The 72,089-nt window shown below is 41.5% G+C and overlaps 1 long non-coding RNA gene across 2 annotated transcripts; it reads right to left on the bottom strand.

Moving 5' to 3' along the window:
- Nucleotides 1–25,381: 25,381 nt before the first annotated feature.
- Nucleotides 25,382–40,627, bottom strand: LOC131813091 (uncharacterized). 2 transcript variants are annotated; one of them, XR_009346593.1, is made up of 3 exons: nt 40,468–40,627; nt 32,694–32,834; nt 25,382–25,750 (listed from the first exon to the last, which is right to left on the bottom strand). It is a non-coding gene; the product is annotated as an uncharacterized LOC131813091 (long non-coding RNA). The 2 variants fall into 2 exon arrangements; XR_009346594.1 differs by lacking the exon at nt 25,382–25,750 and adding an exon at nt 26,696–26,818.
- Between the last annotated feature and the right edge of the window lie 31,462 nt (nt 40,628–72,089).

Below are 72,089 nucleotides of genomic sequence, written 5' to 3'. Positions count from 1 at the left end.
AGCTGAATATCATATATCATATGAAGAATGGTTAAGGGAGATGAGAAAATCTGGAAGGGCATGCAAACCATCTTCATGTATTTCAAAAGCTGTCAGTTTTAAAAGGGACAAGACTTATTCTTGTTTGACTTCAAAGGTAAAAGTTTGGCCAGTAAGGGGAAAACGCAGGGAAGTTGGTTTTATTCTGATAAGGAGAATTGCAATGGCTGAGGCTGTCTGCCCATCAAATGTGCTGAACTGTACGGTAGCAAGTCCCCCATCCCTGAAGGAATGTGAGATTGATGGCTGCAAAAGATAAGTTAACTGGAGACTGCGTTAAATGAGCTTCAGAGCCCTTTTATTAAAACTATAAAGTTATCTGCTCAATGTAAATAAAGTTAGCCATTTACATATGTGTTGGAGTTTCTTAATAAGATGTTTGATGCAGTAGGGTATGCATACTAAAAGCCAGGAGCCAAGTCCATTCTGTTGCTGTGAGTGCGTTTTCCAGGTCATTGTCTTTCTAGTTCACCATAGTCCAGACCAATCCCTTCTGTATGACCCTAGTGAATTACATTCACTTACTTTACTTGACCCTGTGCAGAAAGAGCACGAGACCAAAAATTAGGAGACTCTGTTCTACTTCTGGGTCTTCCAGTGATTGGCTCTGTCACTACTGGTCATCAGTTGCCACAGTCTCAGTATCAGTGTTTTTCTTATATATGTAAAATAAAGGTGTTGGGCTCAATAGCTAAGGGCCTTTCATGCACCTGCACTCTGAGATCTATCATCCTAAGCAGAAAAACTCAAACTATTGATCTTCTCTGGAAAAGCAGTGTCTTTCTCTCAACTCCCTGGAGAGGGGTATTTGTGCATGCTGTTGTAAGCTGCACATTTTTCTAAGAAATGTAATTTATAATCATTAATAAAAACTGATGAATCTGCCATCAGTCTTCTTGGATTTTCCTGGATTCCCCAGTTATTCTAAATAATTAAAATGAGATAAAAATATTTGAATATTGGATTGCCTGGGTGGCTCAGTCGGTTGAGTATCTGACTCTTGGTTTTGGCTCAGGTCATGATCTCATGATCTCATGCATTGGGCTCCGCACTCAGCAGGGAATCTGCTGGAAGATTCTCTCCCTCTGTGCCCCTTCCCCCAAAACACGTGTACTCTCTCTTCTCCAAAATAAATAAATCTTAAAAAATAATAATAAAATATTTGAGGGGCGCCTGGATGGCTCAGTTGGTTAAGTGTCTGCCTTCAGTTCAGGTCATGTTCCTAGGGTCCTGGGATTGAGCCCTCTGATGAGCTTCCTGCTTACTGGGGATTCTTCTATTCTCTCTCTTGCTATCTCTCTCTGTCAAATAAATAAACAAAATCTTTAAAAAATATATTTGAATATTGCCAATGTGTTCCCTGTTAAGATAAACACTTATTAGGGATTATACTAAAAATAGCTATTCCCATACATTTTTTTAGCAGAATGGGTTGGATGGGCCAAAAGTTGATTGGCCGGTTGTTGTTGCCATCACTCTCCTTCAGACGGTCAGTTAAAACAATGAGGGGAATGGCAAGAAAAGGAAAATGGCAAGACATGGCAAAAAGAAATCTCAAAGACTGACACACTGCAAAATAAATAATAAAATACAAACGCCATCACTTCCTGGAAATGTGTAGAATGGCCATGCTGAAGTTTACGTGTGATGCTCGGTCACTCCAGAGAACGACTCAGCTGTATGACTAGAGTCCATTTACTAATTGACATGGGGTGCTCCTTCTGCTCCCATTACAGAAAGTCCCTCTTATCTGTTGAGATCAGGATCTGTAATTGTAGGTTAATGGAAAGTCAGTGGAAGCCGAAGTGTACTGGAGAATTAAAGAGCAGTCTTACCAGCTGAAGGTCTAACTTGCAGAGGGCGCGAGTCGTATCTTTGAAGAAGATGGGAAACATTGGTTAATCCAGAGAACGGATTAGTTCAGAAGTCAAGGCTAATCATACTGAAACAATGGGAATATACAAAAAAGCAAAAAGAAGGATGATTCCTTAAATCCACTCAGAGGCATCTTGATATAAGTGTTTCTAGAACTTTCTTTTCACATATATTCAAAATGTAATTTAAATGTATATGCAAATGTATTTTGTAATATATGTATAAATAATATAATGTGTATATAAACAGATCCTAGAAGTCAATTGATTTATGACCCATATTTCACTATGTCATGAGTATCCACTAATAGCAAAAAATTTAAAACCATATCATAATTTTACTAGTAATTTTATTTTGCCATTTTAAACTCCTACTTATCCCCAAATATCACCTATGACACTCTTTTGTTTTTCAGGTTTTCTACAATGAACATGCATTCATTATTTACTTAGAAGTGTGAAAAACAGTAAAACAAACCAAAAATGCAAATATGCTGCTTAAAAAAGCAACATAATTAGATGTTAACAGTGTGGATTTTGCAAATAAACATACTTGGTTTTCAAATTTCAGATCTGTCCCTACAAATTGTGTGACTTTGGGCAAGTTGTTTAACCTGTCTGAGCCTCAATTACCACATCTAAAAATGGGGGAAATGAAGCAGATCATATTGAGTTGTTAACTGGGATTAAAGAAATCAATGCCTGTGCAGTGCCTTGCATAGATCAGGCACACAATAAAGAACTGGCAAATGAAAACCATCACCATCATCACCACCACCACCACTACCACCACCATCATCATCATCATCACTGCCAGTGCTTTATCTAATTTTGAAAAGGATTTGTGTCAAAGGAACAAAAAAAAAGACCAAAAAAAATCACCTTGTATTCAGAAGATCCTGATGCTCAAGAATGTTCCTTCATTTTGGATGTCGTATGTAGGGAAGTCTCATTTCATTGAGAGAGTATTCTCCTTCCCAGTCATAAACAGCGATGGCACTTGAGTCCCAAGTTGATTAAGAACAATTTAGGATCATTTATAACAATAACACAAATTTAAGTAGCTGGTTGCACAATTTTACTAATGGACCTGTAGGGGAAATATCCCTGTTTTATTCTTTCTTATCTTATTTTTATTGTTGCCCTGTATTTTCATAACTTTATTGAAATATTATTCACATACTATACAGTTCTCTCAATTTAAGTACAAAATCCAATGGTTTTTAGGATATTCATTAAGTTACACAACCATCATCACAATTGATTTTAGAACATTATCATTATCCGCCTCCCCTAAGAAACCCCATATCCATTAGCAGTCAGTCTCCATTCAGCTCTGTCCCAGCCTTTTGAGGAACTGCCAGACTGTTTTCCCATGCGGCTGTTGTATGAACAGTAGTGTATGAGGATTCTAATAATCCACATTCTTGTGAAATTTGTTTATTATCTGCCTTTTTTATTATAGTCATACTAGGGTGTGTGAAGAGGTATCATGGTCGGGTTCTGATATGCATTTATTTAAGAGCTAATGATGCTAAGCATCTTTTCTTATGCTTCTTGGCCATTTATATATCTTCTCTGGAGAAATGTCGGTGCAGATTCTTTACCCATTTTTAATTGGGTTGTCTTTTTAGTATTGAGTTCTAAGAGTTCTTTATAAGCTGTGGATACAAATCTCTTAGCAAATATATCATTAGCATACATTTTCCCCATTCTATAAACCCATAATTCTATGGGTTTCTTTTGACATTCTCCATGGTGTCCTTTGGAACATGAAAGAATTTGGGTTTTTTGTTTGTTTGTTTTTTAAGATTTTATTTATTTATTTGACAGAGATCACAAGTAGGCAGAGAGACAGGCAGAGAGAGAGAGAGGATGAAGCAGGCTCCCTGCGGAGCAGAGAGCCCCATGTGGGGCTCGATCCAAGGACTCTGGGATCATGACCTGGGCCGAAGGCAGAGGCTTTAACCCACTGAACCACCCAGGCTCCCCTTTTATTTTTAACTTTGATGAAGTTCAATGTACTTACTTGTTCTTCGATCACTTATATTTTTGATGTCATATCTAAGAAACCATTGCCTAACCCAGGGTCACAGAGATTTGCTCCTGTATTTTCCTCCATAAGTTCTAGTTTTAGCTTACACATTTAGGCCCATGATACATTTGGGTGAGTTTTATTTATGTTATAAGGAAGGGCCCATCTTGATTGTTTTCAATGTGAATATTCAGTTTTCTCAGCACTATTTGTTGAGAAAAAATCCTTTTTTCCCCCAGTGAATGAATTGTCTTGGCATCTTTGTTGAAAATGTATTGCCCATAAATGTGAGGGTTCTGAGTTTGTTTTTGTTTTTTTGTTTTTTTAAGATCTATTTATTCATTTTAAAATTGAGAGGCGGGCCAAAGGCAGAGAGAGTCTCTTAAGCAGACTCTGGACTGAACATGGTGCCCGACCCCGGGCTTCATGCAAGCTCCATCTCACGCACGACCCTGAGATCATGACCCTGAAATCATGATGACCTAAGCTGAAACCAAGAGTCAAAGGCTTAACTGACTGCACCAACCAGGTGCCCTGGTTCTGGACTTTCATGTCTATTCTATAGACCAGGTCTATATTTTTATCCTTCTCCAGTGCTATCCTGATTACTGGTTTTTTTGTTGTTGTTTTTAAACCAAGAATTGTGAATTCTCCAAAACCCCATGCCCCCTTAAAAATTGTTTTAGCTATGCTGAGTCCCTTGCATTTTTATATGAATATTAAGATCTGTTTGTCAATTTTGCAAAAAAAAAAAAATCCAAATAGATTTTTATAAGGATTGCCTTAAATGCATAAATAAATCTTAGCAATATAAAGTTTTCTGATCCACGAACATGACATGTCTTTTCATCTCTTTGTTTTTTATTTAAATGTTAAATTGATTCATGTTTTATTTTCAATGCTTTCATAACTGGCATTATTTTCTTAATTTCATTTTCAGATTGTTCTTTGCCAGTGTGTAGAAATATAACTAATTTTTTAAAAAATATTTTATTTATTTGACAGACAGAGATCACAAGTAGGCAGAGAGGCAGGCAGAGAAAGAGGAGGCTTAACCCACTAAGCCACCCAGGCGTCCCAAAATATAACTAATTTTTGCTTATTGATCTCATGTCCTGAAAACTTAGTGGAGTCCATTATTAGCTCTCATAGTTTTTGTGCATTCCTTAGGACTTTCTGCATACGAAATCATGCCATCTAAACATAGAGATAGTTTCCTTCTTTTTCTCCAATAAGAATGACTTTTATATTGTTTCCTTGCCTAAATGTCCCAGATAGAACTTCCAATACAACACTGAAAAGAAATGCTGCGAACAGACATTTTTGTCCTGTTTCTGATCTTAAAGAGAAAGCTTTCAGTCTTTCAGCATTAAGTGTGCTGTTAGTTATTGTTTTTTGGTAGGTGTCCTTTATCATAGTGACGAATAATTTCTAGTTTGTTGAGTGCTTTTATCATAAAAGAATGTTGAATTTTTGTCAAATGCTTTTTCTGTGTCTATCAAATTATCATGTGGTTTCTGTCCTTTATTCTATTAATATGATATATTAAATTGGTTGATTTTCACGTATTGAATCAATTCTGGGACAAATACCACTTGGTAACGGTGCAAATTTATTTTATATTTTGTTGGACTCAGTTTGCTAGTGATTTTTAAAGGATTTTTATATCCATATTCATAAGAGATAATGTTTATTTCTTTTTCTTGTGACATGTTTGTCTAATTTTGGTGTCAGAATAATATTGGCCTTATAGAATGTGCTGGGAAGTTTTTTCTTTCCTTATATTTTTTGCGAAGATTTTGTAGAGAATGATGTCAATTCTTTAAAATTTTGATAAAATTCAAGAGTAAATCAGGTCCCAGGGTTTTCTTTGTGGAATTTTAAAATTACTATTATTAATTAAACTCTTCACTTGTTATTCAGATTTACCATTTCTTCTCAAGTCAATTTTGGTAGTTTATGTATTTCTAAACATTTGTTCCTTTATTCTGGATTATCTAATTTGTGACATACAGCTATCCATTGTATTCTCTTATAATCTAGTTTATTTCTATAAGGTCAGTAGTAATGTCCTTTCTTTTATTTCTGATTTTAGTAATTTGAATTTTCTTTCTTTTTTCTTGATCTGTTTTACCAAAGATTTGTCAATTTTATTGATCTTTTCAAAGAATAAAATGTTGGCTTTGTGTGTTTGCGCTATTTTCTTTTTTTTTAAATGACATTTTTTCCTTCTGTAATCTTTATTACTTCCTGCTTTGTGTTTACACAGGGTTTAGTTTTCTCTTCTTTTTCCAGTGTCCTAATGGGTAAAGTTATTTCTTCTCCCTACAGTTTGGAGGAGTGGTGGCTCAGAGATAAAGATAGTCATAATAACAATCGCCCCTACTTATTGCGAGTCTACTGGATTAGACATCTGCATGCATTATTTCCAGACTGCATAACATTTCCACAAGTCAGGCATCCTTATTGCCACTTTACAAATAAGAAAACTGGGGTTTGCAGGAGCAAATTAAGTTGCCCAAGACAAGATACAGAGCCAGTGTTATATCCAGTTCTGTATGGCTCAAAATTTATTCTGTCTCTGCCTCACACAGAGAAAGGACAAGGAAAGAGCATGAAATTGGGAGCCATTACACCCAAGTTCATTTACTCTAAGTGCACCAACATGAGTCCTGTTTGAAACTCAGTTTCCCTAATTCTTTGCAGAGTCAGTGCCTTATTATCTTTGGGTTTTAGCTTCTGCATACCTTCTTCTGAGTTCTTTCACCACTCTTCTTAAAAGAAGCTCATCTCATTGCCCTATGTCTCAGAATTCTGCTTGTTTCTTCTTTTCTCATTTAGTATATTTGTCAGTGTTTATGTATGAGTCTTGTTTTCCTATCTTGCTTTTGTTCTTTTTTCCCATGAAAATGCAAATTCTATGAGGTCATAAGATATGCCTGTCTTGTTTATGGTTTTTTTTGGTTTTTGTCTTTTTTTCAGCTTCCATTATACATAGATCCTGGTTCATAAAACTTGTTCAATAAATATTTGTTAATTAAATGAATTGATATGAGGAGAGGTACCTAAAGTTGACTCAGATACAAAGTTACAGAATTCTCTTGCAGTTGTTTTCCAGTAGTAAAAATTCATTAAAAGAAATTGTCAAAAAAAAAAAAAAAAAAAAAGACGGGGGCGGGTCCAGCCATGGAACTCAGCTTCCAGGCCTCATAGGAAATAGAACATAATCAGGTATTTGCTCCCTCAATCTCTCTCCCTTGCTCGGAGCTACCAGGTCTTCTGTTTCTGCTTCGCCTACCTGTGCGGGCTTCTAGTCTCCTGTCTAAGGACCTGCTTCTTCAGGTTAACTATAGTCAATCATTGCTATTCCAAAATGGTGGTTTTTGTCCTGAAGATAATTGGCACTTACACCTCCAGTGCCCATAGTTAACAGAGTCCCTTTTTCAGCTAGCGATTTCAAATTCCAGAGAGAAGAAGTCTTACTGGCCCACGGGTCAGTGGTGCTTCTCTAGGTCAATTAAATATGACCAACAGGTTGGGGATATACAGTGTGCACAGGCAGACCTTTTCTCTGCTTTTAGCGTATGAATGGTTGGGCTTAAGATGACTGGTAATCTATTGCAAATGTTAAACTTTAAACACAAAATGTTATATTTTCTGTCAATACCAACTTCACCTGGATAATAAATGAGACCGAAAACAGGTCTTCTTGCTTCCAATATGCAGTTATTTTGCACAGAGATGGCATTCAGGATACTCTGTCCTGGGCCTGCAGAGTGGAATCCTTTTTGTTAAGTCCCTTTTGTTTCAAGGGCTGGGAATCAGGCTACCATTCATTTATGGGGTGTTCACCCTAAAGGAGGTCTCTTGCCTCCTGCTGCTGAGGAAATTGCAGTATTGGATTTTTAAAGGGGCGCCTGGGTGGCTCAGTGGATTAAGTCTCTGCCTTCGGCTCAGGTCATGGTCTCAGGATCCTGGGATCGAGCCCCGCATAGGGCTCTCTGCTCAGCAGGAGCCTGTTTCCCCTTCTCTCTCTCTGCCTGCTTCTCTGCCTACTTGTGATTTCCGTCTGTCAAATAAATAAATAAAATCTTTAAAAAAAAATAAAAAAAAAAAATAAAAATAAATAAATAATCCATTGGCCAGAATATCTAAGAGCCTTTCTTGCAGACCTTGACAGGTTTATTTTTTTTTTTTAATTAAAAATCCTGGCCTGGGGCAAAATGAAAATGTCTTCAGATTTGCAATCAGTGCTTGTGTTTCATATTTGAAATGCATGCTAGAAACTGGAGTTGGTGTGACCTGATCTTGAGACGGCGGTCAGTGGATTGCTGACTTCTGTGAATTTAGGTGTTCTTGATGGAAACTGCCCTTGATCATTACAAGTGGCCAAAAACCACACACAATCGCCCCACTGGATAAAGGTTATTTTCCTTCTTCTTCTTTCCCGGGGTCTGACAGTGAATAATCAGTCAAAATACCCTATGAGATTGGGAAAACAAATGGCACTTGGAAGATCCATAACAGTATAAGGTCTTCTTGTCACGAACTGATCTGAATCAGAAGAGATTATGAATGTGTACATATACACAATCTTATCGGAATGAGTAAGAACACCAAGAAATGTCAACACCAAGGCAGCACCGTCAGAAAATGCGTGACTTAGGGGTCCAGCTGATATTTTAAAATACAATAAATTATTAGGAAAAGGCTTTTAGTCCCATTAAAATAGCAGGCACATACAATGATGCCATGTTGGGATTTTTCACAAAAATATTTGGATTTCATACACACACCTCATAAGCTGTGGAGAAGGCAATGCCTAGGGGCTTGAACTAAAAATGATTCTCTTGCACTGTAAGAGGGTAAATAAAACCCAATTCACGTATTTACTATGTTTACTTGCTTATTAATACCCCTCTGGTTCCACAAGGATTAACACAGGATTTTAAACAGTTTTTAAAATTTCACCAATAGAAATTTGGGTTTTTGTTGTTGTTGTTGTTGTTGTTGTTGTTTTTTCATCTAGGCTTAAGTCAGGATGCTAAAGCAAGGTGGAGACCTTAGGGGACCCTGTCCACACACACACATGCTCATCCCTAACTACACTATTGTACACACTGGAACAATGAGACTCAGAGTAAAGCAACTGACCCGAATCCTCCCAATTAGTAAAAAACAGCTTAATGTATGAACTCCCATCCTCTGACCCCATCTCTAGTCCTTTTTTCATTATCTATGTTACTTCTGATTCAAATTCACCCCCAGTCAATACAAATCAAGGGTCTGCTCAGGGCCAGGCCCTGGGCTGGAACTGGGCTCAAACAGATAAATGAAAACATGGCTCTGGCTGTCCAGGAGGTCATGGTCTAGTGAAGAAACAAACAGAGAAATACTCATGACCGCACTGGAGCAGTAGCTATGGGAGAAATTGAAAGAGTTATCAAAGAATTACTTCCCAGAAAGCTTCTGATCCCACAGTTTGTTTTTATGGGTATATGGGTTTTTTTTTTTTCTTTTTAATCCCTAGGTAATTTCTATCAAACTTTCCAGAAACAGATAATTCTCATACTTTAAAAACCGCTCCAAGAGCAGAGAAGAAGTTGAACAACTGTTTCATTCCTGTTCTGATGCCAACAAAACTTGCCAAAAACCAGGATTCACAGTCTTAGGGAAAAGCAGACTTTGGAGTCGTGTTTCTAACATATGACCAAGCTGTAGCCTCGGCAGTGCTGCGTGAACCAGGGGTGGACCCCTGAACCCACATTGGCTCACCTATGGACTGGCCAGCAACCAGTGTCTCTTGCTTGAGCTGCTGGACCTAGAGGCAGGGAGAAGAGAGTAGGTTCACATTGGATGTTATCACTGAGAGGACAGGTGTACGTTTAATAGTGTACGCCAGCAGAGAGAGTTTTCTAAAAGAGGAGAGACACCAGGAGACATGCCAGGCTCAACAAGTGAAGAAGAAACAAACTATCGGATGGCTCTTGGGACACAGAGAGAGAGGTTTTGGATGCTAGTAAACCCCCTAGCTGCAGTTCCCATGCGACCGGGCTCTTCTTTCCGCCCCAGTTTCCATGGCATCTGGTTGTGTCCTTCCCATAAACAGCTCCTTCACCACTCCCACCAGACGCATTCCCCTTCTCCCTGTGCTACATCGCATCGCAGCGGTTTCTATCCTCTGCAATAAAGATAGTTTTGCTAGAATAATAATGGCTTAAAAGGAAGAGACAAAATGATCATTATTTGCAGATGTGTTTCCATACCTAGAACGCTCCAGAGACTCAACAGAAAAACTATTAAAATGAATGCGAAATATCAGGTAAGAGACGGCTTGTCATAGTCCTCTTCTTTACTGGCCCTGACCCGCTGGGCAACAGGATTTTAAAATGTCATATTCACAGTGACCACAGAAGACATAAAATGCCTAGGAATAGTTTTAACAAGAACTGTGTAAGGTGTGTATGAAGAAACCCACAAAACTTTACAATAAGATGTAAAATATACTTGATGGAATCGGAAGATAAACAGCAGTCTGGGACAGAAGGCTCAGTACTGTAAATAGATCTGTTTTTTCTAAGGTAACTTATAGGTTTATCATATTTTCCAATCAAAACCTTGACAGCGTTTTTGGAAACTAAATAAGATGATTCTAAAATTTTATCTGCAATAATAATACGTGAAAGTAGCTCAGTCAGTTCTGAAAAATAAGACTTATTAGAAATATTAGCCAGTGAAAATCTTAAAAACATTATGTTTCTGGTATAATAATGGACATGATGATGAACAAAATAGGTACTGGAAATAAGCCTGAATTTCCACACAGAAATTTAATAGAACATCAAAGTAGTGTCCCAAATTTGTGGGGGAAATATTATTTTTAATATTCATGATCCCCTTTCATAAGGGGTTAAAAGTCGTGCAGTCCTGGAAAGCGTTCACCCACACAGTTGAATTCAGTGAATTAGAAATTTACAAAAGAATTACATTAAAGGCTTTTACATTTTAAAACACAAAATGTTAAGTAATCCTGGTAAATGATGAGATTGGGGAATGGGGAAAGAGGAAAGAGGATACTTAAACTTAAAAAGAAAGAAAGATTACCTATAAAAAGAAAAATCACATGTTACTATATAAAAATATAAAACAATCTGTGCTTAAATAAAAAAGACAAAATTGAAATACTGGGGGGAGCTGAAAACTGAACTGTTTAACTGAAATTAAACAAATGTAACAGAATAAGTATCATCTTTAAGACACAAAGGAAATTGATATAAAACATTCAGATTCCAACTGATAACTGGCCATAAAATGTTATAAAGAGGCAATTCACCTAAGGAAGGATGAACATGACAAACCTATGTTTTATGAAGGTAACCTCATTAACAATTAAATAAATGCAAAGTAAAACAATGAGCTCTTATCCTTACCTCTCAAATTAGCAAAACTGGAAGAAAAATTCTCCAAACAGGGACCTTTGAGATAAGCTCTCTTCTCTACATCTGGGGATATAAATTTGTGTATCTTTCGAGAAAGCAATTTAACTATTGTATCTAGAGCCAAATATGTTCATATTTTAAAAATCTGTATTACCATTTATAAGATCCAAAGAAACTAATTTGCAAAGCAGACAAAAAAATATACATTGCAAAAATTTGTGTGGGCACATTTTAATAACAGCATAATTCGAAGCAAAAATATACTCAAAAAGAACCAAAAATATTAAAATTGTGGTACATCCATATAATGGAAATTAATGTCACTGTAAATGTAGCTTGGGAAGGATTTTTAATTTAAAATTGTCTTTAATCCACTGAGCCACCCAGGTGCCCCTAAAATTGTCTTTATCAAGACCATAGTTTCAAATAAGTTATAATCCCAACCAAGTTAACACACACCAAAAACATTTTGAACGCTGATCGATCGTCAGTGAGTTCATCTGGGAGACAGAATTATGAAGGATCTTCAAAATTCTAAAAACTCATTTCTCTATTTTTAAAAATATTTGCATAAAAAGAATATATATTGCTTTCATAATCAGGAGCAGGAAACGGAGAGAAAAACAGGAAAAAATCATCTTACTCTAATGAAATAAGTGCTTTGATAAAGGTCACTGCTTTGAGAGAACCAGTCTGTGTAAAGGAGTCAAGAAAGAAACATTTCATCGGGCGCTTACAGAAGTGGACACTGGAGGAAGAGTATGGAAGGGGCTTTCTGGGCAGGGCCAACTCCACTGAGAGGAAAACAGCTTTAGAGTGAGAGAGGCAAAGATGAAAGTTATCCTTTGATTCGGGAAGAAAAACACGAAAAAAATAAACAGACCATGGTACTTTATGCTAAAGGAGAAAGCAGCGCTTCAGCAGTAAGCTGTGAGATCTGGAGATAGATTTGGGGCATGGAAGAAACAGCAAAACAGAACTCAAAGAGAACAACACGGAGTCCTCTTCCGGCCTTCCAAGCCATTCACCTGTTTAACCCGATCGAGGTATCGATACTCCATTCACCTTGTCTGACTGTTTCTCAAACTCTGCTGTATTTCCCACTCTCCATCAGCCATTTCCAAATAGGGGTAGAAAGAGAACCATGGCCTCCTCAGCTCTGTAAACTCTGGGGCTGTTGTTTTCCTCAGCAGGATATCCAGGCAGTAAAGTTAGGGTGAGCACCAAATGTTCGGCTCTTGCCTTTTCTGGAAACTTCACATCGGAGAAGGGAAGGCAATTCTACATGGAAGGTAACTGAGTACCTTGTTGGCCAAGTAGATGCTGGCGTAATTCGCTAGTAGTCAGGTACTGAGCCTCTTGCCTCTACAAGACATTGTACTCAATTGATGCATGGTATGGGAATGGACAGATACCAAAGAATCCACCTCATTAAATTTATAATCTAAACTATTGGGTCTTATACTCCACCACCATTGCAATCACCAGGGAAGCTTAAGAAACCCTGATGTTCAGATCCCAGCCCCAGAGATTCTGATTTCATTGATCCAGGTGGCAGTCTGGGCATCAGGAATTTTAAAAGCTCCCTCAGTGATTCTAATGGGCAGTCACGTTTGGAGATCACCATTTAAGGGGAATAGAAGACAAAATGTCTAACCATTCAACAGTCCTGATCATAGCGTCTTCTTTGGTCCAATCCTTACTGGATTCTCTACTGCAAGTGGAAACAAGCTTATACTCTTAGTTGGCATTCAAGGCCTCATGCAATCTAGTATCTATTGAAACTCACTCTCCTGAAGCTCTCCCAAGAAGAGGTCTATTGCCTGAGCATCCTTTTAGTTTGCTGACCCCACTCCAGAAACAGGAAAGAGGCAGACCTCTGCCAAGTGTAACTGATCACTGTCGGCTACCTGGAGAAGTGTGTTTAGAAAGATCCTGAGACCATTACAGCACTCAGCAAGGAAAGGGACCACCATCTACTAGTAATGTCTGCCATGGGCAAGGATGGAAAACAACAGTTCCAACCCCAGACATTGGCCATGCTGATGTTATTCCTTTGTGTCTCTTGTGGCTCTTGGTCTGAATGTCCTCCAGACTACCCTCCCTTGAAAAACACAGCTTAGGGGTCTCTCAGAAGCTCTCCTGTCATCCTCCATATTCTTCCTCCTTTGCTTCATAGAGTTTATCAAGCCTCATTCTGGATGCCCATTAGCACTCTGTTGTCATGTTAGTAGAGAAATCAATATCAGCTTTTGTGTACATGTTTCAAATACTCTAAGACCATGATTTTCAAACTTAAACTTGCATTCAAATCACTTGGGGGTCTTATTAAAACATATCCAGAATTTCTGATTCAGTGGGTCTCAAGTATGGCTCAAAATTTTGCATATCTAACAAGTTCCATGATGCTGCTGGCTGCTGGCTTGAGGACCACCTACAAGAACGACTGCTCTTTCATATTATAATTACACTATAATTGCCTGGGGGGCCTGTCTTAACTTCATCTTTGTCTGTGCATTCCTCTTCAAAATATCTTCTACATAGTAGCTGCTTATTTTTCTTAGAATCAAACCACAGCCATAGAAGACAGATGATAAGTGAGAAAGGACTGGTGCAGACACACACTGTAAGAAGTCACACTCATTTGAAATGATAACAAAAATCTTAGATGATGGATTATGTTTCAGACAGGAGGGGAGAAACAGCGATGATTCCTTTCTCAGCATCTGGAGCTGAGTTCACAGAGATGAGAAGCATTTTAGAAAGATGCCAGACTAGTAACCTAGAGACACATTTACTTATTGTCCCCATCAGTCTCCAGCAAGCTGGAGGAGGAAGGGAGTCGCAAGTGTATTCAAGGGTGGAAGGAAGCAGTAGTTAACTAAGGGAAGGGGAAGCAATGGTGGGAAGACTCCAGGAGAATTTCCATCTTGCATCTCTGGAAATATGCCTCCATTGGCTTTATTGAAAAGTGCCCCAAGGCTGGTGGGGGAGGCGGGGGAGCTTATAGAAGATGAACGGGATGGCTCACTGAGAAAATTTCCCCAGCTCTTACAGGCTGGGTTTTAAAAGCCATTTCAGCAATTGTTCAGAGCTGTCAAATGTCTCTGTCAGATCAATAGGTTACTGTGGAATTTGCCCAGACTGTTGGCCAATCAAAATGTAAATTCCAGATAAATTTAATACATAAACTAACTTGTCTTCTTCAAGCCATTTTGAAAGTCATGAAAAGTAATTTGACTCTTCTTCATGACTGTCATATAGGAGACACATTTCTGCTGGTGTTAAGCATTTATTTGGCTTCAAAACTCATTGTGGGTCCAGCGGTGGCAAGAGAAGAGCAGGGTGTGTGTGTGTTTATGTTCTCCTCGTCCTTGTGCTTCAGAGGGTGCCGAAGCTTTGCTTATCTGGGTGCTTTTCATGGGAAATGTGCGATTAATATGAATATGTGTGGTGTCTGTGTGCATAGGAGGGTATTAGACATGCTTGTGGAATGTGTGATTAAAAAGTCATGAACTCCCTATTTACGTCTCTCGAGGCGATCTCGTTTATTAGAACATGCACCGTGTGTCTGGATGCGTGGTTATGCCTATGCATGTTGCAACTCATCTTTTCCAACAAGAATCACAAATCTTTATGTTGAAAGAAAAGATTTATAGTCAAGGCAGGATGGCTCCAGGCCCCACAGGGAGGTATGCTTTAGAGCCATGCCCTAATTTTTCATATTGAAAAAAGTCATAATGGAAAAATCATGTAAGCAAGGGTTATAAAGCTTTAACCTCAGAAATGTCTAAAGTGGAGATTTTGCACCGAATCGTTTTTCCTGTGGTCCTTGCACCGCAGATGCTTTGCTCCCATGTTGACCTTAGTGTATAGAACACTCTGGCATCTGTGCTGCCATTCGATTCTTATGACCCATTACAACAGCAAGGATGGCTCTCATTTCACAGGTGAAGAAACCGAGGCCCAGGCAAGAGAACTGGCATGTAGACCTAAGCCATAAAGTGAGCATAGAGCCAAGACTTGAACCCGGATGTGCAGAATGTTCTCCATTTTGCCCTCAGATACTACCCTTCTCCACTGTACTTTTTTTTTTTTTTTTGCAAGGTATTAGCTTAGCTTTTGTATTAGTTTTCGATGGCTGCTGTAACAAATTGCCACAAACTTGGTAACGAAGACAGGAAACATGTATTCTCTTGCAGTTCCGCCGGTCAGATGGGTCTCACTAGGTTAAAATCGAGGTGTCAGCGGGCTTTGTTCTCTTGACGGGTCTAGGAGATAATCCATTTCCTTGGATTTTTCAGCTGCTAGAGGTCATCTAGCATTTTTTGCCTGCCTTCCAAACCTTAAAGTCAGGTGGCGTTCTTTTCCTGCCAACGGCTCTCTAGTTTTCTTCTTTTATTTCCCTCTTCCATGTTTTTTTTTTTTTTTAAATTAAGGTATTTTTTAAAAGATTTTCTTTACTTATCTGAGAGAGAAAGGAGAGAGAGAACACATGAGTGGTGGGGAGGGGCCCAAGAAGGGGGAGGAGCAGACTCCCCACTGAGCAGGGAGCCCGAGGATGCTGGGCTTGATCCCAGGACCCTGAGGTCATGACCTGAGATGGAGGCAGACGCTTAACCAGCTGAGCCACCCAGACCACCCCCTTCTCTTTTCCATTTTTATAGATGCTTCTGATCACATCGGGTCCTTTCAGATAATAAGAAATAATCTCTCTATCTAAAGGTCAGGTGATTAGTAACCTTAATTCCATGCACAGGCTTAAGTTTCTTTCACTACTGAGCCTCATATATTCCCAGATCGGGGGATCGGGATGTAGATATCTTTGAAGAATGAGTATGCTGCCTACCACAGCATTCTTGCTCTATGGTCTCTAAGGGTCTAGCCAGTGGAGGACATTAGCCAGAGACCAGAAAGGGAAGGGAGAGAGGTCCGGGTATTTATTCCCTCTGTTCTTTCCTTCTTCGGTGGCATCTCTGCAGAGGATATACCCCTCTGTTAAAGCCCTGTAATGCAGCGGTTTCCTACAGCTGAGACTTTATCCGGGTCCGACAACCACTCCCTACCCTGGTTCTATCAGGCCCAGGATGGTAACAGTTTCCTTCATTGTTATTCCTACCCTGTTTCATCACCAAGGTTGGTGGTACTCTAAACCCTTCCTGTATCTTTGTCAATAATTTGTTCATTAAACCACCACCCCTTAAGTGTGACATCTGTTGCTTGCCAGGATCCTGGCTGATGGATGAAGGAATAACTTCTAAGACCATCAGTCTCCCCTAAATCCACTGGGATAGCAACCATAGCTATGAAATAGTAAAAGGCTTGGTTCTATTTCAATGATAATGTCCTTTCTTTTCTTCCGTGTCTAGGGGATAAAATCAAGAACACACAGACAGCACAGCTTACTGATATTCCCACTTTAACGCATGGAAGAGCCCCATTTTGGAAAGCAGGAAGAACATTCCTTATCGTTCAAAGTGACCCAACAAATAATGGGGAAAATGTAGACCTCCTTCCTTAGGATGTGTGAATTGGAATACAAAAAAACCAACCATGCCTTCTGCTCATTCTAGTCCCATTTCTTATTCAACTCTGCAACTTGATGGCTTTGTGGTACAGAATAAATGTCAAATTCCTTAGGTCCCAAATGCCATAGGTCCTACCTCATGGACTTTTGTGGACTTCTCCAAATTCATCTCTTGCCGTACCCCCCGCAACTCCCCGCATTCCACCTCAAACACCCTGGCCTCCTCTCCCTTGTTCTCACTGGAGTCTTTTGCCCCTGCTGTTTCTCTTCCTAGAAATCTCTGTACCCATCTCTGGAAATGACGAGTCCTTCTCAATATCGAGGTCTTAGCTCCAATGTCAACTCTTCAGAGAGACCTTCCCTGAGGAAGCTAAACTGTCACTCCATCACTCATCCTGTTTATCTTCATAGTACTCAAAATCATCTGAAATTACCTTTAAATGTTTTCTATCGCTCCCCAGTTGGAACATGTGCTCCAAAACATCAGTGGCCTTGTGTGTCTTACTCATTAAAATATCACTGTATGTGATGGCAACATAGAGCTGTTATTAAATTCTTAAATTTAAGGATATCGACTGATACTTATTCAAAACTTAGATGAGCCAGGCACTGTTCTAACTGTTCTATGTGTATTTACTCATTTTTAATTTCTAGAGGAATGGTCCGAAGTTGGCATTATTGCTATCTCAATTTTAGAGGTGAGACAACCAAGACCTCCAAGAACTGTGAGTTTGATTATCCTCAGTCACAGATTATGGAGTTGATAAGTAACTGAGAAGAGTTTTGAACCCCGGCAGTTACCTGTGGGGCCCGTGCTTTGATTACCATAGTCCATCCTCTGTCCCCACATGGGGGTGGGGGGTTGGGACTTTCTGTGTATGTTTCCTTGATTCTCACTCTTCCTCCTCACTTTTTGAGGCCCAATCGAATGTGACCAACATGCATTTCAATATTTAACCAGACAGGATCTTTCTTTGCTATCCTATCTCCTACTATATGCATTTCAGTTTTTTTAAAATATTTTTTTAATTTTTTATAAACATATATTTTTATCCCCAGGGGTACAGGTCTGTGAATCGCCAGGTTTATACACTTCACAGCACTCACCAAAGCACATAGGAAATGACAGATGCTGGCGAGGATGCGGAGAAAGGGGAACCCTCCTCCACTGTTGGTGGGAATGCAAGCTGGTGTAGCCACTCTGGAAAACAGCATGGAGGTTCCTCAAAATGTTGAAAATAGAACTGCCCTATGACCCAGCAATTGCACTACTGGGTATTTACCCTAAAGATACTAACGTAGTGATACAAAGGGGTACGTGCACCCGAATGTTTATAGCAGAAATGTCCACAATAGCCAAACTATGGAAAGAACCTAGATGTCCATCAACAGATGAATGGATCAAGAAGATGTGGTATATACATATAATGGAATACTATGCAGCCATCAAAAGAAATGAAATCTTGCCATTTACGACAACATGGATGGAACTAGAGCATTTCAGTTTTGATACGTATCAACTCATGTCAGACACATGGGCTGATTTCCTATTTAATTTCTGAGTCTTTAAGGCAGAAATCCCCCCTCCCACCTCCAGGGTCCAGTGGAGTGCTATATGGCACTCGGTAGCGGGTCTCTATTACATATGCTGCATTTCAGACACTCAAAAATTATTGAACAAATAGACTTTGGACTTCCAAGCCATGTATCTTGGTCCAGAGTTTACGTTTTGTCCCTAAGTTTCCAGATAGTACTTGAATCCGTGAACTCTACCAGGAAACATTGAGACAGGATGTGGCAGGAGCTCCATCACGAAGCCTGATTCTCACATCTCACACCGGTGTCCACAAAACTGGGGGAGATGAGAATACGTCTGGAGAAAGCGGCTGTACTGAGACCATTTGACAGAGAGGAGGCCGAGGACAGAGAAACAGATGAAGGGCTTGGGACACTGCTCTGGACTCCGCAGCTCCTGAGAGCTGAGCGGGGAATCCAGCCTGGGGCAGCCACACCCAACACTTCAGTCAGGCCCCTCCTCTCAAGTCTCTCCTGTGGAAGCCCATTTGCCACCTCTCCGAGTTAGTTTCTGCTGGGCCGCCTACTCGGTACACCCTTCCTTCTCCCAGACACCTAACCAAATATAGCCACTGAGCTTAAAGAGTTTTCAAAAAGAAAATTGAATGTGTTAGGGATTAATTAGGAAACATGAGTTTCATTAAACGGCCTTTGGCTCTGACATGAAGCCTTGAAAGAACAAGGGGGATAAGGAGAAACAGCCCTGAAAAGAAAACAGGGCCAGTTGTTGATGATGGTGTGTTCTCTGGAGCCCCTTGGAGGGAGAGTTTGTTTTGTTTTTCAAAACAGTGGGTGATAAAAGTGATGAAAATGGGTAAGAATCCTGCAGGAGTCACGGAGCCTGGCTGGTGCTAGGAAGAGAAGAAAAAACATCAAACACAGGATTTTTTTTTTCTTTCAATACAGTATAATTAACACATAATGTTATATTTGCTCAGAGATGTTTAGGTCTTATAACCATATAATCAACTGATTTGATAAGAATAATTGTAATCCCAATAACAACCACCAGCCACTCATGCTATTGAAATTCAGGTGAGAAAAATAATTGTTTTTGTAAACACGGGACAATCTAGTCCTAGGAAGAGGCTCTCCCCAATGCTGGTAAATTAGTTTCTTTGGTGGTGGGAGGGTTCTCAAGAGCCCAGTTGCCCTGCTTTTGCAGATCAGGCCAAGGTTCTCCTCCTGGATGGGTCAGCTTAAATTCTTCTTCCCACCCTCCTGCTCCAACCTCCACTGCATTCCTATCTCTCTTTGGCTCAGACATTTAAATTAATGGAGGAGCCATCTTTGGCTCAAAAATGTAAATTAATATTTGGATTATTCTCTGAATATCTATCATGCGTTACTTCTCTCCTGTCAAGATTACGGACTCGCAGAGAAGGGGAACTCCCACATGCCTTTAGAGCCCAGTAAGGATAGGGATGGCCACAGACCTGACCTTCTGTGAAGGTTGAGTTGAATTAGAATGAACTTTGCCAAAAGGCTTTGTGGAATGTTGACAGATGTTGTGCAGGTGCGTGAGGCAGGAGGGAAGGGGCTGGCAGCTCTCTCTGGTCAAATCCATTTGGAAACACTGGACTAAACAAAGTTTAACAGGTTTCCTCCCTTCAGGGCTCCCTCAGCCCTTTGATATGCAAATGTTGTTATGAGCCCCCAAGAGGGGGCTTTCCTGGGCTATATTTGCAGACCTGGCTGGCCTTAGGAACCTTTAGTTCACAGAGAAACTTAGAAAATCGGTAATCCACTGAAGACACTTGGGAAGAATTGAACTTAATTAAATAAATTATAGATCAAAAGGAGCCTTTCAAGATGAATTTTCCTATGCCCCTTCAGCATAGGGGACCATAATGCCACCTACCTCAAAAGGTTACCACAGAGACTAAATAAATGAATATATTTCAAGTACCTGAAATATCCACAGATGTTAATTATTACAAATTGATAGGTGAAGATTGGAAGTTTCTACAGCATATGACTGAAGGGTTCAGAGTCAAGGTTTTGAATTCAGACCAAGGTTCAGCAAGTCAGGTGGTATAATTTTTCTTCTCTTATCCTCCACTTCCTTGTCTGTAAAATGGGCCTGATGATAGCCACTTTCATGGAGCTGTTATGAGAGGTAGAAGGTGCAACGTGAGGGCTTAGTCCAGATATCGGGTACCCGGGGCGTATCCAGTCAGTGGTAGCTCATAGTTGGAGATGACCTTCACTGAATGTTTCCTAGGTGTGAACGGTTTCTAAAGGCGGATGTGTATTAACACATGACCTTAATAAACTTAAGAGGTAGGTGCCTTTCCAACCCTACTTTACAGAAGGGAAATTGAAGATCAATGAGGTAAAACAACTTGCACAAGGTCACATGACCAAAGAGTGGGACGGTTGGGGGTCAAACCCCATCAGGCTGATGCCAGGGCAAGTTCTCTCAGCGGCTGGGCCATCTTGTCCCACTTGTCCCTGTCCCAGCCAGGTCCTTGTCCACTGCGTGACGAGGTGACGACATGACATCTACCTCAACACCTCATGAATGGCGTTGGCTGAGGAAGGTTCTTGATTCCTGGTTCATTGTTTCTGGTGTGTTCAAGACGGGATGCATCTGCCCTAAGTCTGCCTTAGACTCAGGGATCCGATAAAGGATCTCGGTCAAAGCATTCTGCATGTGTGTGTGGGCAGCAAGGCCCTTGCCCCCAGGACTGAGGAAGCTGCAGCCATACCGTGTGGTTTGTAGAGGCCTCGTCTTCATCCCTGTGCCCAGGCCTATCCAGGCAGAGAGAATACAAAGCCAGAGAGTCTAAGGATGCTATGAGGGTAAAGGTCTGGATATAGTGGTCCCCAGTCCCTGCCCAGAGAGGCCCAGGGTCCTGGACACTCACAGAGTCAGCCTAGCTTGGATACTGTCCTAAGAAAACACATGGGGGAAGAGAATATCATACCTACCATCTCTTCACAAGGAAATTATTTTTTAATAAGGTTTTTTTTTTTAAGATTTTATTTATTTATTTTTGCAAGAGAAAGAGAAAGAGAGAGAGCATGAGTTGTGGGGCGGAAGGAGAAGCAGACTCCCCGCTGAGCAGGAAGCCTGATGCAGAACTCCATCCCAGGATCCTGGGTTTATGACCTGAGGCAAAGACAGACGCTTAACCGACTGAGCCACCCAGGCATCCAGGAAGTTTTGACCTACAACAGAGGCAATCATTTTCCCTCTCCAAGCAAACTGAGACTGAGAGGAAGAAAGTGGTTTGTCTTTGGTCACAGAGCCAGCAAGCTGCAAAATAGGGACTTGGACACGAGTGCCTTCACTTCAAACCCTGCTCTATCTGTACTTCTCTGAACATGCCCAGAAAATGTAGAGGGGTCAGAAGGAAGGAACTGTGAGTGAACTCAGGGCAGATCAATCTACAGAGAGCTTTTATCTGCAGATGTGATGCAACTTGGGCTTAACTAACACCAGCGAGTTCAGAGATGCCCAGGATAATAAGCTCTGCCTATGTCCAATTCTCTCTAGAGTTATAAGCTGAGACCAAGACATCCATCTTTCTTCCTTCCAAGGAGTCACCTGATGGGAACTGGGGTCATGTCAGCATTTCCTGGAGGCGTATTTATGTAGTGCTTTTATCAAGCGAAGCCATGGCCACGATCCCACAGCAGGGCTGGGTCAGGCAATTGAAGCATTACATCATCTCACTTGAGCTGCTTTGGAAAGAGGAGCCAGAAGAAAAGGGGAAAGGGTCCAGGATGGTAGGGAGGGAAAAAAAAAACCAACAAAACCTCATGTGTCGAGCAGCTAAAATATGCTAGATTTCCAATCAGTTGCCTCACATTATCTGATCCAATCTTACCTGAGTCCCACAGAGTAGGCATGAAAAACAAGTTGCACAGATGAAGAAATTAGTCAGGAGGATGAAGGATGTTCTGCAGTCTGGTATCTGTGATTCAGACCTAGCTTTCTCTCAAATTCTGACACCTGTCCTATTTCTGTTATTTCTCTCGGCCTCTGTGTCTTCAGAGAACTGTACTGATTCTCCCATTTAACTGATTTCACGTGAATTCCTCCACCTTCCTGAACCTCAGTTTTGTTGTCCAAAAACAGTAATAGGTCCCCCCTCCCCTGAAGATTGGTGGGACATCAAGGTCACAATTTTGATCTTATGGATAATATGCAGTATTTTTGTAACTAGGAACAAGGGCTTCAAAAAAAGGGAAAGCACTGAGTCTATATTTATGCCTCTTTTCCTCTCTCTCTATGTACATGTATGTATTATATATAAATATGTGCAGATCTATTCACATACACATATAAACACACACAGTGTGCATATATGTATATAATTAAGTATATATACTGTATATAGTAATACACACATTGTATATAGTTAACTATATATGACTATTGTCTCTAATCCCTCCATAAAGTCTTTCATAAACTATTTGGAAATGTGTGCTTCTTTTTCTGAAGTGTTGATCTTCTTGTGTTTTCCTTTTGGGGGATAACAATACTGCTTTAAATCATGGAGTACCTTACTTGAAAGGATTCATTTAACATCCTTCTTAACATTCCAGTCTAATTGTGTCACTTAATGATTTATCTTTGTGGTTTTGTGCAAAACGAAGAGTACTTTGGGAGTTCTTCCTTCCTGCATCAAAGCTGAGGTTGTCAAGGATCTATTTCCAGAGTGGTGGTGGTAGGAACATGGTCACTGGTGCTAGCTCGGGTTCAAAATCCTGGCTCTGCCTCTTACCTCCTATGTGAGCTAGTATACATTATGATCCCTTCTAGATGTAAAATTAGAGACGATTAATGCCTGCCTCTTAGTGTTTGTAAAATGCTCAGAACAGGGCCTGATATGTAGTAAGCGCTCAATAAACATTACCATAATTATTTTACTCCAGCTCTAGGAACACAGAAGAGATGATAGTAAATTATTTCTGACCATCGTTTGTTTAAACTTGCTCTCAGGTATGACTAACAGGGTCAGTTTAGAAATGCCTTTGACCTGGGATGCCTGGGTGGCTCAGCTGGTTAATCCTCTGCCTTCGACTCAGGCCATGATCCAGGGGTCCTGGGATCGATTCCTGCACTGGGCTCTCTGATCAGTGGAGCGTCTGCTTCTCCTTCTGCCTGCCACTCCCCTGCTTATGCATGCTCTTTCTCTCTCTGACAAATAAATAAAGAAATAAAATCTTAAAAAAAAAAAAGTAAAATAAATGCATTTGACCAGATAAGTCATTGCTGAAGTGAGGGATCACGCAACTAAACTCGCAAATAAATGTGATTGCAAACTAGTACTTTGAGGGAATTAGTGCTTTGAGGGAAAATGAGTAAGATACTCTGAGAGAGTAAAACATACATATTATATCTAGGCATTTCAAAAAGGCCTCCTTAAGGAGGAAACATTTCAGGGGAGGCTGGGGGGGTGATAGGAGAGGTTGTCTAGGCTAAGGGTTAAGAGCAGGGAGCAGGGCCATAAAGGCCCTGAGCCGTAAAAGAGCCTGGGATCTTTGGGGAGGAGCAGTATGGCTGGATTGTGGTGAATGAGGGAGCGTGAAGGGACAGATGAGGGGAGAGAGAAAGACAGGGAGGGATTCAAGTGGGGCTCCACAGATCATGACGAGTGCATATTTTCATCTGAGAAATGGGATGCTCCAGGAGGGCTTTGTGCAGACAAACCCTACACTGGACACTCTACACACCGAACACTCTAGCACTTGGTAGAAGCCCAGACTGGTGGCCGTGTATCAGGAGCAGGCGTAAAAACCATCTGAGGGGCTGTTGCTAGAAGCAGGCAGGAGGCAACGGTGGTTTAGTCTAGGGTGGTGTTGAAAATGCAGATAAGTAGATGGTTTCAAGAGAGGCATGTGGGAGGTGGGCGGTGGGGAGATGGGGGTGCCTAGAGTCCCAGGAAACACGCTTTGAGATTTAATGTATTGAAATAATTTGCAATAAGACAGGGATAGAATCAAATCATTGCATGGGCCTCACTGGAAGGCCCGTCTAGATTAAACATTTAGTAAAGCTATCTCCAAGTGCAATAATCCGTCTAAGGGGATAATAGACTATTTGATTTTGGAAATGTTCAAAAAGAGTATGGGTCCCCATCTGTAGGAGATTTTATGAAAATGGCTTGGGATTCCCCCTCAAGGACGTATTTCAGGGTTTTGGGAAAGAATATGTGTCAGAATATCCATAGCTGACTTAATTATCAGCCTAGCTAACACTTATGGGGAGCTCCTCGTACACCAGTTTTAAATGCTTAGTGGATTCATTCATTCAGCCCTCGCACCTGGTCTATGAGCTAACACTGATATCATCCACATTTTACCAGCAAGGCAGCAGAGATACAGAAATATTAAGTGATTTCCCCTGGGTCACACTGTTGGCAGGTGGGTAGAAGCAAGATTCAAATGCACACACTAAAAACTCGACGGTGAGGGATAGGGCAGTGCCTTGTAACACAGTCATTCTGCAGAACATTCTTATGTCATTAAACACAGTGTCAGGAAGACTAGACCGTAAAAATGTAAAAGGGTTAAAAATCACTGGTGCCTAGACCACAATTCCCACTGCATACAAAGCATACACTGACACACAGAAAATGAAATTTAAATAAAAGGGGGGAGAGGGGACAGTAGGGTGAAGGGAATATAGCTGACGTTTTTTCTTGTTTCTTCTTCCAAATTTTCCCCAGTGTGGTGATACTACATTTGTTCAGAAAATATAATTGCAATTCAAACCAGATGATACCCTGTGCCCCGAAAAGAGCTGGAGGAGGCTGGACTTCTGAGAAATTTCCCGACATGGAAATTCTACAATTCTGGGAGAGCGGGCCTTTTATGGGCCAACGGGGTATGTGGTACGGGTATCTGATGAAGACGAATCAGTCACAAATGAAATGCAAAATCTCAAGTGAAAACTTCTATTTTGATTTAACAGTCAATAATCCAAACTAAACACCAGTCGATTAAGACAAATATGTTTTTGAGGACTCACAGCTCGGTGTGATTAGTCACACATCCCTGACAAAGTTGCTATACTTCCATAAATATGTTTTTAATGATCAGATGGTATTTGTCTAATGCACGCTATCTCTCCCATTAAGTCGAAATTAAATGCACCGTTTACTGTGTCATATGCCTTCGTGGTTCCAACAATCCTCTCTTCCCTTGTCTTTTGAGCTCTGACGACAATTTGCAATGCAGCTGTGTAACATCTGGTCACCGAGAAAATGCTCCTGGAGACGTTTACAGTCTCCGAGTTTGACGGGTCCTGAAACAGAATGCGAAGCCGTTTCTCATCAACTTTTCCCAGATGACGAAGACCATCTAAGGAAAACGTATTTGGGAAATAACCATGTGTCTGCCATTTTCCCTCACTTGGAGCCTGAGGAATATTCCATAAAAAGGCAAGACATCTCGCTGCAGGGGGAAAAAAAGAGAGAGAGAGAACACTTCAAGGTGTCACCTACTTTTTTTTTCATTTATTAACAACTACCTGACCCCAGAGTAGCTGATTCAGGACACAACAGCCCTGTTTCTCAGGAGGGTGTACTCAGTTGTGGTGAGATGCATAATAATACTGCTTTCTTTCCTTTTGAAGACATTCTTTTTGACGACATTTCCGATTATAAGACACACTACTGATTTATTAAGAGCCCCTTGGGAAAAGGAGAGAATCACTACATTAATGTCTATGTCAGTTGTAAGACATCCTAATTTCAGATCTGTTTAAAGTGTGGGGGAGAAAAAGATAGACCTCAAAATTTAGGAAATCCGATATGTGATATGTCTACACTGGCAAAAAGGGGCTGTGTTAAGGTTCCCGTTTTCCTTTGTTCTCCAAATGAACCTGTACATTAGAACTTTTTATCTCTTTTTCACAGATGAGGAAACTGGGTCTCAGAGGTGAAGAGTGTTGATGGCAGAAGTGAGGTTCTTGACAGCTCTTCGCAAGCGTGTCTTCACACGAGGGAGAAATGCTACCTTCCTGGCACCAGAGCCTGGGGGAGGTGGAAGGCACCAAATTTGGAGACTCGACAGGCTGAGCCCCTTCCCAAAATCTGTCCCTTATCAGTGACACAGTTTGTGTTAGAGGCTGGCTTGTGTGGACTCGGTAGTTACCTACAGTGGCTGGTAAAGGTATTTCCAATGTAAGGTTCATGAATCACTCATTTAAAAAAATCCATTGGAATCTCAATGAATACTTGCCAGCTGTTTCGTTCTTTGTCCCTGCTCTAGGAGCATCAGTCACAGCTCTCCACACCACCAAGCCTCTCGTGGTCCCCACTTGTGATGTTCTTACCACTTCTGTACTTAACAGTTTGTATTTGTAGCAGGTCTGTGAGGTAAATAAATTACAGGTGGGGAAATAGAGACACCAAGAAAGAAATAACTTGCTCAAGATCTGGAATTCAAATCCGGATATTCTGATTCCAGAGCAGGGTTTTAAGTAAGTACGGTAGCCTACTTTCAGGACACAGGGGGAAAAATATGGGGGGGGTATGTTCTTTTCCCTTGAGGAGTTTGAAAACCAGTAAGTGAGATAAGATTAAAACATCCCAGATAGGGGCGGCTGGGTGGCTCAGTGGTTTAGGCTCTGCCTTTGGCTCAGGTCATGGTCTCAGGGTCCTTGGATCGAGCCCCGCATCGGGCTCTCTGCTCGGTGAGGAGCCTGCTCCCTCCTACTGCTTGTCTCTCTGCCTACTTGTGATCTCTCTCTCTGTCAAATAAATAAATAAAATCTTTTAAAAAAATAATCCCAGATACCAAGAGGAAAATGTCACCCAGTGGTTATTAACCCATTTTACAGATGAGTAAGTTGAGACTAAAGCTGTAACAAGTCAGTGAAACAATTCTAACCCAGAGTTTTTAAGCCCTATTTACATTCTCTTTCTACCTCCACAATTGTATCTGCCTCCTCATTTCATTTTTGAGAGGGGATCCAGGCCCCAGTGATATTCAGTAACTGTCCCAATATGAAAGGTTTATCAAACTTTGATGATGTGACTCCACCCAGTGACTGATGTCTGAAATTCCAGGGGTGGGTTGTGACAGCTGAAAGCTCTGTCTTCTAGATCCCCATATTTTCTCCATGCCCGTCACTTCCTGCCCAGCACTCACTCACCCCTGGTCATAAATATTGCCTGCCACTTTTATGATTATTGGTGGTTAGATATGATGAATTCTGATACTAGTCAACTGTGGAGGAGATATTAAATACATTAGCTAATTTTCCCTTAATGCTTCATCCAATATGAATCAATATTGGTTTAATAATTAACATGTTTAAACATTTTTATGTATATTTCATGATGAGATGATCTATGTTTATTTTATGAAGATGAAATATTTAGCTCCCTGCCACGGACGGCAAAGCCATTCCAACTTGGAGCTTTCTCTTTAGCCTGCTCTGGGGCCATCTTTTCATGTCCTGGGAGAGCTGGCTGGTTCTCACAGACTGTAACCCGGTAGAGGATGCTGACTTCATAATGAGAAATTCAAAGCAACTGGAAAGAGACAAGGGTAATGCTGAGGAGGGAGTTCTGAGAGGAGCCTACTGGAAGAATGGTTCCAGCTCCCATCTCTGCTCTAGTTCAGCCCCAGACTAAATGCATGGATAGAGGATTGGCGGGCTCTTAATAAGAATCACCTCCCTCACTAAGGGAAAGAGGGTATTACAGATTTAGAGTGGTGGTTTTCAACCAGGGGTGGCTTTTGCCCACCCTGGGACATTTGGCAATGTCTAGAGCTATTTTTGGTCATCACAACTGGAAGTTAAGTTACAGGCATCCATGAGGTAGAGGCTAGGGATCCCGCTAAATATCCTACAGTACTCAGGACAGCTCTCCACAGCAAAGAATCATCTCATCCAAAACGCCAGTGGTACCAGGACTGAGAAACTCCAATTTGCAGTCAAGCTGTGCGAGCTCTGTCTCTTAGTACTGCTAGGAGTAGTTGTGTGAATTTAGAAAGTTCCTGGTCCTTACCTTCCTCATTTTTCAATTGGGGTAATAATCATAAAGCTACCTAATTTATGAAATTAGGTACACTTTTTTTTTTTTTTTTTTTGGAGAGAGAGCACGAGTGAGTGGAAGGGAGGGGAGGGGAAGAAGGAGAGAGAGAATCCTAACCAGGCTCTACACTCAGTGCAGAGCCCGACTCAGGGCTTGATATCATGATCCTGAGATCACGCATGACCTGAGCCGAAATCAAGAGTCAGCTCAGTCGGATGACTGAGCCACCCAGGTGCCCCAAGTTCGGTTTGTAAATTAAGTGAGAGGGTAGATATGGAGTCCAAGTGTTTCATATACAGGAAAAAGCGCAGGACGTCCTGCTGAGCCTGGGATTGTGGGAAGGACTGGAAAACTCTCAACAGGAGGGGAATGAGATAGATTACCCAAAATGGCCACAATTCTTAAAGCCTCCATATCCCGTTTTTATAATGCGACTTGTTCCTTTGTGTATGAGCCTAGGTTTCAAGAGGTTGTGGGGCTTCCATGTGTTCTCCTGGAAGCTGACCACTAAGTGACATGCTGGCCCACTGAAGAAGGGGAGCACCTGGGGCAAAGGGGAGTGATTCCAGCAGAGGTCATTTCAAGACCAGACACATGATTAGACCACAGAACACCATCCAGCTAAGTCTGCCCCTAAGTGACAACTGGCAGAATAATGAGCATAAGAGTTGTTTTAAGCCACTACACTTGGGAATGACTTGTTGCACAGCAAAGGCTAGCTGAGATAGTGACCTTGAGTTTATTCCCCAGGGCTGGGAGGACATAACCTAGAGACAAGGACAGAGGGTGCAAAAGGATCAAAATGGAAGACAGCAGAATTCCTAACAGAACCTGAATGAAAAACTGATTTCCTTTAAGAAGCCCTTTTGGATTTTCTCCTTGGACAATAAATGTTTATTTTTAATTTTTTATTTCTTTTCAGTGTTGCAGAATTCATTGTTTATGCACCACACCCAGTGCTCCATGCAGTACGTGCCCTCCATGATACCCAGCACCAGGCTCACCCAACCCCCAACCTCTTCCCCTCCCAAACCCTCAGATTGTTTTTCAGAGTCCATAGTCTCTCGTGGTTTTTTTAAAGGTAAAAAAGAAAACTCTTCCTCACCCCTCTTTTCTTCCTTCTCATGCCCTTTACCATCAGCAGAGCCTGGTGAACTAGCAACTCTGTCCAGGACCTCATAATTTAGAACTGTGCTGTCTAACATAGTAGCCACTAGCCACATGAGGCTATTTAGATTTGAGTTGATTAATTAATTATAGTAAATGAAACTGAAAATTCTGTTCTGCAGTCACACAGGCCACATTTCAGGTGCTCACGTGCCACCTATGCCAACTTGGATGTGTATAACATTTGTATCATCCAAAAGAAAAAAAAATCTACCGAGACTGGTGTTTGGAAGGTCACTTCTGGCTCTTCTTTGGGGAAAAGAGGCTTGAGGGCTTTATGGAACCAAAAGAGTATGCTCACTGGGAGTAGACAGCCCAAGTTTCAGACCTTGTGTCAGAAACCCAGTAGCTCAGAATGATCTGTGGGGACAGCTCCAAGTCTCTTAGTAAGGCCTCGTCCATGGATCTGTCTCCTTGAGGATGAATTCTGAGGCTCATGTCATCACTCTGTGTCCAACAACTGACTGTAGGGGTAGACCTGTAGGCTGGGGTTTTCTCACATAAGGACACAGGGGCCCTCTTGATGTAAGGAAGAGCTTGGGCAAAAAGAGAAGAAATGTGGACTTCAGACCAAGAACCTAGATCTCTAATCTCACTTTGAACCTCACAAATGTTGCAGGCAGATCTTCTTATCACCTCTACTTTGTGGCCGAATAGTAATTGTATTTGTTTCCATTGTTTTAGCAAATTACCACAAATGTAAGTGGTTGACACAACACAGATTCATTATCTTATACTGCTAGAAGTCAGAAGTTGGAAATAGGTCTCCCGGTGCTAACATCAAGGAGTTGGCAAGGCTGTGTTTCTTTCTAGAGATTCTATGGTAAAGAATCCATTTCCTTGCCCTTTCTAGTTTCTATAGAAACTAAGTCTTTTGGGTTCTTCACCCAGTTCCAATGTGTGTATGGTGGGGAGGAGTTTCCAGAGCACCAAGCTGGGTGTCCTGTAATTCAACTCAATTCTGACACTGTCCACCATAAGATAGCTTCAAATTCCACAGGTTAAGGCCTCTTATCCCACAAGATCACCTGTCACTACATTTCAGACACCAGTCATCAGTCCAGGTTGTTACCTGTGGTTTTGACCAACAAGCTACAAATTAGAGGTTCCAGCTACCCTCTCCAACTTAGGACACCAATTGCAAGCCAAGTTACTACCCAAGCTTCTCACCACTGGCTATAGATCAGAGGTTCCCACAAACCCTTCCTTGTGTTTAATTACTTAGCTAGAGTGGCTCACAGAACTCAGTAAACCTGTTTACTCAACCGGATCGGCAGTTTATTATAAAAGGATATAACTCAGGAACAGCCAGAGGGAAGAGATGAATAGGGCTAGGAATGTGGGAAGAGTGAACCACCAGCTCTAAATTTTCATGCATTCACCAACTGCAAAGCTCTCAGGAACCTAATCTTTTGGGGCTTTATGGAGGTTTCATTATATCGGCATGACTGACTACACCGTTGGCCATTGGTGATTGATTCAAACTCCAGCCCCTCTTGTCTCCCTGGAAATCAGGGAGTGGGACTGCAAGTTCCAAACATCTCCAAATTCATGGTCAGATCCCCTGGCAAACAGCCCCCATTCTAAAGTGCATCCCAAAGGTCACCTCATTAGCATAAACCCAGTTGTGAAAAGGGGCTCCTTATAGATAACAAGACACCCATTTCACATTTATGGCTTTGAAATGATTTCAGGAACTGAAAACTAAAGACCAGATATAAAAAATGATGCTCCCAATGCTCTTATCTCTCAAGGAATCCCAAGAGTTTGCGGAGCTTTGAGTCAGAAACTGTGGAGAAAGAACAAATATATATTATAAACGTATTTTGTTTAACTGAATGGCCAAATATATATTTCTTGTAAATTATAATACTGCAGTAGGCAAACCACATTATTTGGTGGGTGGTTCTTTCCATCACCTTTGAAGCCAACAATACCAGAAGTTGTGAGAAGTGTTTGCATCTTGGATATATTTCGAAGGATAGTCAGGGAAGTTTGCTGATGAATTGGATGGAGAATGTGAGGAAGAAAGGATGAGCCCTGAGTTATACTTTGAAGAACTGGAAACAAAGAGTTACCATTTACTACAAAAGGGCATGTGTAGGTGGGCCTGGTATCTAGGGAATTTTCTGAACCACGGGAGATATTGTTTCATTTCTTATATTAATTAGTAAGATTTTCCAGAGGAGGGAAATACGATTTTGAGAAACCAGGATGATTTCGAGATTATAAGAGCAGTGACTTTGAGCAGAAGTTGGATTAGGGGTAGAAGAAAAGCAGGGGTGGCATCTAGAGGCAGAAGTGTACAGATCCATCTTAGATAAAAATTTGAACAATTGATCTATAGTAATAAGAGGGAAAGCCAAGGGTATGGGCACAAACCTAGTAGGCTGGTAGATAGTCTCATGGATTTTCTAGTGAAATAGGTAGCAAAGTCTGAGCAAAGAGTGAGAAGTGGGGGAAGAGGTACCAGAGATGTGAGAGCAACAGATTAAGAAACAAAATAATCCCAAGGAATGGATTAGGAAAATGTGGTAGAATTCAAACCCAGGTCCAGTAGGTTCCGATATCGCAAATTTCTCATAGACTATATAGTTTTAAAATTATACTGCAAGTCAATAGATCTTATTCCAGTTTGATTAATGAGCAAGACAAAAATTTCAGGGTTGTGTGGCCCAAGACCACTGGGTTTACGATGCTGCAAAATCAGCTTTCACACTAAACCTTCAGACAGCTGATTCCCAGCCCCATGAACCTATTCACAAATCTTCCTACAGAGGAAGGAAGTGCCGTGGAAGACGCCCCGCAAAGAGGAAGTGAGGTACCGCATGCATCCCCCACTGACCCCTGCCTGGAATGATGGCAAATATAAACAAACCAAAACAACAACAAAAACAACAAACAACAATAAACAAAAAACGACAACAACAACAAAAAGCCCTAAACAAACCCAAAAATGTATCTGCAAGTTTCTGTGGGTCGTCTCCACTACGTTTTGTTCTACTGTCACTGCCGGGTCCTTTATGTACTTACCCCTTTTGCCTTCAGCTTTCTTTATTTCTCAGGTCAAGTTGAAGGGATGGATGTAAGAATAGCTTTGATCTGCCCCTGTGAGTCAGTGACACGTGGCAGGATATCTCTGTGCCGAGAGCTTTGAAAAAGGGCTGTACTTTCCTGGAAAAGATGAACTCAGGATAAAACATCTGCACTTTTTTTTTTCTTGCCCAGGGTTCTATCCCTTCATTTTTTTTTTTTCCCCCTTCTTCATCCTGTGCAATATGATTCATAGCTAAATATGCCACTTAATGGAAACTTTGGGTTCCAAGTAACATTTTATGATTTCAAGTCTTAGAGAATCTTTCTTTGGGTTGAAAGAGACTTTGGAGGCTGCCACGCCCTGTCTCCCTTTGCTCGAATGAGACTGGAAGTGTCAGCAAATGCAGGGCCTGAAATCATGGCCCATTCATCCCCATGGAGCGCTGTTGGAAGGTTCCAGAAGGTTGCTTCTTCACATTTCTGCGTGGGCCATGGCAAATGAAACAGGGTGCACAGTTTCCCAGCTAGACTCCTCAGCCCTACAATGACATTTGCAAATAACATTAGGGAAAACATTTTTTTTCCCCTTGTTTTTGATGTCCAACGCTTAAAGTTTCTTTAAAGGTTGTATTCTAAAAAGGTTGAGTTCATGGTGAGTCAGTGTCTCAGACAGACTGCAGGGCTATTTAAAAACTAGCCCCATGACTTCTAATCCCTCCACCGCAAAAGGCAGTGATAGACCCCAGAGAAAACTGGTTGCCAGAAAGAGAAAGTGGGGAAGCAGACAGGGCGGCTTTCGACCTTCAGAGAACATACGGATCTCAGCAACAAGCCCTTTCCATTCACCGTCTCCCTGTCTTACTTGAAAAAGTAAGGGCATCTGGGCTTGCTGTCTGCCTTCTCTCCTGCTCCAGGATCCCCTATCACTGGAGATTTTACCTTGTGCTCCTCATCTGTGAATCTCTCTGCTTCTCTTAGCTGACTTTATTTCATCAGCTGTACCCTCCATTTCCGACATATCCAGCTGTATTTTGTGACCCTCACCTTCCTCTCAATAAAGACATCTCTCCCACGACTGCTGTGCCTGGTGCTGTGCTGTCCCTCTCTCACTCGCTCTTTCTTGAGTCCTTCGAAGATGAATCATGCAAAGACATTCTCTCCCTTGGTTGTTGCTGCATTCTGATCTTCCATGAATTCTGCAGCCCAATAAGTTCGGTCTCCTCTCCCAAAAGTCCAGTTGTATTTCCCTGCCAAGGGTACCAACTATCTCCTAATTAAAAAACACAGGGTCTACTTTGAGCTTCTTGCCTTGTATGATGTCTGTGCCACCGGGTGCTGAGAACTTCCTCCTAGAAACACGGATTTTCTGCCTAGGGATTCTTAGGTTTCTAGGGATTCCTAGGGTTTCTCAGGTTCCTGCAAAGTTCCTTCATCCTTTGTTGACTTTGTGAAACATTGATGTTTCCTCCATGATTCTCTTTGACCCTCTCTCTTTTCCTTCAACTGACTGACTTACTTTTTTCCCTCTTTCTCCCTTTTCCTCTTTCTTCCTTTCCTTCCATATTTCTTCCCTTCCCCTTCTCTTCCCATTCTATACTCTTCGGGGGAAATATCAGTCAAACTTAGAGCTTAACCTACCACTCATCCTCTAATAATTCTTACCTTGACATTTCTCTCTTATTTTTTTTTTCTGAGAACCAGACTCGTTTTTATGACTTTCTATTGCCATTTCCAGCTGTGAACTGAGATTTTGATCACCATAAATCTGGTCTCTAAGGTCACCGATGCCACTGTCAACCCCAATCCCTGCACAAATAATTTGTCACCAAGTACAGCTTCTGCTACATCCTAATTGTAGAACAACCTAGTGGAACCATCAGGGAGATGCCCAGCAGATAACCGCATGGACATCTGGATTGCAAGGAAGACAACTGAGCTGAAAATCCAGGTTGGGAAAGATCCCAGAGAAAGGAGAGCTAGGATTAAATGAAATTACCTAGGAAAGAGCTCAGAACAAAAATTCAGAGCAGGAATTCAGAGTTCAGAGATGGTCCCCCAAATTCTATCCAAATTCTACCATTTGGGTATACATGTATGTTTTAAATTTCCATTAAAAAAAATTATTTTAAGTAGGCTCTATGCCCAATGTGGGGCTTGAACCCATGACCCTAAGATCAAGAGTAGCACATTCCTCCAACTGAGCCAGCCAGGCACCCCTTTGTATATTTTCAATGATTGTTCATAGCTTTCATCAGATTTTCAGAGAGATCTACTGGTCACAGATTAACCCCTAGTCTAGGGCAAGCAAAACTTCAAAATATCATTGCAAAAAATATAAGGAAGAAATAACCCCATGATAATAATAAGTAGATTTGGGAACTAGACTTGGCTTTGCCAATAACAGACTGTGTGCCATCAGGAAGAATTACCTGACTCTCTAAGCCCACGTGAAACCTTCCCACACCACACAAAACTCTGACGGCAGCATTTTGCACATTTGGGATGGTGATTTGCATTACTGATTTAATGTCTATGTTCTCCACTAGTTGGTAAGCTCCAAGAGGGTAAGGTCACGTTATTCCCCACTGTGCCATGCCACAGTGCTCGTGGTCATTGTCCCTGATATCCCTAGGCCTTTAGTTCTCTTCTCTGGGTTTCAGTGTCTCTGTGATGTTAGGGATTCATTTTCACAGTTCATTTTTTCCAGCACTAACAATCCTGCACAATGTTGGTCTTCGCCAATGTTCTATCTCCAGAGCCTACTGAGGCTGAGTGCTAGTTCTTCTGGTGAAGCAGAACAGGCAAGCAAAGAGAGGTGTAATTATAATAAATTGTGATGTGTGTTACAGTAATGGGCTTAGAAACGCTAAGGGAGCAGAGTGCGGGACTGGCCACATCTGGGGATTTGGGCATAAACCATCTCCAGGTAAGCTCTTGGCCAAGGACATGTTTGGTTCCTCAGAGCAGCGTGTACATCGCCCCCTCTAGGTAACCCTGGATACTAATCACCCTGGCCACATGCAGACAAGCCCATTTTACTCCTTCCTAATCATTTCAGATACTGGTTTTCTTTTTTTTTTTTCCCCTCTCAGTTTCAACTCAGGACTCACAATTTATAAAAAAATAAATTACCTGCCACTGTAGTGTGTAATTTTCAAAACTACCTGTTCACCACAGCAAAGCAATAATGCCTGGCTCCCAAAGGAAGCATCATTCTCTCCTCCCCTTCCTTCCAATCTCATTGTGTGCTTAGCCACATCAAGTCCCGGAAGGAACAAGCACACCAGAAATCAGCCCCCCTCCTGGCTCCACTCTCCACCCAGCACGGATATGCTTTAAATGTCTTTCTTTACAAAGTTCCTTCATTTTTTCCCCTATGGTTTCTCAGCTTTTCTTGCTTGGAATGGTACTTCATTTTTATTATTATTATTATTTTTTTATTAAAGACAGGTCCTGAAATTACTTATATTTTCAGCCTACACTACTTTTAAAGTAATAACACTCTACTTTCTTATGTGTATTTTGCTTATTAGTCCCATATTAGTGTGATACAGTTAAAAACATTTATGATTTGGACTAAAAAAAAAAAACCACCCTTGTCTTTAAAACCCAATTCTAATAAACAAACAACAAACAAAACAAAACACCCCAGGTCTATACCACAGCCAATCCATTGTCCTTCCTGAGCTTTAGTTAGATCCTCTGTTAAGTGGGGACTGTGATAGTAATAGTATCTTCTCATCTCACTTTTTTGGTAAGGTTTAGATCCCGAATCATGCGGCTGAGTGCCTTGAACATTCTTCAGTGCTCTTGGTGAGTATATAATTGGGATTAATACTTTCCAACTTCATGGCACATCTCAGATCCTCAACTTTGGCGAGCAACCACTCTCCATTACCCATCTCCCTTCCAATTTTAAAACTGCAGTCAATCCTCTCAAAAATCCATTTCTCCAAGCTAGTGAAAATTTGCTTTTTGAAAAATTAATCATCTAAGTTATTCAAGAAGCAATTTAGCTAGTTGTTCACTCTTCATCCAACAAATATTTGTCATGCATATAAAATGTCTCAGATGTGGACTTCGACTTTATACAACACTGTTCAACACCTTCTATCACACCCAACACCCTCTTCAACATCCTCTGTGACACCTAACATCCTCTGCAACAGCAGATGGTTTTGATGGTTATCCTGTGTGTGACTGATCGAGGCTGGTGAACAGATAAGGCAGCTAATTGCTTAAGCAAGAAGCTTTAATTTTTAGGAAGTTATTCCGCATGTGGAGCGAATCTGTGTTTTCCTGCAATTTACATCTATTGTACTATTCTAATTTTCAGTATCTTTCTGAGCAAGTGTTCAGATGTTTCTTGATAGCTACCAAGTTACTTCTCCCACAATTTCCTTTCTCCAGACTAAGAATCTGAAGTTCTCTTAAGTATTCTGTGTATCTTAATTTTTTCTTCCTCTCCTTCTTCTGCCCACATTCTGGTTTGTCATCATTGAGTCTAAATTGAAGTTGAACTCAATATCGCAGATGTGGTTGGACCAAGGTTAAGTAGGGTGGAGTTTTCACTTTTCCTCCACTGAGCATGAAACTACTCTTAGCTCAGCCTGTAATAACATTAGCATATTTTGTTCCAATCAAAGTTCACTACTGACTCATGCTGTGCTTAAATAGAAATACAACCTCACACTTTTAACCTATCTTTTTTTTTTTTTTTCCTTAAACCATGTCTTCTCCATCCTGTATTTATAGAGTTGGGGTTTTGGACTCATTTTTGCCCATATTTAATTTTCTTTCTTTAGAACCAACCCAATATTTTCACTTGCCAAGAAGTTGTTGAATCGTGATTATTACTCAACCTATTATTGGCTATTCCTCTGAACTTCATGACATGCAAAGTTTTGATCAATATACCTTCCATGTACTCCTGCTCTTAGTTGACGTATTACAAATTGAGATTAAGAATGAAGTTTTTATATGAAATGATGATAACATGGGTTATTTTTATTACATTTTTTTCACTTCAAAAAGTACTGTAGGGCATAAAGATAAGACACTGTAAGTACATAAGGGATACATCTAGCACGTAATACCTATCTACCACTTATCGAGTAAACAAAACCATGGGACAGGTCTGCCACATCTAATTTTGAAAAAAAAAATCAAAGAAAGTACATAGAAAAAAATAAGGGGATCCACCACACAAAGGTTGAGGAGAGGGAACACAAAGTTGTAAAGATTCAATTCTCAAGGGAAGTCAAAAGCTGGAAAGTGTAGCAGTGTTCAAAATGAAGCCAATCACTCTTAGAGGTACATAAAGCATTTTCCCTGGAGTAGGTCCATGCTTTTGGCTACTACCAGTGGTCTTCTGAGAATGTTTCGATGAGCTTGAAGGAGTTCCAGACAAAAATAAAGCATCCCCTCAACACACATACATAGTATTAGCTAACTCAGTTCTCACTGAACACCTAATGTGGGCCAGGCATTGTGCTACATCTTAGTAAAGTCTTCCAACAACCCATTGATACTGTTGTTGGTCATCTGCACTATATAAAACAGAAAACTGAATCTTACGTAGATGACATCGATTGCTCTAGGTCAGGTACACAGTCCAAAGTAGACACAGGACTGAAACCCTGGTATTTTACTGCTACCGGTGTGCACAACTATCTGTAAGTAAACTTAAAGAGGTTTCTCCTACCCTCTTACACATTTTGAAACACTGGCTATAGTTAATTATGATTAAATACAAGGGAAGAGTGGTCAAATGAAGACCCAAAGTACCATTCCTTAAAGACCAATAAAGAAAACCCTGTGGAAGCCAGGGCTAGAGCCTTCAGATTCCTCTCCCAAGAGCCTGGTCTGGATTTTCTATATATTTAGTGGTTCCAGGTCCCTTAATCTTATTTTTTAAAATTTAAATTCAATAGCCAACATATAGGGCATCATTAGTTTTTGGTGTAGTGTTCAATGATTCATTAGTTGCATATAATATGCAGTGCTCATCACATCACATTTCCTCCCTAATGCCCACCACCCAGTTACCCTGTCCCCCCACCCACCTCCCCTTCTGCAACCCTCAGTTTGTTTCTGAGAGTCAAGAGGCTCTCGTGGTTTGGCTCCCTCTCTGATGTCTTCCCAGTCTCCCACTCTGATGTCTTCCCATTCAGTTCTCCCTCCCTTCCCCTATCATCCTCTTTGCTATTCCTTATGTTCCACGTACGAGTGAAACCATATAATTTTCTTCCTCTGATTGATTAATTCATTTAGCATAATCTCCTCCAGTTCCATCCATGCCAATGCAAATGGTGGGTATTCATCCTTCCTGATGGCTGAGTAATATTCCATTGTATGTATGAACCACAGCTTCTTTATCCATTCATCTTTTGAAGGGTATCTCAGGTCTTTCTAGAGTTTGGCTATTGTGGATACTGCTGCTATGAACATTGGGTTGCATATGCCCCTTCTTTTCACTACATCTGCATCTCTGGGTAAATATCTTGCAGTGCAATTGCTGGGTTTTGGGTAGCTCTATTTTTAACATCTTGAAGAATCTCCATACTGTTTTCCAGAGTGGCTTCTCCAGCATGCATTCCCAAAAACAGTGTAAGAAGGTTCCCCTTTCTCCACATCCTCACCCACATTTGTTGTTCTCTGTCTGGTTAATTTTAGCCGTTCCAACTGGTGTAAGGTGGTATCTCATTATGGTTTTGATTTGTATTTCCCTGACAACAAGCGGTATGTTCCAGTTCCCCTAATCTTGTTTGTTCTATCCTACCTGCCCATGTTGATATTATTTTATCTGTTGTCTACATCCTTACCAATTTTGGATTGGAAAATCAAGTGAACAACAGCAAGTTCATGGCCTTGGATCCCCCTCCAATTCTATACCCATTCTTCTCATAGTCAACTTAGGGGATCCCCTTACGACCTTCCATCTCACTGCCTTCCCTGCGCCAGCCCCCACTCCTTTGGGTCTCCTCCTTCAATGTTCAGGCCAGGGCCTGATGTGTGTGTTACAGGAAGGCTCCCAAGACTGGGAGAGATCTCACTGAAAGAAGCAAAGGGCTGGTTGCAAGTGGGGGTATTCCGACTAGAAGCCAAAGCCTCAAGAGAGGAGGACCAAAACAGTCAACTCCCAGACACTTACTTTAGGCACCTTGCTGAGGGGAAAGCAATGCATCTCCGGTGGATGCTCCTGAAAGCCCCATTCATAGTCCATTTCTTCCTCAAGTACTTATGGAGGGCCTGTTCTGGCCTGTTCTGTACAGCAGTGTGCAGGACAGAACGAGGAGTTTGCTGTTTGCAAAGGATGGAACAGAAGCCTAAACATTAAAATCTTAGTACTGGAGGGGGCCCCTGGGGGGCTCAGTTGGTCAAGCAACTGCCTTCAGCTCAGGCTATGATCCCAGGGTCCTGGAATCGAGCCCTGTGTCTGGCTCTTTGCTCAGCGGGGAGCCTGCTTCTTCCTCTCCCTCTGCCTGCTACTCTGCCTGCTTGTGCTCTCTCTATGTCAAATAAATGGATAAAATTTAAAAAAAATCTTAGTACTGCCTTTTAAAAAAAGATTTTATTTATTTATTTGACAGAGGGAGACAAAGCAAGAGAGGGAACACAAGCAGGGTGAGAAGTAGGCTTCCCGAGGAACAGGCAACCCAATGCGGGGATTGATCCCAGGAATCAGATCATGACCTGAGCCGAAGGCAGACACTTAATGACTGAGCTACCCAAGGAGCCCCTCTTAGTACTAGCTTTACTAACAACTCACCTTGAGTGGACTTAGGACCTGTCTGGGTCTCAGTTCCTCACTTGCAGGATGCTCAGGTGGGGACACGCTGGTTGAGGCAACAGCTAAGGTCCTTTTCAAGCCCAATGACCTGGAGTCTGTCTCTTGACATTGAATATCTCACCTCTTGTTGGCGACTTGTCTCATGGTTGTCATGTGGGGGAAGGGATGGGAAGGCTACCTGCTGGAAAGTTCTTTCCCATTGTCATAACAGTTCTCTTCACCCCTCTTCGGGTCTTTAATCTTCAGGCATTTATCCCATCAGTTCCGTCTCTAGTGAGCCCTTATCCCAAGATGTTTGCCTATTAAATTAAGAGTTTTGCAGAAGGGGAGAGCCATTTAAAGGCCGTAAATCACCCGACAGGCTCGCAGCCGCGCTCTGCTCCGAGCCCCACTGCGGCACCGTGCAGGCAGGCTGCTGCTGCTTCCCCTCGGGCCCTGGCTCGCAGAGGCAGACGGCTGGAACCCGTACAGACCTGCCTGTCCCAAACCTGCTTCAGTCTCCGGGGCCAGCCTGGCCTGGGGCTGAGGCGATGGGGAACTCACACTCATCCTTAATTAACCCCCAGGAGCCCCGAAGGCAGCTCAGGTTTTCCTTCACCTCTGCCTTGGTGCTTTTCATGTCCCCGGGCCCTTGCTTGATATGTCAGCTTTGATGACTGTGTCCCTTGATTATCTACAGTTCCCTAACTTGGAATTCTAACCAAGAAGTCAAGAAAATACCACCCTTCTGGAACCTTATTCATTAGGAGCCAGATGCTGTGTGTGTCCTCTGCCATTTATTTTTTCATTATTTCCCTATGAGTTAAAGGATACAGTTATGCCTATATGCCAGATAAAGAGACTGAGGTCCAGACAGGTCATGCATGCAGGGTTTTAGAACCTATGAGTGATGGAGCTGGAATTTTGCATTTGATACTCTTTTATACAAAAGCCTGTGATACACATTTCTTCACAGTGCACTGTGCTGTTGTTAGAGTGGTACCCCAAACAGTCAAAATCCCACACTCTCCAAGAGCATGTGCTCTGCCCTGCACTGGCACTCTCTGTCTCCTCTGTTAGGAGGCATCAGTGCAAACTCCTTTCACTTCCCTCTCATCCTGGCATCACAAATTTTATCCCTGGGCCTCTTCTGCCTTCTAACCCTGCCCTGTCCCTTTTTCTGGCTCTTGGGAAATTGCCACGGACTCCCCTTAGCCATGCTCATAGGCAGCCCTTGGGCAGGTCCATTGTACAGACTTGACAGTGGGTATCTCATTGCTGGAGCCACAATACAGCATGTCTTTCCTGCTGCTCTGGCTCATCCCCTCTCATGCTTCTTCTCCTGTGCTTCCACATTCTTGGGAAGATCTCTAGTTCCTGTCCCAGCCTCTGCCTGCTTGTTCCATCCTGCTGTGTTTCACCTTCCTATGCCCACCTGCCTTGCAGGGTTTATCAGATCAAAGCAGTCACATGCAATAGGGAAACAGGGATGAAACCAAAAGGTACGTGTTCTTCATTTATCTCTTTCATTCCTCAAGGACCACTGGGCCTCCCACTGCGCCTAGAGACCCGCTTTCCTGCATTCTATCTATGTTGGCCTTCCTCTAAAGGTCCCATGCCCCTCATTGACCCTGCCCTGCTCCCATGACTGCACATGCTCTCCAGCTTCGTGAGAAGCCATCACAGTGACATGAAGAGTTCATCCATGATATGTAGAGTGGGAATCACATGGGGTCAATCATTGCTCTGAGCATGGTGCATGACTCAAGACTCAATCTCATGACTCTGAGATCATGACTTGATCCAATGTTTAACCAACTGAGCCACTCAGGGGCCCCAAGGAAGCACATTTGAACCCTGGATCACATCATGTCTACCAAAATTTCATTGGCCCATGCAAATCCCATGGCTAACTCCAAACTCAATGGGCAGGGAAACACACTCATCTTTTGTGGAAGTTGCTGCAAAAGCACATAGGAAAGAGAGTAGCTTCAGACTGAAGAATCGAGGCCACATTTAAAATACAGTGGTTCAAGGGTGCCTGGGTGGCTCAGTTTTTAAGCATCTGCCTTCAGTTCAGGTCATGATCCCAGGGTTCTGGGATCAAGCCCCATGTCGGGCTCCCTTTTCGGGGAAAGCCTGTTTCTCCCTCTCCCTCTCCTACTCTCCCTGCTTGTGTTCCCTCTCTAGCTATCTCTCTCTGTGTCAAATAAATAAATACAATCTTAAAACATAAATAAATAAATATAGTAGTTCAGAAAAGTGTCTAGAAACCGACTTTGGCTGCTTATAGGCTGTGACATACCTAGATACGGCTAGGAATAAACCAAGGTCTCTCTTCCAGTTCTAACTCTGCTACCAAGTAGTTGTGGTTATTGGGAAAAGCAATTCATAATGTTTTGTCTGGAAAATGGGGGTTAATAATGCTTACCCCTGGAGCAAGATCAGCTTGATTGGATCTTTTAATGATTCTATAATTTAGGGAGAAAATATAACTTAACCATCAAAAAGAATAAAATCTTGCCATTTGCAATGACGTGGATGGAACTAGAGGGTATTATGCTAAGCAAAATAAGTCAGTGAAAGAAAGACAAATACCCTATGAATTCACTCATATGCGGAATATAAGAAACAAAACAGATGAACACAGGAGAAGGGAAGGAAAAATAAAATAAGATGAAAACACAGAGGGAGGCAAACCATAAGAGACTCCTAACTCTAGGAGACAAACTGAGGGTTGCTGGAGGAGAGGTGGGCGGAGGGATGGGGTAACTGGGTGGTGGACATTAAGGAGAGCATATGATGTAATAAACACTTATTACATCATGTTTTATGCAACTGATGAATCACTAAACTCTACCTTTGAAACTAAAAAGAAATAAAAGTAAATAGAGGGAAAAAAAGAAAATATGGAATCCACAGTCTTCAAATCTTGGAAATAAAGACAGATTTGTTTTCTCTCTTTTATTCAGTCATTAAAAAGTCTTTCATTTAGAAATACATTTCATTAAGGAGAGGGTCGTTGGGTTATGGATATTGGGGAGGGTATGTGATATGGTAAGTGCTGTGAAGTGTGTAAACCTGGCGATTCACAAGCCTGTACCCTGGGGCTAATAATACATTATATGTTAATTTAAAAAATGGGAGAAAAAAATACATTTCATAATAATACTTAAGAATACTTACAAGTTATAGATAAAAATGAAAGTGTGCCTTCAAAACCCTTATCCCAGGCTCCATATTTAATTCTCCTCATAATGCAAATCATTGTTGAAATGTTGCCTATCTTTCCGAGTCTTTTCGTGACTACACACACACACATGCACACGCACCTGATCCCCTTCTTCATGTTGTAGTTTGCTCTTTTACTTTGCTATATCTTGGTCTTTTCATTTTGCTGTATGTCGATCTATTTCAGTCTTTTAAGAAATCTGTCCTATTCCCAAGTGTGAATCTACCAGAATATATTTAACATCTGCTAATTTAATGATCACAGAAATTCTCCTGGATATGCCTTAACAAATGAAATGTTGAAGAGAACATCTTTGCATCTGCCTTTGTGCAATGTGAGAATGTTTTCTGTAGGTGAGACACCTAAGAAAGAGCTGAGTTGAAGAATCATCATATTTCTGAAATTTTGATAGATTAAAGCCATACTGGCCTCTAAATAAAGCCACAGAGACAACATATAAACTCACCAACATCACATAGAAGTGGATTTCTCCAAGTTTTTGCCAACACAGAATGCCATCAACTTTAAAGTTTTTATTTCCTTTTCAGTGGATTGCTTACATAGTTGTCTCAAAGATTTTTACAAGGAGTAGGTGTCAATAGGCACAAGCAAGAGATAGGAGTTTCTTGAATGCTAAAGCATAAAAACTTAGGTATATTTTTTTAAAGATTTTATTTATTTTGAGAGAGAGAGCGCATGAGCAGGGAGGCTGATATGGGACTCGATCCCGGGACCCTGGGATCATGACCTGAGCCAAAGGCAGACACTTAATAGACTGAGCCACCCAGGCACACCTCAATATATTTTTTTTTGAATATTTTATTTATTTAGTTGAGAAAGAGAAAGAGAGCAAAAGTGAGGGAAGGAGCAAAGGGAGAGGGAGAAACAGACTCCCAAACAAGCAGAGAGCCTGATGTGGGGCTTGATCCTAGGACCCCTTGATCATGACCTGAACCGAAGGCAGGTGCTAAACCGCCTGAGCCAACTCAGGTGTCCCAAGAATACAAACTTAATTGCATGAGGATGGCTAGACAAAGCAGCAAGGCATGTGTAGTGTTTTCCTCACTGGAGGGGCAAGACTTGTCAGCCTTATAACCCCTACAAAGAAGCATGATCCCATCCAAACAGATTAAGGTCCTACTGAGCCAGCAAGAAGAATGTGACAAGCAGAATGGTGGTTCCCCAAAGATGTCCGTGTCTTAATTCTTAGAACCTAAAAATGTGTTAGCCTGTGTGGCAGAAGGGAGATTGCAGATGTGATTATGGCTAAAGAATTGAGATGGGGAGATTATCTTGCATCATCCAGGTGGGCCCAGTTTAATAAAATCAATCCCTAAAAGCAAAGAAATGTTCCCAGCTATGATCAGAGAAGCTATGTACATGGAAGGATGGCCAGCGGTATTCCGTGTTACTGGCTCTGAAGACGGGGAAATGGGCCATGAGACAAGGAACAGACAAGGACATGGATTCTCCCCCATGGCTTTCAGGAACAAGTATAGCCCTGCCAGTGTCTTGGTTTTAGCCCAGTGAGATCGATGTCAGCCTTCTAACCTAAAGAGCTATTAGATAAAAAATTTGTGTTGTTAAAGCCACTAATTTTGTGGCAATTTTTACACTAGTAATAGAAAATTAATATAGTAATCTTCACTGTTTGCGTGCTGGTGCAGGGAACAGTGATGATCTCTTTTGGGTTTCTTCTTAATGAGACATGGGCTACCCTCTAGCCTACCACCATGTACAAGGAACTGACAGCGACCACAGAAAATATATCCCTATTTGCTGTAAATATTAAGACGAAGTCAATTTATACAATTTATTTATTTATTTATTTATTTATTTGACAGACAGAGATTACAAGTAGGCAAAGAGGCAGGCAGAGAGAGAGAAGGAAGCAGGCTCCCTGCCGAGCAGAGTGCCCAATGCGGGGCTCCATCCCAGGACCCTGGGATCATGACCTGAGCCAAAGGCAGAAGCTTTAATCCACTGAGCCACCCAGGCGCCCCAATTTATCCAGCTTTCGCAGGTATCATCTGCCTAGCAGATATGGAGGCAGTATGAAGGCCTACTCAACTTAATGAAAAATAATTTAGCTCAATTGTGCTTCAAATATAATTTGCTTAATTGTGAACAGAATATGAGTTGTAAACAGAAATATGAATCGCCTATTATTGAGATTAAATCCTTTCTGTATAAACTTATCACAAAGAAACTCTTGGCTCAGAAGAGTTTCTTTGGTGAATTCTAGCAAATATTTAGGAAGGAATTAATATCAGTAGGACACAAACTCTTTCAAATCCCAGAGGAGGAGGAAACATTTCCCAATACATTGTATAAGATCAGTATAACCCTTAGACCAAAACTAATAAAAGCATTATAAGAAAATTATAGACTGTTTTTCTTCATGAGCATGACACAAACATCCTTCAGAAAGTATTAGTACATCAAATAAAATGTCTAAAAATGGCAATTTGTCATGAGCATGAGGGCCTTATACCTGGAATGCAAGGTTTATTTTAATTCACTGAATTGTTCACCCTAAAATGATTAGTTTTATGATGTGTCAGTTTCACCTCCATTAAAAAAAATCAATGCATACAATTAACCATATTAATAGAATAAAGGGAAAAGCCCTATAGTCATGTCAATAGGTGCAGAAAAAGCATTTTTATAAAATTCAGCACCAGTTTATGATAAAGATTCTCAGCTAATGAAGAAGAGGAGAATTCTTCCATTTAATAAACAGAATTTGTAAAACTTACAGATAGCATCATTCTTAATCGTGTTATAATGAACACTAAGATCAGAAACAAGGTAAGAATTCCTGCTCCCACTACCTTTAGTGCTGGAAATCCTAACTACTTACAAAAATATGAAAAGATGCAAAAACCATAAAAATCAGAAAGGAAAAACCAAACTATATGAAATGACATTTTGTTTATAAAGAAAATGTAAGGGATTTGAAAAACTACTATTGCATGGAGCACTGGGTGTGGTTCATAAATAATGAATCTTGGAGCACTGAAAAAATAAAATTAAATTAATAAAAAGGATTAAGTGAATTTATCAAGGTTATAGGATACAAGGTTTTATTTTAAAAAGATCAACAGTATTGTTACACACACAACTATGTAATTAGAAAATAAAATTCAAAAACAATTTCTCTTATAATAGCAACAAAATGTAACAGACATAGGAAAAAATTTATCAGTACATGTGTAAGACCTGTACCCTGAAAACTAAAAAAACGAAACAAAACAAAATGAACATAAGAAAAAGTTAGAAGACCTAAATTGTCAAACCCTATGGTGCTGGCTTTGGAACTGACAAATAGATTAATACAACAGAGAGTCAGAAATAGACCACACTTACGTGGTCACCTGTTTTTCAATAAAGTCACCAGAGCAAACACAATGTTAAAAGGAGTCTTTTCCATGAGTGGTGCTAAAGTAATTGGATATTCATATGAAAAATATCAAATGAACATTGACCCTACTGAAAATTTACTTGACATGGGTCATAGATTAAAACATAAAAGCTAAACCCATAAAAGTTTTTTTTTAAGTAAATATGAAAAATTATTTTTATGATCAAGAAAAAACAAATGTTTCTTAAGCAGGTCATAGAAAATGTAACCATAAGAGGAAAGTTGTGATAATTAAGAATTTATTTAAGAATTTAAGAATTCTTCCCTGCAAAAGACACCATTTGGAAAATAGATAGACAAGCCATAGGCAAAGAGAAAATATTTGTAAATATAAGAAAAAGCTATTATTCAGGGCACCTGGATGGCTCAGTCATTAAGCAGCTGCCTTTGGCTCAGGTCATGATCCCAGGGTCCTGGCATTGAGACCTGCATCCAACTCCCTGCTCAGCAGGAGGCCTGCTTCTCCCTCTCCCTCCCCCCACTGCTTGTGTTCCCTTTCTCTGTGTCTTTCTCTCCGTCAATAAATAAATGAAAAATCTTTAAAAAAAGACTGTTATTCAGGGTTATATAAGTAATCCCTATAATTCAATAATTAAAAGGTAAACAAATCAATAAAAAGTAGTCAAAATATTTGCATACTTTTCAAAAGAAATATACAGATTGACCAAAGAGAGTAAATGATAAAGTGCTCAATACCATTAGACATCATGGAGATGCAAACTAAAACCACAATGAGCTATAGCTACACAGTTACCAAAATGGCTATAATTATATACACTGGGAACATTAGAGGTTGACAGCGATGTGGAGCAACCAGATTCTGTTCTTGGTGGGAGTATAAAATGGTACAATTGCTGTGGGGAAAAGTTCTGACAGATTCTGATAAAGATAAATGTGTATGTACCCTATGATCCAGCAAGTGCAGTACTAAGAAACAAAAGAAGAAGCCCACACAGAGACTTGCAGACAAACAGTCAAAGAGGCATTATTCCCAGCAGCCGAGACTGGATGTGAACCAAACGTCCATCAAATGGTCAATGGAGGAAAAAAAAAAAAAACAAACAAACAATATATCTCCATAGGGTAGAATACTATGCAGGCATTAAAAGGAATGAATTAGTGATGGCTGAAAACATTAGGCTTAGTAAAACAAGTCTTGCTTTAAAAAAGTGCAGTCTTATGAGTTATTTTATATGAAATTCTAGAACAGGCAAATGTAATCTATAGTGGAAAAGAATCAGAACAGTGGTTGCATCTGAGGAAATGGTGAGTTTAACAATTGGTTATGGGTATGAGGAAAATTTCTGGAAAAAAATGGGGATGTTCTCTACCTTGAAAGGGGCTTGGATTGTAGGTAAGTGCATTTATCAAGTATCAGTGCATATTTCAAGATTTGTGCATTGCCTTGCACATACATTTTATAATAGAAGGAAAAAGTTAAGTAAATATTGAGTCCTGTTAATGACACGAATGCTGAAGTTTTCAGAGTGACTGATGCTTGCAGTTTCCTTTGAAATGCAAAAAAGTAAGAATCGATTAATGGAAGGGAAGATATGTAATAAAACAAGTATAGTAAAATGTTAATGGTACTTTGAAACAGCTTGTCAGTTCTTCAAAAGGTTAAACACAGAGTTACCATATGACCCAACAATTCTACTCCTAGAGTTATACCCAAGAGAAATGCAAACATATGACCACACAAAAACTTGTAGACGAAGGTTCAGAGCAGCATTATTCATAATAGCCAAAAAGTGGAAACAATCCTTATGGCCATCACCTGATGAATGGGTAAATAAAATGTGGCATATCCAGACAATGGAATTTTTTTGGTAATAAAAAGCAATGAAGTTCTGATGCACGTTACAACATGGAAAAACCATGAAGACAGTGTACTAAACCAAAGAAGCTAATCACAGAAGGTCATCTATTATAGGTTTCTATTTATAATAATGTCCAGAATAAACAAATCTATAGAGACAGGAAGAAGACTATTGTTTCCAGCGCTAGAGGATGATGGAAAGGACATGAGAACTAGGAGTGGGAAGGGGAGCAATCGATGATGAGTATGGTGTTTTCTGGGAAGGAATGGTGAAAACATTTGGAAATCATTTGTGGTGCTGGTTGAACAGTTAAAAGCATCAAATTGTATACTTTTAATACATGAATTGTATGGTATATAGATCATGTCTCAATAAGGTTGTCATACAATTTGTCAGTGATAAAATCTAGGTGGTGGGTATATAGGTGTTTACTCGAGTTATTTTAACTTTGCTATATATGTGAAAACTTTTAAAATAAAACAGCTTTAGTAAGACCTTGATTGCAATTTGTTTTACCTCTCAAGATGAATGTGGACAAAACCACTCTCTGTACGATGCTGGGGTTTTCCATTTAGGGCTGGACCACCTGCTATTTACATCCTTTCTCAGCATCACGAATACATTGTATCATCTCGGACCACCTTTGAAGAACATGTGGCCAGATCTACTCCCCTCACTGCTCAGCTCTGATTGTCAGAAAGATCTTCCTTAAGTGCCAAGACAGAAATCCCTGTCACTGTTTCATCAGAACTTGTGCTTAACTTCTTGAAACTTCCATATCCTATGGGACGATAACAGTCATTACATTGGTGAGTTCCTAAATTTTCAGGCTTCATGAGCCTCATCCTTTTAGGGGCTTTTCCAATTGCATGCTTCTGAGACCCTTCGCTCTCTGGGGTACCTTTCTCCGAAAATCGTCAGCTTCTCCTCCCCTCCAAGGTATAACAAGAATGGAACAGTGTGGCTCATATAAGCTCTGATTAACCCTGAGGAGAGAGGAATTATTTCCCTCATCTAAAACATTTTACTTCTATTAACACAATCTAGAGTTGCAATAGCTATTCCAGATAACCACAGCTCACTGCTTTTGAACTTAAAACCTTTTAGTCTATTCCTAGGCAGTACCAAATGCACTACATTTTTTCCCCATCTATTCCTGAAATGACCTTAAAAAAAAAAAAAAAAAAAAAGAAGGAAAACAACTCAAGGACTTTCCTCAGCAAGCGTTCTGAGTGCTAAGTGTCTGTATGCCTGGTTTAGTGGCCACCTACCTTCGAGAGAGCTGCTTTACTGAATTTGCGTCATTTTCGTGATGAATAAAGCATGGAGAATCACTCAGCTGGTAGCGGTATTCATAGCCTTCCCAGATTGGAAGAGACCTTAAAAGTCCGGCTCCTCCCTCCTCCTGTCAACAAGCATGATGATATCCACATCAATCCTCTTCAGAGAGAGGGCAGCAGCTGTCACCAATCCCCCCCAGATCTCCAAGCTGTCCCTCTGTGACCCAGTCTCAGGTTAGCATATTCCTGTTGATTAAGAGTTTCGAGAGCTTTGGATGAATGCAGTGCTGAAATTAGCAGGAAGTAGTGGAAATAATTCGCCTGCACTCAGCGTCTTGTGCAGACAGCATCTGCCAGAAGTGGGGAACCGCGGGCAGGCAGAGATGCTGTGCACGCCGAGGGTGATGAGGGGGCTTGGATCTCCCTGCACCATGGGCTGATAATTGCATACCCCTGGTCACCTACTTGCAGCACATGCTATGCCTAGCACCACGCCCGCCCCCTCCCCCAGCAAATGCTGCCCAACCTCTGAAGGGAAAGATTTTCCGAGGAAAATAGGTTGATGCACTTCCTGGGTAGAGGCTTACTTTCCCTATTATCCAGGTCAGTCCCAAGGCCGAGGGTCTCTTACTGGTGGGAGAACAGCATTTACAATGATGGGAGATTTGCCACACTCTTTTATAATGTTCCTGCCAGACTCGTCATATTGCAGACCTAGAGGCAAGATGTGGGTCACGAGATTCCAAATTGGCCCTTGGATTATGAGATTCAAAAAACATTAGCTACTCCAAAGTGACTAGTGGTGTTAACACATGTCCACAAAATTTTTGACACTCCTCTCTCCAGGAAACAGAGCTTCATTCTCCTCTCCTTGGATATGGACTGGACTTAGGGATTTGCTTCTCACAGAGTATGGCAAGGGAATAAGGCTAACGTGGCAATGAGAAACCTGGCAGACACCCCCTTAATCAAATGATTAAAGTTAAGAGCAACAGTAACATTAAAATCACGTAGCCAGGGCTGGCTTCACAGATGTGCAACCTGTGTAGACAAAGGACTCCATGCTCAGAAGGGTCCTGCACTTGATTAATGTTCTGATTTTGGCATATTGAAATTCTTTATAATTTTATCTCTGAACGTGTGTGTTGTCAGTTAAATGCTATGGGAAGTGGAGCAGGTGTGTGGGCAGAAGAGATGTATACTGTATGCATGGCCACAGTTCCTCTCAATCAGCATTTGGATGCCCCGGGAGCACATGGTTCCTGAGGACCCATGATGCGTGCAAGTCCAGCAAGGCTTAAAGCAAGTACAAGGTAAGTGTATTACATCTGTGACTGAGGAGGGAGGGACACTGATTGACCTTAGAAGCTATACTTCCTGTTCAAAGCAGAGTTTGCTTGGAACAGAAGACGACAATGAATGGCATAAGAATAAAACACATGTGTGTGCAAGCTTCAAAACACAAATTGTCTAATTCTGATGATTCTGTATACAAATTATGTGCTCATATATTTTTACTTAAAATGCCATTGTACAATATAAAAATAATAAAATTCATGCCAATAACTTACAATACTTTTTCTTTCTTTAGAATTATACAAAGTAACAACAACAACGAAACATGAAAAACAGTGTAAGGGTGCCTGGGTGGCTCAGCCCTTAAGCACCTGCCTTCAGCTCAGGTCATGATCCCAGGGTTTTGGGGTCGATCCCCACGTCAGGCTCCCTACTCAGTGGGAATTCTGCCTCTTCCTCTCCATCTGCCATTCCCCCTGTTTGTGCTTTCTCTTTCTGACAAAATAAATAAATAAAATCTTAAAAAAAAAACAAAAACAGTGTAACAAGTTGAGAGAAATTGTGCAGGAAAAAGAAAAGCTTTATATGTTAGTACCTTTAATCTCCCCCCCTTTTTTTTTTTTAATGGAACTTCACCTTTTCACTTTATACTGTGCCCAGAAAATTATGTGGCCGACTTTGCATATAACCTGATAAAATACAATCAGCTTTTTGATATTCTTCCTCCAAATAACAAAATGAAATCTATTCATAAAATTAGAGTCAGACAAGCTCAAATTCAGAGACATTCTCAAAATGCCCCAACAGTGCTCTTAAAGTATGAAAGTCAAGGAAAGACCAGGAAACTATCAGATTGGAGGAGATGAAGGAGCTGTGATGAATTAAAACAACCTGCTGTTCCACCTCAGATCCTGGAGTAGAAAAAAGGACATTAGTGGGAAAACTGGCAGAACCCAAATAGTCTGTGATTTAGTAAATAACACTCATATTACTAACACATATTAATTTTTCAGTTTTGATAAATACATCATCAGAATATCAAATGTGATCAAATGGTTTCACTTATTTGTGGAGCATAACAAATAGCATGGAGGAGAGATGCTATTTGTTAGCAAATAACAACAAGGGGAGATGGAGAGGAGAAGGGAGTTGAGGGAAATTGGAAGGGGAGGTGAACCATGAGAGACTATGGACTCTGAAAAGCAATCTGAGGGTTTTGAAGGGGCGGGGGGTGGAAGGTTAGGGGAACCAGGTGGTGGGTATTAGAGAGGGCACGGATTGCATGGGGCACTGGGTGTGGTGCAAAAACAATGAATACTGTTATGCTGAAAAGAAATTAAAAAAAAAAGAATATCAAATGTTAACAAGAGGAGGAGAAGCAGCATGACAAATATGTGAGAACTCAATGTACTAACTACGTAACCCTTTCGTAAATTTAAATTGTTTCAAAATAACTTTACTTTTTTTTTTAAGCATTAACTCAGGGTCCACTATGTGCAGAGCCCCACAAAAGGTAAGTTCATGTATACATTCTTCTTTAACCCTCATGACAGTGCCATGATATGTGTGTGTGTACATTTTTCTCCTTTTTACAATAAGGAAATTGAATCTCAGATGTCAAAGTAGCCACCAAAGCCACTATCTGAAGTGGTGGGGCTCAGATTAAAACCAAATCCAATGACCACTGTCTTCTCTAAAAGTTATTCTTCCTCATTGTCTCCTAAGTCCAAACTCTTTTTGCCTTATAAACCTGATCCCTGATCTTGCTTTCATTCTAGGCTCTTATTAGTTTTTTTCTATATTACTCCATACATGCAACACCACAGTTAGCTTCCTGATCACTAGCCATAACCTGTATTCTCCCTACTTTATGTCCAAATTCATGTTGCTTCCCTGCCAAAACTGCCCTTCCTGCCCCACCAAAAAAATCCAGAAACCCCAATTTTAGTTGATATTTATGACCCAGCTCAAATGTTTCTTTCTTCTTGTAATTTCCCCTTATCTTCCTTCTGGAAGTGGTCTCTCTCCCTCTCCTCGAAGTCCAAAGTACTGTGTGAAATTCTATATGCTTAGTAATAGTAATAATAAATAATAATGGCACATTATTAACCATTGACTGGTGCCAGGCAGTATCCCAAGTTTTGTGCATGCATTATCTCATTGAATCCTCATACATGATAGTCCTCTGGGGGTACATACAATTGTTTTATCGGTTTTACAGATGAAAAACTAAGGCTTGTAGAGTTTAAGTAAATCACCTAAGGCCATGGAGCTGCTGATAATAAGACCATAAAATTATACAGTTTTTAAATAAAGGATTTCTTAAAAGTCAACTAAGTCCAAAGCCTGGATTTCCTTTAGCACAAGGAACTTGAGGCCCAGAGAGGTAAAAATGACTTGTTACAAAATAGGCCAATAGCACAAATGGATTAGAACCCAATGATCCTAACACAGAGCTAACTAGCTCCATGGGCTGCAGCTTCATACATTTTGCGTTATGAAAATCCTCAGCCTTCAGGAGCTCTGGCAGAACATCGAGGTAGCTCAGGGGTGAAGGAGAGCCTTCCCACAGTCCTCAGTAGAATGCATGAAATGTCTCTGCTTTGAAGGATTTATGATCTATTGGAGGAGTCCTCAAACCATAGACCAGAAGCATCAGCATTACCTGAAATCTTGTTTGGAATGAAAATCATTTGGTCCCACCCAAGACCAGCTAAATTGGTAACTCTGGGGTTGGGGTCCAGGACTGTGATTAATGAGATTTCCAGGTAATTATGCTGCTTGCTGAAGTTTGTAGACTACTATTGTAGGGCAAATTCTAAGGCACAGATAGAGACGTATGCTACCAACTGCAGCAGTGCTGTGAGTTTTTTGGGCGACTGTGGTTCTGTTGTTTGTTTCATGAGGCACTTGGTTTTCTTTTTCCTTAACAGACTCACTTGTCCATTAGCATCTGAATCAGGAAGAACAGGTGAGAGGAACGTTTCCAACTGGAGCAAGGTCAGTGTCTTAGCTTTGTATGCCTCAAATCTATTCTCCTCTCTCTTGGGTGAGAGTTGTCATATGGGTTCTCAATATAAAAAGGTTAATGCAAAAAATGTCAAGGATTCCTTTTATGGACATGAGAGGCTTAAAGCTTTCTTCAGGCTCTTGTTAATGCAGCTGTGCCTTGACTTTCCTACCATGACACAATTCAGGATGGATTGGAGTACATTTTCACATTCTTTACTTCCAATAAAAGGATTGTATACATGTGGTTTGTCTTTGCAGTGCTCTCCTCTGTTTGCAGAATCTACTTCCCTGTTCCATTGATGATTACTTTGGCACCATGACTTGGTTTGGCTAATGTAATATAAGCCAATGTGACATCAACAGAGACTTTAAACTTGTATATATATCATGGTCCTATTGATTTTCTTTGACCCATCCTAAGAAAAGCATTCTGCAGGTAGCCAAAAGAATAATGGAGCATGTGGATCATACCTGAACCCAATCCTTAGCCCAAAGCCAAGCCCAGACAATCCCAGCAGAACCATAGCCAACTCAAAAGTTTATGAAGAAGAAAATAAATGTTTATTGCATGCTACCAAGAATTTGATTGTTGTTAACAGCAATAACTAATATATTGATATCATCTCAGATCCTACAAAAAATACCAACTACAGCCAAACCTCACAAGGAAAGAATATAAGCAACCCAGTCACCTCCATAAGGAGGTCCTAGAATATGACCATAATGATAACCAGAGAGAATTCTGCTTTGGTTTGGAATGTGGTATCTCAAGATAGACTGTTGCTCTCCCAACCAAAGCTAACAGGAAATATCATATATCTTTCCAGATCTTAGAAGACAATGGACACTAAGAATTAAATTTCAGAGAGAGCTGAGTCCTTCTAGATGAGCAGAAAAGAGAGGCTGCTTTCCTCCCTGTCAGCATCTGACATTGCTTAGGCCAGAGAAGGTAAAAGTGTATGCCTTCCATAGGCAGATGATCTTGTATGGGCTAATGATAAGCCAACAAAGCTTTTGTAGTCCTATGGCCTTGTATGATGAATTGATATCTGTAGGACTCTACCTTCCAAAACACAGCTTTAATTCTCTCTTTCTATTGATTCTTCCCCATAGGACTTTTGCCAAATGCATGGTAGCATTGCAGAAGGTTGAGGGCTGAGCTGGAGTGATAGCAATCTCTCTTCACTGGTCTTCAGAGCTCACAGTCCTTCTAGAGAGAGGGGCCAGTAATACACACGGGATACATCATGACCTTAGACATTTGAAGTCAGAGGTGAACTGAAACTAAAGAAAGCTTAAACCTGGATATGATCAATTCTAACTCATAACTGAATTTAATTGAAATAGTAAGCCCCTATTCTAGCTTTCTTTGAGTTGACTGTGGTCTCTTTAGAGTAAAATAATATTTACTCTACTCTCTATGGTTGTTTCAATTACAATATGGAGTATATTAAAATGTCAAGGTTTGCAAAGGAACAGGATACCACTATCCATAAAAAAGAGTAAAAATAGCCAATAAAAGCAGATCTATTGATGACCCAAATTTTTGAATTAACCGGTAATGATTTAAAGATGATAACTATGTAGTAATGTAATTTAGGATGAAAAGATAGATAAAAAATGAGAAAATTAATAGAGAAAGAGAATCTCTAAAACTGTTCCAAGTAAACACTAAAACTGAAGAATACAATATCTGAAAGAGAGAATTAATTGGGTAAGCCTACCAGCAGACCTGACACAGCAGAATAAAGGAACAGTAAATTCAAAAATAAATCAATAGAAATTCTACAACCTGAAGCACACAGAGGGAAGAAAAACAATGAAAAAAGATACATGTAAGACAATAACAAATGATGCAATTGGAGTCCCAGAAGCAGAGAACTGGAAAAGAAGAAATATTAGAAGTCATAATAGCCAAAGATTTTCCAAAATTGATAAAGAATATCCAATCATAGATTCAAGAATAACTCTGAAACTCAACAGGGTTTCCTACTGGGTACCCTAACTTCTTCTTGTACCAGGTTCTGTTCTACTCTCTGCTCAATCCCTTGCACTGAGCTCCTGACTTTATGCCCTGTCCTAGTGGCTCTCTGACTCTCTCATGGTTCCTTCCCTACACTGAAGAAGTCCAGCATAGGAGCTAAGAATGCCTCTATCTCTATCTAGCTCAAACTGCCCACACTAAGCCACCAAGGGAAGTGCTGATTGACTTCTTCACATCAAATTTTCACTTGTTTGGTGAGCTGCTGACCAAAGGCAGCCCCATTTGTTAATGGCCCACACTGCCTGATTTATTGTGAACTCAAGTTTCTGCCAGTGGAAACACTCTTAACTAGCTACGCAAACCACCAGGAAAGAAAATTGAAGGGATTGGTTAACCCAGAATAAGAGAAGAACAAAATATTAGGTTTGGAGAATAAAAAGGTAACATGGTAAAGAGACTATAATGAGGTTAGGGGACAAGGACCCTGGAGCACTTTGGATTATTGATTCATTTAATTGGTGCCAGATGCTGAGCATTCAGGCCTTTAACAAATGCTTTAGAGTGTCTCTTGCCCTTGCCACCATAGGCAAAGGTGTGGTCCTGCCAGAACAGCCTGATTGTCTGTCCCCGAATGACCTGAATGTCGCTCTGCCTCAGACCTGACTACCATGCACAGCTCAGTGAGATAATCCTATACCCTGAGGTGCTATACCAACAGGAAAGTGTGTCCTGGACCACTCTCCTCCCTTTAACCAAGACTCTCAGTCCTAATGATTGTGGCCCCTCCCTGACCCAGCTCATTTCACCCTTACCCTATCCACCAATCTCCTAAACTTTTGGGGGTATATGCCTGTCAGGAGCTATTTTAACTCAACAAATATTAATTGAACACCAACATTGTGTAAACCACTATGCTACTTACAATAGACAAAAAAAAAAAAAAAAAGTTTCTTTTGCATCAAAACTCTGGTTACTCAGTAGTAGCAGCTTAAAGGGCTTTGTTATGAAGGGTTCTGAGGCCTTTTCCAAGCACCATAGTATGGAATGCTGTGATTGTTATCAATGTCTGCCAAGAGCAAGGAGTGAGGTAAAGGCAGCAGACTGCATACTTGCCATTCTGGCTAAAAGGGATAGAAATATGTATTAAGGGTGCTCCTGTCCCCCAAAGTCTCTTAATCTATCAGGAAAGACAAACAAATAATAAATAATTAAATTACATGACACACAAGCCAACTGCGCAATGTTAATACATTCTATGACAACATGGGGGGGGCAGTGTGGCAATTTGTCTTGATAATGGGGGTTGAGAAAGGTGTTGTAGAAGTGGCAACATTTTAGCTGAACATTAGATAGAATTAAATCATCTGTAAATCCAAGTCCAAGTTGTAACAGCAAGTGGCTCTTGGCCATTTAATTTTGTGTCACTTTATTTATTTATTTTCTTTTTAAATTCCAGCATTTCCTTTTGGACCTAGTGAGTTTTATGCACGGCATTGTTAAAGTTGGGGAAACTAGGGCAAGTGTTATCTCCAGATTCCTTCCCTAATTCCTTTAAGGCCACATTTTGTGGCCGTTCAGCCCATGCTGTACATGATCCCACTCCTGACTCATCCTTGGGCCCTTTGAGCAGCTGGGAGCCATGCCCCGGCTCCAGGAACAAAAGAGGATTTCCATTGGCTCACAATGTACCCATGCCCTACCATCAAGTGTTGACTACCTTCCCAGAAACATGTTATTTTTCTTTTCACAAATGACACAAATGATGTGGAAATAAAGTGGCATTTATAAATGTAATATGTTACCTTTTGCATCAGAGAGTGCCTGCCTGGTGAGATTCAGGTATGGGAGTCAAACAAAGATGTCCCCATCCTGCGCCCTAGAACATGGCATCCTTGAAAGAGAGCTGGACAAAAAGAGAAGAGATCTGAATTCAGATCCTGTCTCTACTTTGTTCTGGGACCTCTAGAAATACAATACTTCATCTGAGTCATAATTTTACCATGTGTCTAAAGAGAAGGTTGGAAAAGATGCACTCTCCATGCTACTTTGACATCAATTTCTGTGATCTCTGTAAAAAAAGGTAACTCTATCATATAGTGAGGGGTGGGGTTAACAGGTAGAATGAGACCCTGAAAAGCTGCCTCAAGTCACCCCCTTGTGCCAGCCAGAAATTCTGACTACTCATCCCATTGTGAGCAGGAGGGAGATGGAGCTGGAAGAAAGACATGGCTGGATCTACTCGGGAAGTCACCCTGAATCAGCCACCTACAATGGTCAGCATCTAACTGACCATCCACCAAGGAAAGGTGAAAAAGGGTGCTGTCCATGGCATAGAGTTTTCTATTTAGCAATCCTACCCACTAGCAAAAAAAAGCTGCTGTTAATGTTTTGGGCAGGATTGGGAAAGGAGTGAGCAGATGGGCAAGGAGGTAAAACCAGTTGGTTTTAAAACTTCTCCCTAAACTCGTGAGATCCAGCCAGTAACTGCTTGGGAAGTTGGCATATCAGACCTAAACTCAGCAGTCAACTTCGTTTTGAAAGCACAGAACAACCACCACCACCAAAACAAAGCAGTATATGAATCATTTGAGAAAAAATAACTTTGACTAATGATAAATGTATTTGGAATTCAGAGACGCGAGGTCAGTGTGAGCTGGAGAGATGAACAAAGCCCTCTTGGATGAGGTAGGATTCGCACTGATCTTGAAGAGTGGGAAGGGGATCTCAGAGAGGTAGTGCCAAGGTTTAAGAAAGGAGGGGTCGGTGGTGAATCCATAAACGCATTTCAACAAACGGCAAATAACAAGAAAATGTATTTCAGGAAAAGTCGGATCGTAAGCCAAGGTGCAGAGCAGACCTCAACAGGACCTGTCTGGGGATAAGGAAGATAATCTGGGCTTGACTGGTGGGTGGGAAGCATCAGATGTTTGCATGGGCTGCAGTGGACAGGGAGAGTCACAGGAGAGGCTTCAGCTCCATGAGGTTTGGACTAAAGTCAGAGCCGACATTAAGTACTGAGAGGCAGGGGAGCACCGGGCAGTGACAATAGGAGAAGAGGATTTTTGGAAGGTGGTTCTTAGAGGTCATGAAAGGGGAACTGACGTGGGGTGAGGAGAGGGCTGGGAGACTGGTGCCAAAACCAGCCAGAGGTTTGAAGACCCATAGCATCTGGTTAGATGTCCAAATATAACAATTGGTCGAAGCCTGGGTTGGGGGAACGGCTGCAGAAATGGAGATAAAATGTCAACTCAGAGAGACAATTCAAGTGAATAGATGTCAAGTCTTAATGCACATTGGTGACACACAGATGAATAATTTGAAGAACGATCACTCTAGATGTGCATGTGTAGCTTAAGTGACTGCCTGTATAATTTTCTCGGGGAAAATAATATATGATTCCACTTTGGAATTAGAGTTCACTTCCGGTCTAATTCAAGTGACAGGGATTGCAGGACTGACTCTCTAACGCAAGCTCTTGCTCCAGCAGATGGCAGGAGCTCCAGCCAAACTCCTGAGGACGTAGGTTTGGATGGTCCTCTCCCAATTCGTCCGGCTCTGTCATGTCAAAATTTCTCAAAGAATTCACCAAATCTGAATTGTGTGGGAAAGGGTGTGTCCTTGACAGGCATTGTCACACTGAATATCAACACAGTTGATACAATATACACAACTCTTCCCACTTGATGGCAAAGAAACAGTCACTGAAAGGAGGTGAGACCTAGACCAGCTCTCCAGCCTTCCTGTCTGTAAACACGTTTCCCTCTCTACCATGCAGGCACTATGCCTCCAAACCCAGGGGAGGCTTTAATCTCTGATTTAAAGTGACATGCCATAAATAACTATCTCCTTCCACTAGCCCAGGCCCTCAACAGTCTTTATAAGTTGTGTATTTTTAAATTTAATTTAATTTAAATTTAAATTTAATTTTAAAATTTAAAAATAAATTTTTAAGAATAAAAAATCTTATGACCAGGAAGTTCCCTGTAGGGACAAGACTTCTCTCCAGTACGACTGGATCTGAGATAAAATGTCTCCAAAATGCCCACTTTGGTTGCCTATTTCCACTTCCAAGGACTCCTGGGATGTACTTGCCATGACCTGAAGGGAGAAAGCAGGTAAAGATCAGCACAGGGAGGTAGGTGGGAGCGAATGGCAGGTGTGCTGGCAGAAGACGGATCCGAATACAAAAGTTCCCCAAGACTTAATGAATGTTGAGTTTCCATCAGAACAGGCGCCTGTCCTAGCGTGCCAGGAAACACACTGGACTGGGGAGCAAAAGTACAGTAGATAATCCCAAAATGTAGCATGGAAAGGAAGACATACACACCTTTGCTGGTAAGTGTGTATGGCCGAGGAGGAGCATGAGAGCAGGCCTTGGGGAAAGATCAGGATTTCCACTCTTCAATAAATATTCATGGATGCCTTTTAATATACCAGTGAGTGTGCTCATTGGCAGGGACAGAGAAAGCAGACGAATCCATGCTGGGGGCTGACATTCATCAAGTGATCACACAGATATATTTTATATTTTTGCATTTTAAACTATCTTTCATGAAGAAAAAAAATCTGTGGAAATATGAACATTTATTTTTTTTTTAAAAAAGGGGGGGTCCTGATGTAGTCCAGGAGGTGGGAGTCATTGCAGGCAGGAGAGGCAAGACATGTGGGGGTCCCCAGGAAAAAGTAGTCTAGTGTATCCTAAGCCTAGTGTGTAAAATAAGGCCAGCGTGTAGAGTAGCATCATCCAGGCCTGGAGAGATGGGTAACAGTGAACTTGGGCAGAACTCTTTGGTCTACGCTGAGAATTTTGATAATTGATTGAGAGAAATCCTGTTTTGCTTACTGATTTTGGGGCACCATCGATTGGGTTATAGTGGAAAAGTGAAATGGCCTGGTCTGCTATTTAATTTACAAATGACCCTGGCCATTTGTAAATTAATAGCATGTTGGAAGCTTACAAATCAATAACTGCTATCAAGTAAGATCTACGAAAGTTAGCATGTTACCTTGCAGGCAAATGTGGATGGATACTGGGTAGGAGGCAGTTTTGCTTAGTATCTTTTAGATACCAGGGATTGTGACAAGTGTTTAGTGAATCTCGTTTCATTTAATCTCCATAAAATCTTTATGAAGTAGATGGTAATTCTGCCTTTTGACAGATGAGGGAGTATTGACTTGAGAAAAAACCATCCATCCGTCCATCCATTCATCCATCTGTCCATCTATCATTAGCGTACCATTCGCTCATCAGGCAACATGGAGTACCTATCGTGAACGTAACCTCGCTAAGCACGAGATTACATTGCTGAACGAGACATGGTCTCTGCCCTCAAGGAACTCAGAGTCTAGGAAGTGGGTAGTTATAGTTAGGGGACAAAGTTCGACGATATGGGTACGCCTGTAGTGCTTGGCAGAGCAAAGGCAAAACCCCCATCCTTATTAAGGCGGGTGGTAAATCTTACCTAAGGTCTCACAACCCAGTATGTGTCAGAGCCAAACCCATCTCTTCATCTGACATCCACATGCTTTTCATCCCACCATATACGCAAGCACTTACAATAGATTCAGGATAAACTTCCAGAAAACACAGGCCATATCTTGACTAAATCCCACTGGAGGTCTAACCCTGAAGCACGGTGTGAACAAGAGTGACCAAGGTTGGCAGACCCCAGCTCTCCCTTCACCCCTCCCCCCAGCTCTCCTGTCTGCACCAGGCTGGAGCCAGGCCACTCTGGAAGCCCTGAGCGCTCGGGCCTCCGTAAGCCCCCACCCAGGACAGGCCTTGCATTCGATGAGCTCTGCCACAGCAAAGGGGCACGTGGCACCTCAGCCGAGGGAAATGGCCCCTCAGGCCAAAGGAAAAATGAAGTGCACAGGCTGCCAGTGTTTGGAGCATGAGAGAAAGAAATCTGGGTTGAGTGAGGAAGAGCAGTTAATTATAATCTCAGCTCCGGCCGAAGAGTGGTGAGAAGTGCTTCTTCCGAAAATCACTTGTCTCAGAGAAAAGGAGAGGGCTGGCCCCCTTCTGTTCCATCTCACAGACCCACAGAGGCCTTGGAGGGGGTGTGTGAACACCCATGTACGTGGGAACACACACACACACACACACACACACACACATTCAACCTGACACTAATTATGTGCCAAGCACGGCATTTAGTGTCAGTCTGAATCGTCTTATTTCATTCTGTTCCTACCATGGCCTCTTATTAGTATCTCCTCATTGTGCTGTGTTACCGATCCTTAGACCAAAAATAGAAAGCACCCCACCTTCACCTTCCACTTGAGTCTTCTGGATTCGTTTCTGATTCTTAATCAGATTCGTGAAAAAAGATAAGTTTCTGAAAAAGCTACTAATTTTGCATGGGCATCTGTTTCCCTACCGTGACCCCAGGAAGGGAGCTGACATTTATGACTTGGGCATTTGAGGGGGATCATCTGCATCACCCCAGAAGACCATAGGAAAGAGGGAAAGGTTTTGTTTGTTTGTTTGTTTTTGTTTTTTGAGGAAGGAAGTTCATGGGAGTGAAAGACCCTGAGCCTCTTCTGCATGAGGAGAGCATGGCTGCAGCTTGAGCTGGGAACCGAGAACAAGCTGTCCTGTCTGTGCTCAGTGGGCACCTCAGGGGAGGTGGGTCTAGGGTGGGGAAGCTGTGCCTTGGAAAGAGGAAGCCAGGGTCAACGCCTGTAACCAAAGGACCACCATGTAGGGGATACTATATCCACAGCAGCAAACACACCCGTTCCCTCCCTAGAATCCTAAAACTTGCCCTCAGAGCATAGAGAGGCCATCTCAGAAGGAGGGAAACTTGCAAATTCCGTAGCCAGCCCCACAGACACTGTCATTAACCCACAGAACTAGGACCTTCTCCTTGTATACCCAGTTGTATAAACTCAGCATTATATATACCCTGTTTCAATCACTGGCTCTTTTTTCGCATTCGCTGGGTCTTCAGTGCCTCTGTGTGGGGGGGCACATGTGCATCTGCGCATGGGTAAATGCAGAGGCAGGGGCCCCAGAGGGCCATCTGTATGATTCTCTTAGAGCTGCACATGAAAGCAATGGACTTCTTCAAAACACCAATTTACATTACTGAGTGGCACAGAAAGAAAGGAGAGAGGGAGAGGGAGACAGCCAGCAAGTGAAGCCTCCTTGGTTAGGGGCCAGGATGTCTTTCACCAGAGGCAACATCAAGGCCAGGCTTGGAGCATAAGCTGAGCGGGCAGCTGCCTGCTGGCATGACTGAAGCCTCCCTTCCACCTCAAATCTCCCCCTTGGTAATCCTGCGGCAAGCTGAATGTTCTAGAGGTCACTCTTGGGGTTTATGGCAGAGTCCTCATGTCGGGAAGGGGGGAATAGAGGTGCATTTGGATGTGAACGCTTTATCAGCGGAGGGAATTGCTTACAGCCTTGGCTAGGAGATGAGGTTGAAGCCCGGCTGGCTTCAACCTATGTATCTGAGTGCTTTTGGCAACATCTCATCCCTGTCTTTGCTTTCATCTTCCCGTATGAAATACGTATTTTTCTTGTTGTTTAACTGTAGGATGGTGGGGAGGATGAAATGAGGAGATGCCCTGGGGATGGATGGCTGAGTCACCGCTATCTCCCTCATCCCGAGATGGGGTCACAGACTAATGGGCCGTGTGGAAGACGAGCAACCCCAGGGATGCTCACTTGTGGGAGAGAAGGAGTGGAGAATGGCCAGCGGGGAGAGGACTTCCATCAAGAAAGGCAGAGCTGGATCGGGTGTCTGGCTGATGGTGATGTAGAGGCAAGGCTTCCCACGTAGGGATGTGGGGAGACGGGTGTCCAGTGATGGCAGCAGTTCCGGCAGATTCTTCAGGCTGGCTGGGAAGAGTGCTGCTGCAGAGCCCCATCAAACATCCTCTGCCACCGGGACTAGCAGAGTTCTGGTGGACCAGACCCGGGGCTGCGTTCTTGCCCATGAGAGCTCAGGAAAACCTTAGGCATGTGCAGCACGGGTCCTTTGAGAGTGCAGGGGATAGCAGTGCTGCTCAGAGAAGAAGGAAGCTTGCCCAAGGGAGCACAGCAGACCATCTCTGGGGTTTGGGACTGGAACACAAATCACTGGCTTCCCATCCCAGAGTACCTCTCAATGCCTACAATGTTTCCGTTCAAGTTCCAGCACTAGGCTGGTCCAGAGGTATTTATCCTGTAGCTCCCTTGCAGCTGACCTTGGTCCTGACACTGCCCCCAGCTAACTGTGGCCTTTAGGGGCACCGTCCTTCTCCTCCCTTACTTTGTGAGTTGGGTGGATGACTGGATGGTTTCTAGGGTCCCTTTAGCTTTGATGATCCGTAATTCCTCAGCTCACGAGTCATGGAGGCTGTCAGATGTCCGAGTAGGAGGAGGACGCAACATGACAGGTGGTGTCCCTGACTCTGAAGGGGGACTTGGCAGAGCTGCCTCCTCTTATGGGGACAGGGAGGATGGGAGCTGGCAGGAGGATCCACCCACTTTGGACAAAAGCTATGATTCACCCGGTGGAGGAAGGGAAGGGGGGAGACACATCACCCAGCAGCATGGGACTCCACACAAGTGATGTCTATGATCTGCTAAGCTCTAGACCCCCAGACCACTGTGTACAGAAGGTCTGGAGTGGACGCAGACAATCCCCAAAGCTTGAATTCACAACTTTCTCACTGAGATTCAAGGAGGGCACTATTTTTGTGATAAAGATATTTTAGGATTATTCAGCAAGTTTTAGTGACTCAGTTCTTCATGGCACAGCCAGAGGGGTCTTTCTAAAATAAAAACTGGGTCATGGCATTTTCTTTCTAAAAATCTTTAGGGACTTTCACAATACTTGTCATTGCCTCTAGAGTCTGGTAGATGTGGCCTTTGCCTGCCTCTCTGGCCTCTTCACGTCCCCTGTCCCACACCACTCCCTTTTGCATTCCCATAGCCCTGCTTTCCTACAGGGACCCTAGCTCATTCCCTCCTCAGTGCTGTCGCATGGGCCTTTCCCACCATGAGGAATGCCTTTCTCTCTGGTCCTCTACCATCCATTGCTAATCTTCCTCCAGATTTTTGAAGAAATATCACTTTAGCAGAAATATTCTTCTTACCCCTCTCCAACCTAAATGAGGATCTCTTTGCTCTTGGCACTTACCTCAATCTATAATTATATATTTATTTGGAATTATTCATTGCCCTCTCTCTTTCTCCCACTCTTCTCAAGCCCCATGAGCCCAAGACTTGTATTTTTCCTTTTTCCTTCTTGAAAGACCAGTCCCTAACACAGTGCCTGGCAAACAGTGAACACAGAGTAAACTGTTTTTTTCTTTGTTTTAAAAAAAAGGGATGCATCGTCTTTGGGACTCACATCAAGAATAATGGTCAAAAAGTGGGAAATGTCCATAATTTGTTCCCAAATGCCTTCAGGGGAACTTGTGCACTTATGTAAATAAGTGCTTTGAATCACTCCTCCCAAGGGAGTACAGTTTTAGAACCAAAAAATGTTGAGACCAGACTGAACTCTAGAAAGAATATCTCAGTGGATGGTTTCAAATTCTTTTTTAGTAGTGGAGCCTGTTTCCTAGCCAAAGTTTGGTCCATACCCCAACACATAAACCACATGAAAGCAAAAGTTTCTGGTTACTATGGGGACGTGGTGGTACAGGGGGCATTGGGGAAGCAATTTCTAGAATCTTTCCTCTCTGCTAGTGGTGTCTCTAGGGTGGGATAGTGGAGTGGTCCACCCTGGAGGTAGGCAACAAGGGGCTATGTCATCTCTGCAGGAAATTTAAAAACAATGATACAATCAATAAAACATAAATACAAAACAATAAGATCTAAACCTAAAATTCAACTGGCTTTTTCTTAGGCACCTCTAGATAATGTCAGTGATAAAACGTCCTTCCTCACCCAGGGGGCCTGGCTCTCACTGCTTGCATGTTGCAGACCCCAATGGCCTTCTTCCGTGGAATTTTTATCCAAAGTCATTATGAAAGAAGGGGCTGATTTAGCCAAATGGTCGAACTCCATATCGGAAAAGCTCAGAATGAGGGTGCCCAAATGGAATAAGTCAACCCAAGCTGAGTGCTAGATCACTTCAGTGTTGTGCTTAGAGCTATTCCCAGGACAGAGGCTTGTGTCTTTGAGAGGTGAGACTGGGTGGAGGTCAAAGGAAGCCCGCCAGCCTAGATTCAAATCTGTGCTGTGTCATTTACTAGGGTTACTTGGGTCAATTACCTGAGGTCTTGGGGCTTAAGTCCTCATCTATAACATGGGGGTAATAATGTGACTGACTGTTGAGCACTGATTTCTCAATCAGAAAGAGAATCCGTGCTCATTGTTTAGCAAGAGAGTAACCACGGATACAAGCGAATATCGGTCATTCCTTGGGATTTATGTGACTGGGATCTTCTTTATCTTGATGCCGGTTTCTGGTTGTTGGGAAAAACACATGTGGTATTAGAGATGTGCCAGCATTGCAAGGGCACCTTTCCCCATCTGGGCATGCTCCCTGCCAGGGCTGAATGTACACAATGTCGAGATCCACAAGAAGAAGCCAGGTGTACCTGTTGGAACCCCCAAAAGAAAACATCAAAAACTTTATCTTGCTGCCTGATCTTGACAAGCCACCAACTGAGTTGGGGGATAGGGGGTTGTGGCAGTTACTGTGGTTGATCTCTGGGCAGGACTGCAAGCTAAACATTAAAAAAGAAAATCATGGAAAGTACATTTTCTTCTTACAGCTAGGGTCGAGCTACTACTTTTTCTGCTCCTACAGTCCTGTCAGGCCTCATGAGTTTCCATGGGCTAGAATAATTACCCCTTTTCTTAATTACCTAACACTGCCAGTAAAGCCCAGAGCACACTCAGTATCTCAGAAACAGAAACACTCCACATTGCACAGTGCATCTTACTGATGCATCTATAATTTCATGTGTTCATACAGGGAGAAATGGAGACAGGAAACAGTATTTACAGCATGCCTACCGTGGGCCTGACATTTTCCATGGGTTATCTCCTTTAACCCTCACAATAATCTTGTATGATATTGTCATTTGTCCAGTTGGAAAATTGGACTCACAAGGTCAATTAACTCGTCCAAGGTTATACATCTTAGGAGTAAATAACGTATTGGACCAAGCCAGGATAACATGATGTTTTTATTTCCTTTATGTTACTCTGCTGTCTTTTTCATATTTTATTTATCAAGCATTCATTCATTCAGTCTTAAAACATCCATAGAAGAGAAACAGAGCTTTGGAGAGATCACAATAAGCATCCATTGTCTCAGGGTAGTTTTGAGGACAGAGCTAGGAGTCTACAATATGGGAAGTCTGGTGACCAGAAAGCTTACTCCAGTGTGCACGGGATGATCTCAAATCCTTTGTAATGCCCTAGCACCTTTCCTGAGAGAGATGGAAGAAAGAAGCAGGGAAGGTACGTAATTTTTCTAATGCTACATAGTAAAATATTTTTCAGTCCTGTTTCTGTAGATTTTGGAGGATCTCCCTTAGTGAGCTCTCGTTCAAGGCTTTTAGAAATGAAGCCTTCTTCTGGATCCTCATGGCATCAACTCTCTGATAGAGTGGAATTTTCCATTTACTGTATGAACTGGCTTCTGAGTGACAACATCCTCCCACCCAGAACCTGCATCAGGCCCAGGCTTCAGGTTCCAAGCACTGCCATGAAATTCATAAGTCTTCATCTCTGGGGCTGGACTGTCATGCTTGGTGCAGGCAGATGTCCATGCTGAAGCCCATGCTGAAGAGTGTGTTCTTCTCTGATGGGAACACACAGAGAAACCCACTCCATCCTGTAGGCCCTTGTTAAACAGATATGTCCCAGCCCAAGAACACATTAGTCATGGCGATGACTATTGCTGACTCGAAGCAGTGCAGGATATAGCACACAACAGGAGGGAGAGGAGGCCCTGGGGATCATCCAGGCCAACCTCAATAGTTTCCTGTTGAGGAAGCTGAGGTCCAGTGGGGAGCAGTAACTCATGCAAAGCCACTTTGTGTGTCATGATAGAGATGAGTTGTAGTATTTACTCACTCTGATCAGGGCCTAGGGCAACCTCAAGGGTAAAAGAAGTCAAAAGCCACCAGAGAGATGTTTTAGAAATGTTAGACATGTTTTAGAGATTGGTTCCCTTAGTGTTCTGGACCAATACTGGCAGGTTCTAGACTGGGAGATTTGGTCAAATCATGAGTCCCCCCTCCTTCCTTCCCCAGGCTTCATGGAAAACTCTAAATATATGGCATTAAACCTGGAAGGCATCCTAGGAGAGCTCTTGGGGCAGATGCACTATTGACAAGAGATGATGCTGAAGATCACCAAGGTAAAGGGCTGCACTCGTGGCCTTGGAGATGAGTGGAGCTTCATGCATGTTGGTGTTAGGAGAAAAATGGTTCAGCTGCTATCCGTCACATGCTCTTGTCACCTGGCCATTACAATTCTATTCATTCATTCATTGAACAAATACATAGTGAGTGCCCACACATGCAAAGCACTGTCCCGAGTCCAGGGATACAGTAGCAAATTAATGAAAATCCCTGCTCTCATGGAGCCTGAAATTTACAGAGTCTTCTCAAATGTCATCTTGTCAGTGAAGCCTTCTTAAGTCATACCACACAGAAGTGGTCCACCTTTCCATAATTTTTACAGCATGCAATGCCTGATGAGTTTTCTCGAATTATTTAATGAACTCAGTCAGTCAATCATCCATAAACACTTATTTAGCATTTTTTATGTACAAGATCCTATATTGATGTTTATCATACATTGACGAGAATCATGGTTTTCCAAATATATGTCTTATCTTCTTAAATGTAATATAAATTCCTCAATGATGATAGAGACTATATGTCACCTGTCTATTTATGGTGGACATGAAGTTTTCTGATAGTGAAGTGACTATTAGTAAATGTTATTAGAAGGAGGGAGGAAGGATGTCTAATAGTGACAACTCTGGAAAGCTGCATGGTTAGAGGTATATTGCCATCAATTCAAAGATTAAAAAACTAAGTTTCCTAGCTAGGTCATACTCAGATCCAGGATTAAGGTCAAGGACTTTTGAATATAGGTTTTAGTCTTTTATTCTGTATGGGTAAGATATAGACTATTGGAGCAAATTTGGGAAGAAGAGTTCTCTCAGGATCACCTGGGGAGTGACACATCCTAGCCAGCTCCTACTAGGGATAGGAAGACTTACCTCATCCATCGCGGTCCTTGGTAACACACTTCAGAAATAAGGAAACTTCCATTACAAGTAAACCCTCTTCATGGTCAGCTAGAATCTCTCCATCCTTCTGTGAATTGGTTCTGACCTCCATGGAAACAGAATTTAACCATCGTAGAGATTTTGTCCAACATGATGGTTAAAAGTGCAGCCTTAACTTTGGTTAAAAGTGTCAAACTGAACCTAGCTAAGATCCTTAACTTTCTGCCTTTCTGTCCTCTCCTCTGTAAATTTCATTAGTAGGGGCCCCAACTACTGTGGTGAAGATTAAGTGAGATATTCTACCTAAGACTCCTACTCTAAGACTATATACATGGTGGGTCCTCAACAAATGTTAGCTCCTGTGGCTTTTTGCTTACAATGAAGATTATTAGTCACTCAGCAAACCTTTCCCAAGTGCTGATCATACTGCCAGGCATGGTGCAAAGTGCTGAGAACTTGGGAATAACTAAGAACAAAATCCCTGTTCTCAAGAACCTGACACTCTCATCGGGACCTGACACATGCACAAGTTCTGCTCACTGAGGCAGAATCCAACACAGCACAAATGGAATAATGCCCATTTTGGAGCACACAGGCAAGAGCATCATTCCAACTGTGCATTGGAAGACAGCGTGGCATTTGAGCCAAGTCCTGATGGATGAGAAATGAAGAAGAGGGAGAAGGTCAAGGAAATGGAGTGATCGATGGTAAGAAAGAGCCGGGCATTTTCCAGGAATGCATATGTTCAAAAGTAGTCAGAGTGTAGGGAGGTAGATGGATATAGATGGGAGTAAGACTATAAAACATTGAAGCATCTACTCTACTAAACAGATATGCTAGTGTCAGGAAGAGACATTTGAACTTAGTTTTTTTAAATATCAGTGAACCCCTGGGAAGCCTTGAGGATAGATGTGGCTTGATCTGACCCAAGATTGGATGGAGACTTTAAATTCAGATGCACAGTGATAATTGGATGGATGAGACCCTGGCATCAGAGGGAGCAGTGGGAAGTGCTACAGTAGGGTAGACAGGACACTGTAACACAGACTACTATATCTAAAATGACCCCCAGTTATTTTTTAACCCCTTCACCCTGTTTTTTCTTTCTTCTTTTTTTTTTTGGTTTATTTTTATTCACAAAACTTACACCACCTGTCATTATATGATATCCTTACTTGTTGACATCCTTATTATCTGTTTTCTTGAGGGTAAAGAATTTACCTTTCTCATTCTTCCCTATATCCATAGTGCCTTCTCAACACGATATAAGCACTTGGTGAATATTGGTTGAATGAGTGACTAAATGTTTTTTCCTCCTTTGACCATATAAGGGGCACTGCAGTTTGTCACCAATAAGACATTTTATGGGGGGACAAAATTTGAAAATGGCTCCAATCTCTGAGAATTCTACAACTTGACTCATAAAGTGCTGGCACCAAAGTGAGCTCTGAGGCTTCATGGCACAACAGGGAAGAGTTTCATTGGGCTGGAAATAAGCACTTGAGGCCAGAACTCCTTGGTCCAAAGGACTGGGGATAAGACTTTGAGAACAGACATGCCAGCAAGTTACCAAGGACCTGGCATAGAGTTGGCACAGAGTAGGATCTCAATAAAAAAATTGGATGAATTACTGAAGGGATGAACCATTTTACTGAGTTTTTTTTTCCAGCATTCTGTTCTAAGAGGCAAGATGGAAAGCAGGGTCAAATACTGGCCCAGAGGCCACAACAGAGCTAGGAACAATGAGGGAGGGGTGAGCAAGCACACTCTTTTTATTTATGAAACTCCATATAGGCCATTTTCCTCTCATAATGAGTAGTGCTCATATTATGTGGTGCTACAAATGCTAGAATAACAATACTGTGTATTTATGGAGTGACTGCCTCTAAGGGGCTCAGACCATTTTACAGACATGATCTCATTCATGCTGTCTCAGGTCTTCTCTTCAATTATAGAATAGTTCATTGTTCCGAACGATGCAAACTATTTCTTCTAGACGCACTCTTAGAATTATCCATTCTCCTGTTACAGGTTCAAAGATTTACAAATCACCACCAAATGACTCCAGAATTGCTACAGCAGGAGAGGAGGTGGGTGGAAATGGAAATTTTCTGAATTTATAATTTAGCAACTCTTCAAATATTAGGAAGTCATTCTTTGTATATTCATCTAAAACACAGGGGAAAACATAGGCTATGACTTGTTGCAGTCACATAATGTACTAATAAGGGTAGGAAGAAAGGATATTAATCCTCCACAATGTTAGCTCGGGCTATAAAAATAAGAGTTAACTAGTGCGGCTAAGAGACAGGATAATTATAACCACGATAAGCATAAAAGTAGGTGGCGATAGGGACGTGTTCTCAAGCTGA

Source organism: Mustela lutreola, chromosome 12 (genome assembly GCF_030435805.1).
Source record: "Mustela lutreola isolate mMusLut2 chromosome 12, mMusLut2.pri, whole genome shotgun sequence".
In the NCBI taxonomy this organism is placed as follows: domain Eukaryota; kingdom Metazoa; phylum Chordata; class Mammalia; order Carnivora; family Mustelidae; genus Mustela; species Mustela lutreola.
The sequence above is the reverse complement of the archived record's forward strand: the minus strand, read 5'-3'. Positions and strand labels throughout refer to the sequence as shown.